Source organism: Nomascus leucogenys, chromosome 15, assembly GCF_006542625.1.
Source record: "Nomascus leucogenys isolate Asia chromosome 15, Asia_NLE_v1, whole genome shotgun sequence".
Taxonomy (NCBI): Eukaryota; Metazoa; Chordata; class Mammalia; order Primates; family Hylobatidae; genus Nomascus; species Nomascus leucogenys.
Window position 1 is genome coordinate 50,152,338 of NC_044395.1, and position 72,089 is coordinate 50,224,426.

The window sequence follows — 72,089 nt, forward strand, 5'->3', positions numbered from 1 at the left end:
TGGGCGTTATCAATCAGACGAATTCCTGGGAATTGCGGATATTGCTCGCCACAGGATCTTATCAGTTAATTGCATTCTTTGATGTGCGGGGAGTCAGCTTGCACAAGTTAAGTCCTTGAGGGAAGGGGCTGCCAGTGAAAGAGCCAAGATGGAGTCTGTCTGGCTGTCTTAGCTAAGGGAGAGTCAATTCAGATGGAAACAAGGCTAGGTGATTAAAGGAAAAGGGAGAGTCTAAAAACAGGGTTAGTAAAAACAAGGTTGGGCATTACAGAAGTATGAAGATAAATGAAGAAAGTTTTTAGTTGAGAACAACCATACCTTAACTGAAAGTCAGTGCTGTGACAGGGAGATAAGTCCTCTTGAACAGCACCTGCAGCTTAAGAATGAATGCAAGCAAAGTAGTGGGAGACTCACCTCACAGTGCACAGTTATTCCAAGGGTATAGAAATAGCTGGACAAGGGAATGGTATCTTGGGAGGCCACACTAAAGTCCCAGGTATGTCATCAGTGAGAAAACTCAGGGAGCATTGTTCTGGCCTCCTGAGGGTAAATAGTCTAACCCATCTCTGTGATGTTCACACATATACCCCTCTGGAAAAGTCTAGGATTGGGGGAAGAGGGAGGGGTAAAATGTACCATTATGAATCGTTGTGCACAGTCAGGCGCTTAGAAAATATTTATTATTGCCACTATTCATTACAGATGAAAAAAGTTTTGTACACAAAGTCATGGAGCAGCAGCAGGGCTGGGTCAGCAGCACCCCAGCAGCCATAATGAAGCTGGGTCTGATTCCCAGCCCCTGTGCCGCAGGTTCTAGCCCTCAGGACCATTTAGACACCTTCACTGCCATCAGAGATGAGTATAGGAAATAAGTGGGGGGTGGGAGGAAAGCAGGAGTGAATTCAGTAAGGGCTTAACAAGCAATCTAATGAAAGCACCAAATCTAAACAATGATTTTTTTCTCTGAGGTAAAAATACGCAGTTTCACAATCACCCCCAAACATGTAAAAGATAAAAACTTTCCCCAGGAAACGCAGAGCCAAACTTTGAGTTTTACACAAGCAACCGGGAGCCAGGCAGGAACTTGTTCAGGGGCCACAGGTTGCTCTCGCCCACGTTGGAGGTGCGCCTCTGGCATTGCTTGCAGCGCCGATACTTCTCACACTGGTCGAGGAGAAACAGCTTGTCTGAAGCCCTGAGGAGAGGAGAGCAAATGCAGATCAGCAGGTTCCTGGAGCTCCTGGAGGCCCAACTTGGAAGCTGGTGTGGCAGGAGGTACACAAAAGAAAAGCGACACCTTGCGTTCTCTGCCTGCCGTGCTTCAGTTCACCCCATCCTGGCATCCCCTGCTTCCAGACTTCTGCTGGCTTGTTGTTCTCTACTGAATAAAAAGCCTCGACTTGTGCCTTCACAACAGTCTGACCCTACCCCTCCCCAGCCTCAACCACCCAAGCCCACAGAGAACTTGCCAAAGGTCACACAGCCAGCAGACAGTGGCTCCAAAGCCTCTCTGTTGACTGCTTTCCCATCTGGATTATACTTCTACCTGTTGAGCTCCTGGGAGACAGTGTTTGAGAGGCATATCAACCATTAAGTTGCTGGTTATCAGCTAACAATAGCAGAGAGTTGAGAGGACTTAAATGAACTATCCCAGGAGGCCAGAAGCCTCTGGAGAATTTAAGGCAGGAAAGGGAGTGGAGACAAAGAGGAAGACAAAAGCAACTAAAAGCAGAGATAAAGAGGCAGTGGTAACTGATTTTCCCCTTTGATAGTTTTTCTTCATTATGCAAAACAGTCCCTCTTGTGCTCCTCTACCCCATCAGAATTTCTCCACAGGTGGATTTTTTTCTTTTCTTTTTTTTTTTTTTTTTTTGAGACTAGGTCTCCCTCTGTCATCAGGCTGGAGTGTGCAATCACAGCTCACTGCAGCCTCGACTTCCTGGCTCCAGCGATCCTCCCACCTCAGCCTCCTGAGTAGCTGGAATGACAGGTGTGCACCACCACACCCAGCTAATTTTTGTATTTTTGGTAGAGAGGGGGTTTCACCATGTTTGCTCAGGCTGGTCTCAAACTTCTGAACTCTAGCGATCCATCTGCCTCAGCCTCCCAAAGTGCTGGAATTACAGGCATGCGCCATGGCATCCAGTCAGAATTCTGTTTAAGAAGGATTATCGGCCGGGCGCGGTGGCTCACCCCTGTAATCCCAGCACTTTGGGAGGCCGAGGTGGGCAGATTACGAGGTCAGGAGATCGAGACCATCCTGGCTAACACGGTGAAACCTCGTCTCTACTAAAAAATACAAAAAATTAGCCGGGCGTGGTGGCAGCCACCTGTAGTCCCAGCTACTTGGGATGCTGAGGCAGGAGAATGGCATGAACCCAGGAGGCAGAGCTTGCAGTGAGCAGAGATTGCACCACTGCACTCCAGCCTGGGCAACACAGCGAGACTCCGTCTCAAAAAAAAAAAAAAAAAAAAAAAAAAAAAGGATTATCAAGGGCAGTCAAAGAATAAACTACCTTGGAAATGAGCAGGGGAAGACCTGCCTGGCTTGGTAATGGAACACAGTATCATGAGCTAACTGCATACATATGGACTTTGGTTTTACTTTTGCTTTATTTTCTTTTTGTGCCAACCAATTCCTTCTTCCTACTGCTGCCTGCCCAAGTCTCTGTCCACACTTGGCCTAGATCCTCAGACAAGGCTGCTCCACGATATACCTGGAGTAGATTTGTTAGCCTGCCACTCAACATTATTTCCTGTGTCTCCTCAATCCTTTATCACCATGTTGGCCAAGCACTCTTCCCAAACACAACTAAAATCTCCCTGGCATTAATCTCACTGACTTTTACATGCCTTCCCAGATCATTGAGAAAATTGAAATCCCTAACTGCCCTTTCCTCTCCTTTTCTCTAAGCCAAATGACTCCACTTCTCCTTTGGAACCTGTTTTCCACATCATCACTCATACTTTCATTGTCACAAAATATGGGTTCTACTCATTAGACAGGTGAGAAATGCTTTACAAGAAAACCTAAAAGGAAAAGTAGAGTTACAGATCAAGATCCATTCTACAAATTTTATCCATGATTAAAAATTGATAATTGGCAATTTAAACTATTATTTTGGTATATTTGGGTTTTAATAATTTGATTGTATAGACTTGATCTTTTTCATCACATTTTTAACATGCTATAAAATCATACCTTACATTGGTATTTTAATTTTTTTTCAAGGGTAATACAACAGTAGTGATGTGAATATTTAAGCTGAGGAGAGGGCAGGCATGTAATAATTTCAGAAAGATGCTCTTGGTTGGCTCCATAATAGGCATCTTACTTTTCCAATTGCCAATCTTACAACCCCTGACCCTGCTCTTAAATAACCATTCCCTAAGCCTTGAAAATGTTCAGATTAGGCCGGGCGCGGTGGCTCATGCTTATAATCCCAGCACTTTGGGAGGCCAAGGCGGGCGGATCACGAGGTCAGGAGATCGAGACCACGGTGAAACCCCGTCTCTACTAAAAATACAAAAAATTAGCCAGGCGTGGTGGCGGGCACCTGTAGTCCCAGCTACTCGGAGAGGCTGAGGCAGGAGAATGGCGTGAACCCGGGAGGCGGAGCTTGCAGTGAGCCGAGATTGCGCCACTGCACTCCAGCCTGGGCGACAGAGCGAGACTCCGTCTCAAAAAAAAAAAAAAAAAAGAAAATGTTCAGATTGGAAACTCGCTCCCCCTACTTCCAAATAGTTATTTCCAAAGAGAATCTTCACTCTCCACAAAAAGCAAATAAAGCCACCCTAAGCAGAGGCAAATATTAGAGCAGAATTAGTAAATACCTAGCATACAACTCGGCATTCTCCAATCCCTTGTCTATAACAGACATTTCTAATCAATCACGGCAGTATTTCCCATGGAATACAGACTTGCTTTCTCCACAAAGTTCTCTAGGCAGCCACTACTAATCAAGTGGAGTTCCACTTGAAACCTGTTGCTATCCCACAAGAAGCAGGAGAATTTGGGGGTTCCAATCAGGCATTACCGTTCAAAAGCCTTCTCCTCCAGGTCTCGCTGCTTCTTCATCGCAGCACTCCTCTCCCAGTCCTCCTGTAAGCATTGGTTGACTCTATTTACTCGCTCCAGCTCAGTGGTTCTGTCTGCCAAGTGCCTGGAGAGAAAAGAACAGCCTGACTTCATAATACTTGGAAGAGCATGCACCAACTTTGGGAGCCCCATTACTTTTATGTTAAACAAAAAAACCTTCTGGTTTTGTTCACTACTCTGAAATATACTAAAAAGCATGAACACTGTAAAAGCATACTGAAATTCCTAGCTCTCAAATAATTTATGGGTCAAAGGTCTTTCATCTTCAATCCTGGTTTGATTTAATAGGATTGAAACCTTTTTCCAGGTAACAACTTCAGCCTCTAAAACCATTAATTTCCTTTGAGGCTAATTTAACTTATCTGAAGAATCATCCCAAATGGATTTCCTATACTCTGTTTCTTTCCTTTTAGTCCAGCCTCGCAGCTGCCAGTACTCAGCCTACCAGTCACTGCAGACATATTACAAGGCAAAATAGGTATACAAATGAAAGTCTACAAAAAGAGAAAATAAACACAAGTGACTAAGCAAGGGAAAAGAAAATAGAGAAAACATTAACATTGTGAAGAAGGCAAGAAAAAAAAACACGAATGTTTGGTGAAGGCCATATCATCAAAGAAGTGACTGCAGTATAATCTGTCTCTTCATAGGGAGATATTCCCAGTGTTGTGTTTCTATCACTGGTCTCCAAACACTCCATCACTACTGTTGTGAATCACCTTAAGCCTGGTTCTGATTATGTGTTTATTTCTTGCCAAACTGAAATGTTTACTGTCAGTTCTCACTGAAATCTAGAAGGAGCTTCACAAAATGTTAACTGTTGATGTAGCCTGCTCTGAAGGGCTTTGTGTTACAGGTAGCAACGGCCACTGGGTGTCAGGATCCTCCAATAAAAATCAGTTAATGTCCTCTATACTGTCTCACTTTTTCCTTAAACGGCACACCCTTTCATCTAACAAGCATTGATTGAACAGCTATTGTATGGTTATTATAAAGACTAAATGATACACAGGAAGTGCCAGTGCCTATCATGTAATTGGAGCTCAATGACTGAAGAGTACCTATTACTTTTTTCATAAGTTATTTTTCTTTTCATAGATTTTTTTATCGTGGTTTAAAAAAACATGTAACAAAATTTACTATCTTAACCATTTCCAAGTGTACGGTTACTTAGTGTTAAGTACATTCACGTTATGCAACCAATCTCCAGAACGCTTTCACGTTACAAAACTGAAACTACACCCATTAAACAACTCCCCATTTCTGCCTCCTCTAGCCCTTGGCAACCAACATTCTACTTTCTGTTCCTATGAATTTTACTTCTCTGGATAACTCATATAAGTGGAGTCATACAGTATTTTGTCTTTTTGTGACTGGTTTATTTGACTTAACATAATGACCTTGAGGTTCATCCACAGTGTAGCATGTGTTAGAACTTTCTTCCTTTTTAAGAGTGAATAGCAATTCCATTGTACAGTGTATATATATATATACACACTACATTTTGTTTATCCATTCATCTGTCAGTGGACACCTGGGATGCTTCTACTTCTTGGCTGTTATAAAAAGTGTTGCTATGAACATGGCTGTACAGATATCTTTTGAGATCAGCTTTCAATTTTTTTGAATACATATCCAGAAGGGGAATTACTGGATGATACAGTAGTTCTATTTTTAATTTTTTGAGGAACCACCATACCGTTTTTCATAGCAACCGTACCATTTTATGTTTGCACCAACAGTACACAAAGGTTTCTACTTCTCACCAACGTGTGTTATTTTTTTTTTCATAGTAGCTATCCTGATGGATGTGACATGGTATCTCACTGTGATTTTGGTTTGCACTTTCATAATAATTTGTGTTGTTAATCATTTTTTCATTTGCTTGTTGGCCATTATGTTATTTTTTTAAGGATAGGTTAAAATAATTTTAAATGCTCAGAAAGTAAGAAAATGAGGCAGAGATTATGCAGGGGACAACTAGCATCCTCACAACATTGCTGAGAAGCAAGTTGCTATGCCTTCTTAGAAATTTAACTGTCAGTTTCTGGTAATATTTCAAATATATCATACATTAGCCAGAAGTGGTGGCATGCACCTCTAGTCCCAGCTACTCGTGAGGCTGAGGCATGAGAATCACTTGAACCCAGGAGACAGAGGTTTCAGTAAGCCAAGATCGCACCACTGCACTCCAGCCTGGGTGACAGAGTGAGACTCTGTCTCAAAAAAAAAAAAAAAAGGGAAAATTAGATGTATCGTACGTTTGACACAGCAGCCCCACTTTTGGGAATTTATCTGATAGAAACAAAACAGTATAAAAATATATATTAAAAATGTTTAATACAGAACTGTTGTAATAGCAAAATATCTGGAAACAAAGTGAATGTTCATCAATAATGTAAAAGTTAAATTATTATACATCTATATTATAGATAATATGCTGCTATTAAAGAAGAATGAATCTTATATATATGTACTGACTTGTATATGACATTGTTAGGTTAAAGAAAGATTAGTTTGCAGAGTAATGTATAAGATCTCAAAGACTATTTCATTTACAAAAGTAGAAGGAAAAATATAGATGTGCATATTACTTAAATAGGAAAAATTGTTTAAAATTTTTTATAAAAAATAAGGTTAATATGTAACCTACTTTTAAATTATTTTTTACAAAAAAATTTTTAAAAATTTTCCTATTTAAGCAATATGCACATATATATTGGCTACTTAGTAGGGGAGATTATTAACTTTTTTTTTTTTTTGAGGCAATCTCTGTCACCCAGGCTGAAGTGCAGTGGCGCAATCTCAGCTCACTGCACCCTCTGCCTCCCAGGTTGAAGCATTCTTGTGCCTCAGCCACCCGAATAGCTGGGATTACAGGCACACACCAACACGGCCAGCTAATTTTTTTATTTTTAGTAATGATGGGGTTTCACCATGTTGCCCAGGCTGGTCTCAAACTCCTGGGCTCAAGTGATCTGCCCTTCTCGGTCTCCCAAAGTGCTAGGATTACAGGCTGAGCCACCGTGCCCGGCTAACCTTCAGTTTACTTCTTTTAATGAGCATGAATTGTTACTTTTGAAAATAAGAGCAAAAAGAAAAAAAAACAAGTATAAATAGCTTAGCAGTCCTGTCTGGATCACCCTGACTAAATTATCCCCTCTGAAAGAAAGTGGCCCTCTATTTGTCACAAGAGAATCTAAGATCACATGTTGAGATGAACCAGAGAAGGACCAGGGAGTTGGAAAAGATAAGGGAAGTGAGAGAATCTGCCATAACCAGTAAAGAATATGTAAACAGAAAACGAGGATCTGACCAATACAGAAACAGGGATTTGTTCAGAGCTTACAGTTTCCGAAAATGCTCTCACATACATAATCTCATCTAATTCTCCCAGTAAGGTTAGGAGGGGCAGATGTGATTATCCTTCTTTCTCATATGAGGACAATAAGGCTCAGAGACTTTACATGTGATCTGGCCCAAGTCATACAACTTAAAAGTGACAATTTAACCCTCCAAGTTTAGGAAATAACTAGATTCCAAGTTTAGGAAATAACTAGAGAAGCTAACAGATAGAAGCAGAAGAGGAAGTAGCAATAGTCTTAGCAACAAATACAGAGGGTCCCATATCTGGCTATGGAAAGCACATTTTGCTTCCCACTATGGGACAAGTGATGGTGGTTCTGCTGTTATAAAACAGAAGCTAAAGAGGAGCTGAATGCTTACCTAAGGGAATAAATTTTTTTAAAAAATCAGTGGGAAAGACATCTCCTTTCAGGCATGTTTAGGCTTTACAAATACATCAGATAAAGGACTTATACACAGAATATATAAAGAACTTTCAAAACTCAACAATAAGAAAAGAGTTTATAAAATAAGCAAAAGATGTGGATTGATACATTATACCCTTAACCAAAGAAGATACACGGATGGCAAATAGGCACATGAAATGATGTTCAACATCACTAGTCATTAAAGAAATGCAAATTAAAGCATGAGACACCACTATGCACCTATTAGAACAGCTAATTAAAAAAGACTGATCAGCCTGGGTGCTGTGGCTCACACCTGTAATCCCAACACTTTGGGAAGCTGAGGCAGGAGGATTGCTTGAACCCAGAAGTTCAAGACCAGCCTGGGTAACATAGTGAGATCCTGTCTCCCCAAAAAGTTTAAAAATTAGCCGGGCGTGGTGGCACTCGCCTATAGTCCCAGATACTCCAGAGACTGAGGTGGGAGAACTGCTTGAGTCCAGGATGTTGAGGCTGCAGTGAGCCATGATCATGCCACTGCACTCCAGCCTGGGTGACAGAGCAAAACCCTGTCTCAATCAATAAAATAAAATAAAGACTGATTACACCAAGTTCTGGGAATGATGGGGAGGACTAGAATTCTCATATGCTATTGGTTAGGAATGTAAAGTAGTACAGCCACTTTGGAAAACACCAAAGTGTCAAGAGAGGTTTTTAAAAATTTATTTAATAACTTTTTCTTCATATAATGAATTAGGATAAAACAAGATGAAGCATGTAATAAGTTTAAAACAATGTCTTGCACAAATAACTCCTCAGTGTGTTAGATATTATTCTTACTTCTCCACTATTGTATGAGAAAGATGAGGGGCAGGGACAGGGTGGCGAAAGAGAGAGAAAGGAAGCGGAATAAGTGAGGAGAAGTGGAGGGAGAAAGATCAGGGGTCTCCTTACTCTCTTTGTGTCCTCTGAAGCATTTGCAAATCCCGCCTCTGGTCCACTAGTTGATGCAGGATGGCTTTCCTCTTGTGGTTAGCAGCTGCCTCCAGCTGGTGTTTCATGAAATTTTGTTCACGCTTTTGCTTTTCCACCATCAGTTCACCCTCATTCTTACCAAAGATGGGCTCGGAGGAGTCTGGCTCAAAGCGGGGCAGCCGGGAGGGTTTGTTCTTTATCTTAAACAGAGATACACATAATGCAGGTTATCATTCTACCAGGGAATAAGCTTTATGCACAACCCTGTAATGTGGTAAAATACCAGTATCTTACAGGAAGGACTGCGGGGCACAAAAACTACCAAATGCGTAACACATAAAAATATTCATAAAAATTTACACATATTTTAGGATGTTATTGACGCATTGCATAATTTTAAAAACAATAATATTTGTCCCCTTACCTGTGCATCCAAAGCTCTCTTGTAACACTGTGTTTCTTCCATCTTATCTTTTAAAAATTTCGCTCTTTGCGCAGCAAGTCTGGCAGTGAAGAACAGGAGAAGATGGACCACAGTTTTGCAGTCTTTAGTAATACGGATTCACATCATCAAAACATGTTTAATAAGTATTAAATAGGAACAAGAGTCTGGTAAATAAAAATTGATGTTTTATTCTGGTAGCTTTCATTTTAAGAAAGAAAAGAGTAATTCAAATCCATAGGCGGCCGGGCACAGTGGCTCATGTGTGTAATCCCAGCACTTTGGGAGGCTGAAGTGGGCAGATCACTTGAGGTCAGGAGTCCGAGACCAACCTGGCCAACATGGTGAAACCCTGTCTCTACTAAAAATACAAAAATTAGCCGGGGGTGGTAGTGGGTGCCTGTAATCCCAGCTACTCAAGAGGCTGAAGCAGGAGAATTGCATGAACCTGGGAGGTGGAGGTTGCAGTAAGCCAAAATCACACCACTGCACTCCAGCCTGGACGACAGAGTGAGACTCCATCTAAAAAAAAAACATGGCACATGTATACATATGTAACAAACCTGCACGTTGGGCACATGTACCCTAAAACTTAAAGTATAATAATAATAAATTAAAAAAAAAAACCTCAGGGTGCAAATGATAAAATGCACTCTTTACCCATGTAAAAAAAATTTTTTTTCTGTACATTTGGCATTTTAATATAAACTATATACCATTATAAGTCAAATCTTTGTAACTAATACAAGTCACAAATCCAAATAAACACGTTTTCTTCATAAAAAAATTCTAGTTCTTTGATATACATATATTTTATACGTACACATGTATATGTGTTTCTAAATTCGAATTTATTCAACTCTGGTATCCTAAGAAAAAATGTAAATCTTATTTTTGTTATTATTATTCACTAATAGTATAAAGTATGGTTCCCAGTCTGTGGGTTGTAGGCTCCTGAGCTTGAAGACCTATAAATACCAAGTATTATCTTAAAAAAATGAATAAATATGTTTTGAAAAAAAAATCCATAGGCTAGTGAACAATATGCTGAACACAGGACAAACAGGACAGGTATAGGCAGGTGACTGACCATATTGTCCAAATGCCTTACTACTAAAACAGCAGACACATCACCACCACTCCACCTCTTCCCACACCCACCAGTTCTTTTAAACATGTACATAAGAAAGCAGGATTCTATAAACTGATTTATTTTCAACTCTCTTAAGTTACCTATCCTATTAAAAATTATGGTTCTGTTATATGTAACTTCTAAAGAACCCATATATGATCTTTCAAGTGAGTATAATGGAACATATACATTTTATAGAAATAGATTTTTTTCATCACAGAAACTTGCTTCTTATTTGTTTTAGGAGTTTCTGTTCACACTAAAACAGCCTCCACAGTTGCTCTCCCAATCTCAGCAGCAAAAATGTGGGCCCCCTTAGGCATATGTATGTAAGCAGAGGGAAAGCTGCTTTCCATGGCTTTTAGTCTCTGGTTCCAGTCCTTCCTATGTTCCCTGTACATTCCTGCCCTCAGGTTCCATGGGACACCCTTACATAATTATAATAAAACCTCAGCTTTGCCATGAGGTCATTTGAACATCTAATAGCTAGGAACAGCTGCTCAAGACGAGTTCCTTTCTTCATCTACTGGTACTGGCGATTGCAAAAACAATACAAGATGATGCTCTATATTATAGTAATTACAGATTGACCATCACTACTATAATGATAACTATGACAGCTTTTTCATTTTTGTAATAAAAAATTGTGGTACTGATACAGAAGGGAAGTGCTGGGAAGGGAAGAGCGTGGTCCCTTTAAACGATATGGAAGTGGGGGAAGGGCATGGTCCCTGGCTAGGGCTCCACCCTAGGACATGGTCCCTGGCTAGGGTTCCATCTGTGCCCATGGACCTAGATGAGGACAGGCATTTTTGTTTCCCTGCCTAAATGTTGCATTTCTCAAGACCACCCTGGCCTGCCACACCCCCATCCTGTGCCTATAAAAACCCCCGAGACCCTAGCAGGCAGGCATACAAGCGGCTGGATGTCGAGAGAAACACATCAGCAGAGGAACACACAAGTGGCTGGATGCTGAGAGGATGTCCAGAGCACACCAACAGGCACTGGCACGCCAGCAGGCCATCAACCAGTGGAATGATGTGGAGTTTGGCTGGGGTGGTTGGAGGGGAACCCGGGCCGCACAGCAGCCCGACTCCAGGGAAAAATCATCTCCTTTCTGGCTCATCCATTTGTTGAAAGCTACTTCCACTCAATAAAACCTTGCACTCATTCTCCAAGCCCACGTGTGATCCAATTCTTCTGGTACACCAAGGCAAGAACCCTCGGATACAGAAAGCCCTCTCTCCTTGCGGTAAGACGGGGTCTATTGCACCGACTAACACTAACCACCTACAGATGGCTAAACTAAAAGAGCACTCTGTAACACATGCCCACTGGGGCTTCAGGAGCTGTAAACATTCACCCCTAGATACTGCCGTGTGGCCAGAGCCCCACAGCCTGCCCATCTGTATGCTCTCCTAGAGGTTTGAGCAGCAGGGCACTGAAGAAGCAAGCCACACTCCCATTGCACGCCCTGCTAGGGGGACGAGGGAACTTTTCCCATTTCAGTACTGGCTGCTAACTGGGTTAGTTTGCTCAGTTGGTTACAGTGTGCTAATGAAACTACCAATGCTGATTCAATCCTACATGGAAATTAACTTCACATGAAAATTCCAAATCCATTTGTCAGAGCGTGTGTAGCTGGACTCACTCCTCTGTGAGTTGCACTTGTTCCAGGCGGTCCATCAACTCTCTGTATTGTCTTTGCTTTATTTCGTTTTCCTGTCTGTTATCCATTTGTTTCAGGAGACTCCGGGAATACTCCTCTTGCTTAAGAGCATTAAGCGCAGGACTGAGTGGCCGTTTGTCAAATAGGAAGGATTTCTAGAATGAAAGAGAAGCAATTCATTTATGCTAGAGTACCGAAAAACAAGGTTAATAATTCAGAAGACTAAAATAAATCAAAGTATTTCTTAATTTATAATATTTGCCCAGCCCTCAACACACTGACCAGCCAGTGTTGAGGTAACCTATAGAATCATATGAGTGTATTCAAGGATGAAGCTGAGCTGAGCTGACTGTGTTACCAAAACACCAGGAGTTTGGTCTAGGTGCTCACGGCACAGAAAGCCAATCACTGAGACAATGATTATTGCCAAGGAAGAGGGCTTTAATTGGGTGCTGTAGCCAAGGAGATGAGAGATCAGTCTCAAGTCCATCTCCCTGACCAACTAAAAGTAGGGGTTTATATAGCAGGGAAGAATTGAAACTATGGGAAAACCAGAATTCGGGAGGGATAAGGAAGCAATCATGGTCAATGGAGGGGCCTGGCTCATTGTCTGAATTGAATCATCTGGTGAGTTTCAATTGTTTGACACTTTTTGGAAGGCCTAGTGGTTCTTTTCTGAGGAGGAAACTCAGATAAAACAAATGTTAAGTTTCAAGCTTTAAGACCAAAAGGGTCAATTTCTATGTTTATTTAAAACAAAAACAAAAAAAACCTGTCTGTGGGACTATTGGGTCAGTTTCAACTGGAATCCCATTGCTGAGACAGAGATGAAAAAGGACTCCACGGAGTAGGTTGTGAGTTAGCATTTACAACATCCGATGGAAGGAAGAAGGAATTCTGAGTGCATGCAAAATCATGCAAGGACAGAGAGGAACTGAAAAGAGGGCAAACTGAATACCTACTGTGGGCCTGGCCATTCTAGACCCTGGTGATCCAACAGTGAGCAACAACAGAGATCCTCGCACTCATCAAGCCTGCATGCTGGTGCAGGAGACAGACAATGAACAAGAAACGGTACATCAGGTCATTTAAGATAGTGCTAAGTGCTAGGAAGCCCTTATGATAGCAAGTGGCTGGGTGGGAAAAGAGCTAAACTGGCTGGTTATTAGGGAAGGCTTTTCCATGGAGAAAATGAATCACCTTCACTGTAAATATCAGGGAGACCCGTGTTCCATATAGAAGGAACATTAAGTGCAAAGACACTAGATGGAAACAAACTAGGCATGTTCAATGAGCAGAAGAAAAGTCTCTGTGGCTGAGACATAGTGACCAAGGGAAAGAAGAAGGCATAGTGACCAAGAGGAAGGCAGGAGTCAAAGCGTATAGAATTTGATAGTTGAAGGTGAGGAGTCTAAATTTCATTTTAACTCAATGGGAGGCCAGTGGAGGTTTTAAACGGGATAATAGTATGTTTTGGTTAACAATATTATAATATCACTTTGGCTGCTGTGTGGAGAATAAATTATAGGGAGCAAGAATGCAAGCAGTGAATCTAAAAGTATTGAAGAAGTTGAGCATAAAAATGTGGCTTGGCAACACTTTCAATGTGGCAACATTAAAGATGAAGACATTTGGACAGATATTGGATACATTTTGGAGGTAAAGGCAACTGGACTTGCAAATGATCGGAAGTCAGGAACAGAGAAAGGAATACTGAGATCATGACTAGATACAGGTTTGTGCAAAAATGGATGGTTGGTGATGCCACTTACTAACATGAGAAGACAGAAAGGAACAGGTTAAGGAGGGAATCAAAAGTTCTGTTTAGGTCTTTTTAAATTTAAGATGTGTATAGATATATCAAAGAAGAGATACACAGCAGTGATAAATATAATCTGGAGCTTATATATAAGAAGAGAGAAAGATCATGCCTAAACTTCAGAAGCCCCATGCTCGCTCTCTCTCTCCTTCCTTCCCTGCTTCCCTGCCTGGAATGCTCTTCCTCCCTTGGTTTCTTTACCTAACTCCTGTATGCCAGAAAGTCTTCCCAGATCTCTGGTCTAGGTTAATGAATCTCTTCTTTTGCTCATATAGTGCCCTTTTTCAGAGATTTATCATCGCATTTATTACACCACACAGTTGTCTCTTTAAGTGTCTGTCTCTCCCACTACAGACCTCTTCAGAAGGGGGAACCTTGTATTCCTAGACACCAGCACAGTGGCCAGCATGGAGGAATTCAATAAATGTTTGATGATGAATAAATAAATTATATTTTATTAGATTTACATCCGGAGTGTCGACTACCTAGATGGTGGTATATAAAGAGAAAGATTCAGGCAGAAATAAAGGTAGGCCCATGATGATTGAAAACATTAAATCAAGCAGTGAAGCAGTTGGCTCACCACCATCTGAATCTGAGTTTCTCAACCATTAATGCAAATGCAAATCACCTGGGGATCTTATTCCGCCATAGATTCCCATTCTGGGAGTCTGGGGTGGAGCCCTAGATTCAGCATTTCCAGTAAGCTCCCAGGCAATGCTGATACTGCTGGTTCTCTTAGGTCCTTGGGCTGGACTTTAGTAGTATACTGCTCCCTCCTCTCCACCCATCCCACGTCCTGGTTGAGAATTACCATAATTAACAAGACCTGCAGTGACTAGTGGGAACGGTACAGTGAATGTGAGTGGTGTGGCTATAGACACTGGACAACACCTGCCCTAGAAGAAAGCTTCAAAGTGCACCACCCACTTTTCAACTCTGCTGCTTAAAAAAATGGCACAACTGGCCAGGCATGGTGGCTCACACTTGTAATCCCAGCACTTTGGGAGGCCAAGATGGGTGGATCATGAGACCAGGAGTTCGAGACCAGCCTGGCCAACATGGTGAAACCCTGTCTCTACTAAAAATACAAAAATTAGCGGGGCATGGTGGCAGATGCCTGTAATCCCAGCTACTCGGGAGGCTGAGGCAGGAGAATGGCTTGAACCTGGGAGGCGGAGGTTGCAGTGAGCCGAGACCACACCATTGCACTGCAGCCTGGGTGATGGAGCAAGACTCTGTCTCAAAAAATAAAAATAAAAAATAAGGCACAACCTGCAACACAGGGAGTGGATCCAAAGACTCACAGATGGGCCAGGTGTTAGCAATAGAAATTTTTTAAAGACTTACATAAAATTCCGGTTTCTCATTCTTGTGGCTTCTTATAGCTTCAGCAACTCCAAGATTATAGGCAGCATTTTTCTGATTCTGTTCTCTAGTAGCCAGACTTTTCATCTATTGTAAAAAAAAGAAAAAGAAAAAAAAAGTTTATTTTTAAATTTTAAATTACATATTGAAGTGGAGCCTCTAAAAATTTTAATTCTATTACATTAAAATAATCCAGCCATGGTAGAAACCTGCCTTTTGGGGGCAATGGTATTTTCTGATATCTCTATAGATTTATAAAAGTAGATTGGGAAAGGTATTTTATTTCCTATTCTTGGCCTTTAGGTACCACCACTAGAGGGATCTAAGGAATGGAAGAATTCATCACAAATGCATGAAAGGGCAGGCAGCAGAGTCAATTATTAGACACCACAGAAATCTGGATACAGCAAGTGTAAAAGTGCTATTCTGTCTTTGCTTGAAATAGGACATGAATCTGAAGGGTGAAAGCCTTCACCAGAGTTATATTTTTTCAGAAATAAGGAAACATAAATCCAATAATTCCACCTTTAAAATTCAGACCTTAGGTTAAAGAAAATCAGTGATATGTGCAAACATTCGACTGCATGGATATTTGTCCCAGTGTTGTTTATTATTAGTGAAAACTTCAACACAAGTTTTAGTCTAACAGCAAATACATGATTAGATATGTCACAATACAGACATCTGATGGAGCATTTTTAAATTACATTATAGGCTGGGCTCAGTGGGTCATGCCTGTAATCCCAGCACTTTGGGAGGCAGAGGCGGGAGGAATGCTTGAGCCCAGGAGTTGGAGACCACCCTGGGCAACATGGTGAAACCCCATCTCTACAAAAAATACATAAATTAGCTGGGTGTAGTGACATGTGCCTGTAGTCCCAGCTAATCTGGAGGCTGAGGTCGAAGGATCACCTGAGCCCAAGTAGGTCGAGGCTGCAGTGAGCAGAGGTTGTGCCACTGCATTCCAACCTGGGTGACAGAGTGAGACCCTGTGCCAATAAAAAATAATAATAAATTACATTATATAATCATGTTCTACTGCCCCATATTAAAGACTAATCGAGGTGTTGGACTACCTGGTGTCTGAAGAGAGCCTCCTGATCTTTCAACATCTGATACTGCTGTATGAGTCTCTCATCTTCTATCTCTCTCCTCCTTTCCTCACTGTAGTACAACAGGGAATTTCGTTGTGCTCGTTGCAAACATACATAGCACATTTCCTACAATCCCAAATTTCAGGACAAATAAATTTTTACATTTTACCTTTCTGCTTTCACATTCCCTTCACAAGCTCTCCAAAGGCTAGGTATATCAAGAAACCTGTTATTAATGGATATATTAGTGACAGCAAAATGAGATTTGCAGAGTGGACCCCAGAAATATTCTAAAGGATCTTCTGAACTCTCACTTCATCAGAAGTATTTATAGCAGCTGAAACTTAGAAAGGGATTTCTCAACTCTTTTTTTGTTTACCAGTACATCTTGACTAGTAGATTTATCACAGTCTGGTTTTGAGCCTGAGTACTTGAGTACTTGAGCCATACTCATGTAATTAAGCAAGAGAGATTCCCAGAACTCTCTTTGAGAAACAAAAATCAGTATAAGATTCTGATGGGGCTTATTAGTTTGGAAACACTGTACCTGTCCTGCCTTATTATGATCCTGGCAAGCTGGAGATGTTTGGGGCTTCATCTCACTGTCATGTTTCAGACAACTTGGAGATGATAAGCTATAAAAACAATGCAACATTAATTAATGTTTAATACAATCTGATCTCAAGAGCACTAATAATTTTAGAGGCAAGTATAAGATGAAGAAAAATATCTCGGTGGTTTACTTCAGAACAGCTATATGTATAGAGGTTAAGAATATGTACCACAGAATCTGAATTTGTGTCAGATAAAGGTGGGTTTGAATCCCAGCTTTCTTGCTTACAAGATGACTGACATCAGACCAACTGTGTAATCTTGCAAAGTCCCAGTTACCAATTTGTGTGAAATGGGGATGAAATTTATTCATTCCACAGAAACGTACTGAGTGCTTACGATGTACACTGTTCTAAGCACAGGAGAAGCAATGAAGAACAAAATAAACACATACAAAAGTCCCAGCCCTCATGGAATTAACATTCTGATGGGGCTAGACAGCCCAGTGACAAGATAAATAGGTGAACTCTATAGTATGTTCCATGATGATAAATGCCTTGCAATGCTGGAGGAATGGAGTGTTAAACTGTAAAGAGAATGGCCAGGGAAGTTCTTACCAAGGAAGTGACATATGAGTAAATACCTGAAGGAAGTAAGAGAACAACAGTGTAGATACCTGATGGAAAAGACATTCCAAGCAAACAAACCAGTGCAGTCCTTCAGGTAGATGGTGCCTGTGGTCAGTGTGGTGGAGGGAGATGAATTAGGGGTGAGTATTAATATTAATACTAGTATTAATTCATTAGAAAATAGGACTGATAATATCACCTAAAAAGCAGCTCGAAGAATGAAAATATTTATTTTTAAATTTTATTTACTTTATTTTATTTTTTGAGACAGAGTCTCACTGTGTCATCCAGGCTGGAGTGCAATGGCGCAATCTCAGCTCACTGCAACCTCTGCCTCCCAAGTTCAAGCGATTCTCCTGCCTCAGCCTCCCGAGTAGCTGGGATTACAGGTGCACACCACCACGCCGGGCTAATTTTTGTATTTTTAGTAGAGATGGGGTTTCCCCATATTGGTCAGGCTGGTCTCGGACTCCTGACCTAGTGGTCTGCCCACCTCGGCCTCCCAAAGTGCTGGGATTACAGGCGTGAGCCACCGAGCCAGGCCAAAAATGAAAATATTTAAAAGTAGAGAAATGGAGAACAGATTCAGAAGCTCAAACATGCATTTAATAGGAGTGCTGAATTTTTAGAATAAAGGAAATGGCAAAGAACAATATTCTAGAAAATAACAGATAAGAATTTTCCAGAAAGTCATGACTCCTAAGAATAGTCATGCAGAACATCAAGAAATAAGAAAGATTCTTAAAAGCTACAAGAAAGAAGGACAACCAGATTGATTCAGACGTTGCATCAGGACAAGTGTCGGGAGAAAATGGAGCAATATCATTAAAATGCCGAAGGAAAATAACTATGAACCAAGAATCAGCACTCAAGAGCGACAACATAATAAGAATCATTTTAAGCAATACAAAGAATAAGTGTACTGAAAAGACAGGGAACCATTACAGGATATACTTTAGCAAGAAGAAAAATGAACCTAGGAGGAAGGACAGGGATATAAGAAACAGGCCAGGCATGGTGGCCCACGCCTGTAATCCCAGCACTTTGGGAGGCCGAGGCAGGTGGATCACTTGAGGTCAGGAGCTCGAGACCAGCCTGGCCAACATGGTGAAACCCTGTCTCCGCTAAAAACACAAAAATTAGCCAGGCATGGTGGTGTGCGCCTGTAATCCCAACTACTCAGGAGGCTGAGGCAGGAGAATTGGTTGAGCACAGGAGGCGGAAGTTGCAGTGAGCCAAGATCACGCCACTGCGCTCCAGCCTGGGCAAAAAAGAAAAAAGAAGAAATGATGGTGACCAAAGAAACTGGTAAAACATGTTGACAAATCCAAATTAGTCATTGACCATAAAATAATACAAAATGTTTTAACACTTAAAACCAAATTGGAACAAAAGTTCTAGACAAAAAAAATACAGGTTTGGAAGAGGATGCAGTTTGAAGGAAATTGAAAGCATACTGAAGAAACGTGGTGAAAGGAAATTGAAAGCATACTAAAGAAATGAGATCAGTCCAACAGAAAAGGGGTAATAATGAAGTTAAATGCACAGTAAATAGAAAATACAAAATAAGACAGTAAAGATAGGTTCAAATATACCAATAATTACAACTGAAATTAAAGTCTAGATTGAGTTTTAAAACATCCAAATATAAGCTATTTAGTAGAGACACACATGAAATAATAAAACACACACAAAAATTCTTAAAATGGCATTAAAAGGCTATTCCAGGTAAATACTAATCAGATGTTGCATTGTTAATTACATAGTACAGAAATGAAGGCAAAAGATTTTAGTAGAGACCAAGGAGAAGATTTCATAATGATAAAAGGAACTATCTACCAAAAAAAATCCTAGACGTGTAGAATTTAATATTGCTTAAGAAGCAAAAATTGATGTAATTACTGAAAAACATACCATCATGGTGAAAGATTTTTAATATCTCTCTCAAAGAAAAAAGTAGTGAGGATTTAAAAGCTTTTAACAACTTATTTTAACAAGGTTTAGCTAATATCTAAATATCTAGAAATTTACATCTAAGGAATAGTAGTATACAGTGTCTTCAAGTATACATAAAACAATTACTGTAAAAGTACTCAAGCTAGAAAAGAAGGTTCAGCAAATTACAAAGTACCAAATAACTAACATTAAATGAACCACAGCATAAAATGAGAAAGCGCCCCACTAAAAACCTCTATTCATTTGGAAAAAGTAATAAAATGTGTCTTCTGAATAACCAATGAATTAAGTATCGTATAAGTCTACACTCCCTTACTGCAATTCCAAAATGCAAATGCTCGACTCTGACCACACTGGTCATGTTTTCTAATTTCTTATACCATGTTCATACTTTCCATTCTTTTAATTTATGTAAAGATTTTAAACATCTTATTCTATATTCTGTATTTTATAATATTCAGGATCCAAAATCCTTGAGAGCTCAGTTCTTCCATCTTTTGTTTCTGATGGCTCTCATTATGTGGCAGCTTATTTCCACGTGGTCTTTGTAATTTTGGATTCTGACCTAATTTTTAGCCCAATCCATCTGTCAAAAGTCAGGAGCCTGAGATGAAAATAAGATCCTTTAGAGCAAGGGTTGGCAAACTTTTTATGAAAAGAACCAGAGAGTGAATATTTTAGGCTTTGAGGGCCGTACAGCCCCTGACACAACTAGCAGGTGCAGATAATATGCAAATAGATGGGCATAGCAGTGTTTCGGTGACACTATTTATAAAAACATATGGTGGACTAGATTTGGCTCTCAGTAGAGGACTTTTTCAGATTATTTAGACCACCATATTGCTAGAAGCAGAACACTTTATTTTTTAATAACTTCTCTTAGGCCTCAAAATCTGGGGTGGGGCGAATGCTGATTCCCTAAAGGTTTGATTTAAATAACCTGTCAGATGCAACTGACATGAAGAAGTAATAGGAAATATGTCTCAATCTGGTTTCTTATGATCCAAGAGGATTCATTTGTATTTTTTTTAATCCTCTAACTTGGAGTGAAAATTTTACAGACTCACTAACCACTACATGCCCTTCAGCACCATCCAAATTTGCACTTCCTATAGTAGTCCCTATTTTGAATAATAGTGCCATCTTCTCCCAGTTACCTAAGCCAAAATCTGGGGTCATCTTTGACATCTCCTTCTTAACCCCCCTTAACTAATCCCCAACAAAGCTAAAGCTCTCCATCTGATCTTTGTTTCATACCCTTATTACCTTTCCCCAGACGAGTTATACTCAACTGTTAAACAATGAAAGTCCTATCCTTCTTAGTTTAAACAAATCTTACTCAAACCCCAATATATAAAACAGAAAAATAGCACACATCCTCCAGTGGAAGTGAGGAAATAGAGCCCAGAGTCCCACCCACATGACCTCACTCTCAGCCTCTGATATGCTCTTAAGGCCCTCTGAGGCCTTAGGGTCATTTGCTGGAAACAGATTGCCTAGACTACTGCCTTGATCTGCTAAATTGTGCTACACTTTCCCATTTTATTACACCTCTTCCTCTGCTGCTAATCTTATCAGTCTAAATCATTCTTTACTCTTCTAAAAGAATATTTTTTTCAAAATGAAAATGTAATCATGGACTGACATTCCCAAACATGGTGTTTGGGGACTTGGACAGGTTGGTAAATCAGAAAAGATGTATTTTAAACTTCTGTGCACTAAATGGTGCAGAAACAAAATTAAAAAGAAAAAAAAGAATTGGGAAAATGTTTAAAACATACACATCAGATACCTATGATGCATGAAGTTCTCTTTATAAGAAATACAACTTGTTTTTAAGAAAAAGTAAAGCTCCCAGTTGAAAAAGGACACAGGATTCAAGCAGGAAAATTGTAAAAGAACTACAAATGGCTAAGAAACGAGATAAAAATAAATGTAGGCCAGGTGTGGTGGCTCACGCCTGTAATCCCAGTACTTTGAGAGACCGAAGTGGGAGGATTGCTTGAGGCCAGGAGTTCTAGACCAGCCTACACAACATACTAAGACCCCATCTCTACAAAAAAAAAAAAAAAAATCAAAAAATTAGCTGGTGTGGTGGTGCACAGCTATAGTCCCAGCTACTCAGGGTCTGAGGCAGGAAAATCACTTGAGCCCAGCAGGTTGAGGCTGCAGTGAGCCATGATCATGCCACTGTTCTTTAGCCTTGGTGACAGAGTGAGATGCTGTCTCAAAAACAAAACAAAACCCACTAGAAATCAAACGAACACAGGTTAAAAACAATAATGAAATACCATAATTTCACTTTGCTAAGGTATTAGCAAAGCTGTAGAAAATATAGCAGTCTCTCATATTACTGTTGCTGAGAGGATAATTTGCTACAACCATGAAGAAGATAATTGGAAATGTGTATCAAAGGCATGAAAATGGACTCACCTCTTATCTCTGAAATTTAACTTTAAAGTTTTTATCCTATGGAATATCCAGATGTATGCATGGAATTATGTTTAATTATATTTTCACAACATTATTTATAGTACTTAAAAACTGGAAGCCATCTAAATATCCAATAGGAGATTGGTTAAACAAAAGGTTTAATCTTTCATTAAGATGATATGCAATTATTTGTTAAGGTTTTAGAATATTTAATGTCATGGGGAAATCATCACTTATTAAATGTAACAAAAATCCATATAATATCAAATTTTATTTAAAAACTGTGTATATTCCAAGTGTAAGTATCTGTATATATTGTATATGCATTGAAATAAACGACATACACCATAAGGTTAATATAAAGTTTCCTCTATGTAGAGGGATTATGGGTGAATTTTTGTAACTCTTGCTTTTTTGGTTTTCTCAAAATTTCTATGATAAACGTGTTGTTTTAGTAATCCGCACAAAAAATATTTTTTGGTTAACTTCTTTTTTTTTTTTTTTTGAGACAGAGTCTTGCTCTGTCACCCAGGCTAGAGAACAGTGGCACAATCTCGGCTCACTGCAAGCTCCGCCTCCCAGGTTCACGCCATTCTCCTGCCTCAGCTTCCCAAGTAGCTGAGATTACAGGTGCTCGCCACCACGCCTGGGCAATTTTTTTTATTTTTAATAGAGACGGTGTTTCACCATGTTAGCCAGGATAGTCTTGATATCCTGACCTCGTGATCCACCTGCCTCAGCCTCCCAAAGTGCTGGGATTACAGGTGTGAGCCACCGTGCCTGGGCTATTTTTTGGTTAACTTCTACAGGAAACAAACATTTTTGAGTCAACTTCTATAGGAAACCTTTACCAACCACTTCCAACAATTACTCTGTCCTTTTGCAGCCTCTGTACTTTTGTTATCTTCATCGCATGCACTTTTTTTTAATTTCAGTCTTCCTGCAAGACTAAGTTTTATAAAAGCAGGTTTATACATCTGTAGCTCTGAATCTTCGGTGCCTAGAATAGTACCTGGCACATGGTGGTGCTCAATGTTTGTTGTATTGAATTAAATTCCCAAGGACTATACATCTAATTCTCAATTATCTTTCATAACAGTGATATTATCCAAAACAAGCATTCCTAGAGTTTTTAACATGACTTTAGTAATCCACAAAGTACATAAATTGCACATATGATAGCTGATAAATTTTGACACATTAATAAATTAAAGGTTGGCAGCACAATGCAAAGTATATAGTTAGGTGCTCAGTAAACACTTAATGAATGAGCATGGTTGAGTATGGTTGACTGATTTGAGGTCTTAAAAGAGAGAAGGATAAAATATTTTAGAAATCTTTGGACATACCATCACAAGAAGAAAACGACCATGATAAATTGTAATATACTCATTCATTCAAGTAATGTTTATTGAGAACTAATGGAGTGCTGGCTATGTTTGGCAAAACTACTTTCCAGTTTGATGTAAATATAACACTGTGTCACATCATAATATCCAAGCACTCGGAAAACAGGAAAGTTTTGTAGATTTGGGAAGCCCAAATCTACAGAAAAAGTTGGATGATCCCAACTCTGTGCTATTTTGTTTCTGCCTGTGTCATAACATCTATTCCACTGAATCGTAATTTATCCCTCTGCATATGTCTGGCTTTCCCACTAGATGGTGAACCTTGGTCACCTTTATTATTCCCATCATGTTGCATATAGAAAGCTCTAAAGAACACTGGATAAATGAATTAATGAACAATTACAGTTCCCTGCATCAAGCAATGACTCAAAAATATATTTAGTAAAGTACAACAGAAAAAAAAAAGTCAATGCATTACCTTTCAGGGGTCATAATCTTCCCACCACTCTCACTTCGGTCAAACTTTTCCAGCAAGCTGACATTTGTCACTTTGGCAGGGAACAAAGCTTGTCTATCTCGAAGTCTTTTGGGTGATGAGATATCTGTAGAACAAAGAATGAATGAAAACGAGTCTCCTTTCAACTCTCAAACCACTAACTGTGTAGTTTTTACCAAGGGAAATTTTCATATAAGATATACTCTCTTATCTTTAAATAATCACCCGTTGCTCTACTGTGGTATAAAAAAATGTTTTTTGCTGTATATTTACAAAGAAAGCATGGTGCTAAGCATTTAGAGGACAAAAAGAGGCAAGTAACATAAATGCAGAAAGTGGGCTGGATATAACACAACCAGGAGACATGTTAGTTTAGTTAACATTTCTTATGAAAAATGAACAGTGGTAGTTTTACAACTTTGATATCTGTAGATTTAGACATTTTGCCTGTAAAGATCTTTCAATAGATATAGTTGAAGAGAAAAATAAGATATAAACAAAAAAGTGAGAGCTCCCATTTGGAGGTCATCTTATGTGCTAACAGTGCTAAGTGCTTTATAATATACATTTAATAAATAACAACTTAGGACAGTGATGCAAAATGTATAAGTCACAAATAAGTGTTGCAGACTTTTTCTTTTTTTTTTTTTTTGAGATGGAGTCTTACTTTGTCGCCCAGGCTGGAGTGCAGTAACCCAATCTCAGCTCATTGCAACTTCTGCCTCCCAGGTTCAAGCAATTCTCCCACCTCAGCCTCCCGAGTAGCTAGGATGACAGGTGCACGCCACTACTCCCAGCTAACTTTTTTTTTTTTTTGGTAGTAGTAGAGATGGGGTTTCGCCATGTTGGCCAGGCTGGCTTCGAACTCCTGACCTCAGGTGATCCACCCACCTCGGCCTCCCAAAGTGCTGGGATTACAGGCGTGAGCCACCATGCCCAGCCAAATGTTGTAGTCTTTAAGGATCTGATATGTTCAGAGGAGAGAAGCCACTTCAGAATTCAGTGATAAGTTTTCATGGAGGATGTGAGATATGAAAAGTGTACTAAAAGGTGAGTAGGATGGAGATAGACTGAAAGAAAAGGAAGGACAATTCAGGCTGCAGGAAAAAAAAATGAAAAAAATGAACAAAAGGATGAAGTTGGGGAAGGGCAGGCATGTTAGAAGAGCATGAATAGGCCAAGCATAGTGGCTCACGCCTGTAATCCCAGCACTTTGGGAGGCCAAGGTGGCCAGATCGTTTGAGCTCAGGAGTTCAAAACCAGCCTAGGCAACATGGCGAAACCCTGTCTCTACAAAAAGTACGAAAATTAGCCAGGCATGGTGGCGCACACCTGTGGTCATAGCTACTCAGGAAGCTGAGGTAGGAGGATCACCTGAGCCCAGGAGGTTGAGGCTGCAGTGAGCCAAGACAGTGCACTCCACCCTGGGTGAACAGAGCAAGACCCCACCTCAAAGAAAAAAAAAAGAAGAACATGAATAGATAATTTTGCCCAAAAAAGGGGTCTGTGTAGGGCACAGTGGGAGATGAGACTAGAGAAATAAAAGCATATGAATATTAGGCTAAAAGTTGATATGCAATCCTGTAGGCCACACATAGAAAACAGACATCCACAAGCCAATGTTCACCCATTGGTAAGTTTTGTTTGGCCTAATTAGCATTTTTTGTTTCAATATCAACAAAAGTCGTCAGCATTTAACAACCAATAGATTTTACATTAAAGTCAGGATCTCTGCTTCTTTTGAAAAATCAGAAGATTGTGCTCACTTTGGTAGCATATATAGTAAAATTGGAAAAATTAGAAGATTTGATACCACTTGGGCCACATTTCCTCAAAGCAACAATCTGCTAGAGGAACAGTCCTCAAAGTGTGGCCTGGCAAGCCATACTTTTTGGGGTCCCTAGGACCCTTTCAAAATGTCTGTGGCTGCGTGTGGTGGCTCCCGCCTGTAATCGTAGCACTCTGGGAGGCCAAGGCAGGCGGATCACCTGAAGTCAGGAGTTTGAGACCAGCCTGGCCAATATGGTGAAACCCCATCTCTACTAAAAATACAAAGATTAGCTGGGCGTGGTGGCATGCGCCTGCAGTCCCACCTACTTGTGGGGAGGCTGATGCAGGAGAATAGCTTGGACGCAGGAGAATCGCTTGAACCCAGGAGGCGGAGGTTGCAGTGAGCCCAGATTGTGCCACTGAACTCCAGCCTGAGTGACGGAGCGAGACTGCGTCTCAAAAAGAAAATAAAAAGTCTTTGGTTAAAAAAAACAAAAAATCTTTGGAGTCCTAAGATTTTCTTCATTTGCTTCCACCAAAACAACCTATCACAACAGATTAGATGCAGACATAGGTATGAGAATCCAGCTTTCTTCTACAGACATCAAAGTGATAAAACTGCCACTCTTTGTTTTTCGTAAGAAATATTAACTAAGCTAACATGTCTCCAACCCACTTATATCCAGACCACTTCCTGCATTTGCGTTACCTTCCTGGTCCCTATAGTCATCTGAGTTTTGGCCCCTTTGAGCAATGGGGAGCCAGCAAAGAGATGATGATCTAAGAGCCTGAGAGTCATAGGATCTAAAGCTCATAAAGTAAGTAAGCTCATAAGTAAGGTCAGATGCAGGATTCAAGGAACAGAACTTATTTGTTAGAAATAATATAGTGATTATTTGTGGCTGGGTGCAGTGGTTCACGCCTGTAATCCCAGCACTTTGGATGGCCTAGGTGGGCGGATCACTTCAGCTCAGGAGTTCGAGACCAGCCTGGCCAATGTGGTGAAACCCCATCTATACAAAAAAATAAAGAAATTAGCCAGGCATGGTGGCACATGACAGTAATCTCAGCTACTCGGGAGGCTGAGGCAGGAGAGTCGCTTGAACCTGGGAGGTGAAGTTGCAGTGAGCTGAGATTATGCCACTGCACTACAGCCTGGGCAACAGTGAGACTCCATCTCAAAAAAAACAGTAATAATAATAATATAGTGATTATTTGTAAATTTAACTTTATTTACCTTGGGCTAAGCAATATGGCTGGGCTCATAGCAGTAAAGAGTGACAGATTGTACCCAGAAATCATTGGCCTACCTCTGGTGCCTTCTTCTTTGTCTGACTGGTCTTTTAACTTGCACTTCCTTTCTCTATTCTCTCCACATTCTTCTGCAAGGGTCTCCATAGGCAGTTTGTTTTCCATCTCCTTGAGCTCAATCCTAGGAATGAGCCAACATGTTTTTCTGCTGCACTGAACCTGAACAGGTAACTGTGTGAACTCTCAAGTTTTGGAAGCAACCCAGCCAGCTGGCTGATTCTGAAATAAGCCCACTTTCTTCAAGGGGTGAGTGCTCTGATGTGCTGAGTACATATCATAGATTAATTTTCTCCAAGGCTTTCTGGAAGCTGACCAAGGCCTTCCCCTCTATACCATAGTTTCAAACCAGCTAGCATATAGAGAAATTGCCTTTAAGTCCTTTATTTAGGTTATTGGTTTTTGTTTCAATTCGAATTTTTATATCCTAGTTCTTTAACTAGATGCTATGGGGTGATATAGTGGAAAAAAGGTTGTTGGATAGCTTGAAGGCAAAGATTCATAGCCTGGTAGAGTATGCCCCAAAATAACCATTTTTCTCCTCCCTCCTTTGCCACTTCGCTTCATCATTCTCTCCCCAGGCAAAAGTGAAGGACTTGCAAAGCTACAGTTTGCAGCGGGGAGGAAGGGTGATGTTCAGTTGGTGTGCGTAGTTGTAGAATTTCTTTGGCCTCAGGTATGGACTACTAGGTTGGAGTAGGGAGTGGGGGTGGGGGTACCTTCAGTCAATTCAGGGGCCAAATGTCACATAAATAAAACACCAACAATTGTTTTGAGTATTTAAGTCCCCGTGTCCATTTCTAGGCCCTTGACTTGATGGAGCCTCCGTCTCTGTTCTTTGACCCACTACAATTATTTCCCTCCTGGAGTGCCTAAGCCAAAATATGTCAAAGGAACAGCCACATTTGCCTTCCAAAACATTCAAAATAAAATTCTTTTCAATCCACTGATTTATTTGTAGTGAGTAAGGCAATATGGTGCAATGGAAAGAACACTGGACCAGGAGCCATGGTCTTATTTCTATAAGCTTGGCCGCTTATTAGTTGCATGGCCATTTCATGTGCAAGATGAGACAGTTGGAAAACAACCTCTAAGGCTTACTCTGGACTTCACACTGAATGTTCTGAGGTATGTGTCATACAGCTCTTCCAGGAGGGGGTTGTTCCAAAGCAACAAACAAGAGAATGTCACACTCAAAACATCTCAGAAATTCTCATACTTTTATACTTTACTCATACTTCCTAAAGTAATAATGCTTTAGGAAGCTAGTTGTTATTCCCCAAACTTCCTCCACCTGAAATGTACAGTGGTTAATGGCACAGCAATTAAGATTATTAACATAATTAAGGGCACACAATGAATAAGTGATGGCCAAACTGGAAATAAAACTAAAGTCTCCTGACTCCTACTCCAGTGTTCTCAATACTGCACCATGTTGCTTCATTCATGTAAAAGAAAAAAATTAAAATTAATTTTGTATCATGATAAAATGGAGAATTATAATACGTAAGTCACATGGCTGTCGTGAAGATTAAATACAGTAATATGCAACCACCAGTAACAACCACTGTGCTCATGGAGTAAAGCTGTTTCCTTATTCTAACTTATCTGCTTAACCCGTTTAGTGGTAAAAATCCAAGCTCAGATAGGAAATGGGCTGAACTGAAGGAAGAAGAAGCAGCTAGGGCAGAAGAAGTGGTACAAAATAGAGGAAAGCTCAGCAGGTGAGAAGAGTTTTACTAATACTGCAGGGACTAAGGTTAATGGAAGGTAGTACCAGAATTTCCAGGAGCCAAGGGTAGTTTTAAAAAAGAGTAAATGGGCCAGGCGTAGTGGCTTATGCCTGTAATCTCAGCACTTTGGGAGGCCGAGGCGGATGGATCACTTGAGACCAGGAGTTCGAGACCAGCCTGGCCAATATGGTGAACCCTCATCTCTACTAAAAGTACAAAAATTAGGCAGGTGTGGTGGCGTGTGCCTGTTAATCTCAGCTACTCGAAAGGCTGAGGCAGGAGAGAATTGCTTGAACCCAGGAGACTGAGGTTGCAGTGAGCAGAGATCATGCCACTGCACTCCAGCCTGGGTGACAGAGCAAGACTCCGTCTCGGTGAGGGGGGATAAAAAAGAATAAACGTCCATTATTATTTAACTTAACTACAGAAAGTGTATGCAAAAAACTCTTCTTTGTTGGTGCATTTAGAGAGAGAGAGACAAACAGAGATAATACATTAAAAGGAACATGAGCTACAAAACATTGAGAAACACTGCCCAATGAGATCAGCAGATCAGCAAGGAGTGCTAGTGCCTAGAGGAACCCGTGAAGCAAAGCACTCACCTTGGAAATGCAAGCACACTGCTGGGCCACTTCCTCAAGGCCTCTCTGCTAGACAACACCGAGTCCACAGTGCCAGGCCTCTAGAGGACAGTGACAGAGCAAGGTTACATCTAGGCTGCGGTCCAGGACTCAGACAAATTAAAAACTGCAGGCTGTCTCATAGGCAAGGCTACCACAATACTTTTCTTGTTGTTGTTTATGTTTAGCGCTTGTAAGTCCAGAGCTTGAAAATCCAATGAGGAATAATCTCATTCATCAGAGCAATCACCCTGGGTAGCTGCACCGCAATTCTTTTGGTGTTGCCTTTTCTCAAACCATTTCCTTTTAGGGAATTGCCTTCAGAGTTGACAGATTCTTTTAGATGTCTTTAAGAAGATAGCAGACTTTGTAAAAATATATGGAAAGTGAGCAAGCTGTCTAATTCCACTCTTGACTCAAATAACTAAAATTAGGCAATTAAGAGAAAAGCTTTCGAGTCAGGTGGGCTCATCTTCAAATCCCCACACTGCTAACAGGTATGTGGCCTTAGGCACTAGGTTTCTGGGGATAATAAAAGGATCTAATAGCACTTCCATGAGGTCCTCTATGTAAGTAGCTAGCACATAGTAAATACTGAACAAATGACTATTTTAATTATCATGTAACTATAAACATAATAGTCACATTGTCACATTTTTACTGTAGAATAATATATAAAATTATTATTTTTGCATGAATGCTATTGCTTACAAAAGCCCTTTGAAGGGAATTCCCAAAAAGAAGTATAGAAAATATTTCTAATAAAAGCAGTATTACTGAAATAAGCACACAGCTTTCCAAGGGGACTACTCTACAAGACAGTTTTAAGTTACGGGTCATTTGGGAATAAATTCTCACTCACACCACTTTACAGCAGTTTTCCAGAATGTGTCTTACAGAGCTAAATGAGATATTGGATTAACCTAGAATTCCATGATTAAATACATTCAGACAGTTAAACTGACTGCTTTCCAGCCAGACTTCTCAGCCCCTTTAACATGCTGATGTGCTCTGTCCCTCTGTCCATGAGGGTGATCGATTCAATCAGCAGTTTTCAGTCAGCTTTGACCTCCAAACCCTTTTTTCATAGAGTATCTTTCAGGACTAGTTCTTTTGGAAAACGTTCTGTAAAAGATGTGCTTTAGAGTTCAGCAGGTCAAGGAAAATGCTATCTTCTCTTTTAAACACATATTGAAGCTACAAAGTTTGGCAGAATCCCTGAGGGTTAGAGATGAGCTAGCCACTTTGGCCTTGCTTATGGACTTGCAAATCTTGCCTTGTGTTTTCATGGAAAAGCAAGGGTTTTTCCTGCATGTGTTTCCCACTTTCCACACACAGGGTTGGCAATGCTCTTAGCAATCCTGTATGAAACCAGATTGTGTAGAAAACACCAGGAGTTTCATTATGCACGACTCCATTTCCTAAATCCCTATCACAAAGCTTCATAAAAGGAGAAATGGGTAGACTGAGATTATATGAATAGCCTTTTCATTAAAAAAAAATCAGAATTTGGCTTTATGGGATATAGGATTATATAACATTCCATAAGAATTCAATTCATTCATGTCTACTTTGTTGGTTTCCAGAGGAGTACCTGAGGCACGCTAAGTATTCAGTAAGTCCAGTAGATTGACTATTTCATTTGTTTAAACTCTGCTGTATCCAACTTAGCATGAAGGTCACACCAGCTACTTAATGGTTGACAATAATGATGCCAATTAGGAAATTTCTTCTACAACATGGCAAATTAAAAGCTAAAGATTCAAAAACTCCATGACTCAAACTAAATTTTGTTATAGAACTTTCATTAAAAAAAATAGTAGAACCAACATTAAAAAATAAAATAGTAGAACCAGCAAAAACTGAGTGGTTAGGAAGTCTGGGCTTGAATTCCAGTTCTAGTTCACCTCGGGATTCCCACATAGCCTCTCTGAGCCCCTACTTTTCTCACTTGTAAAATTAGGATGATAGGGCCGGGCGCGGTGGCTCATGCCTATAATCCCAGCACTTTGGGAGGCTGAGGCGGGCGGATCACGAGGTCAGAAGATCGAGACCATCCTGGCTAACACAGTGAAACCCCGTCTCTACTAAAAATACAAAAAATTAGCCGGGCGAGGTGTCGGGTGCCTGTGGTCCCAGCTACTCGGGAGGCTGAGGCAGGAGAATGGCGTGAGCCCCGGGGGGCGGAGCCTGCAGTGAGCCGAGATTGTGCCACTGCACTCCAGCCTGGGCGACAGCGAGACTCTGTCTCAAAAAAAAAAAAAAAAAAAAAAAAATTAGGATGATAATAATGCTGCTTGTATAATATTTTGGGGCTCAAATGAAATAATACATGTGGAAAAAGTTTTTAAACTATAGGCCGGGCACGGAGGCTCATGCCTGTAATCTCAGCACTTTGGGAGGTCAGGGAAGGCAGATCACTTGAAACCAGGGGTTCGAGACCAGCCTGGCCAACATGGTGAAACTTTGTCTCTACTAAAAATACAAAAATTAGCTGGGCATGGTGTCACGTGCCTGTAATTCCAGGTACTTGAGAGGCTGAGGCAGGAGAATCACTCAAACCCGGGATGTGGAGGTTGCAGTGAGCCAATATCGTGCCACTGCACTTCAGCCTGGGTGACGGAGTGAGACTCTGTCTCAAAAAACAAACAAAAAACCTATAAGGTACTATAAAATGTTCAGAATTCTAAGAGTTTCCATTACTATTTATATCCCTCAGTTGACTTTGACTGTTAATGTTCCTTTGCGTTCCTAATCTTTTTTGTCAAAGAGTTAATCAAGTATAAACAAGCACATCCATGTACTTCAGGTAACTATCACTCAAAATATGTCAACCTTCATTTTTCTTAATTACAACACACCTATAGATGAGTCAGAACCACAATTAGGAGAAGACTTAGGAGAAGGAAAATATTAATTTACATTTGCTAGGGCCTTTGCCAAAGCCCCACTTCCATCCATGGTACAAAGGAAGTCTTTATAAAACCTCATCTTCACTTTGCTGTCTCTGATCATGAGGACTCCAATTCCTTTGAATGTAAACTCCACATTTTGTTTCATGGAAATGGATTGCGATAAAAAAAGCAATGTCTCCTTCACACATCCTTCCACCACATCTCTGTTAAATGGACCCTCCAGGGATATCATGACAAAATTAAGTGGAACAATTGGGATATCACCTAGAGGAGAAAAGACAGTTGGGGTGGGAGAAAGAAAGTGGTGATTACGATAAGGACATATCATACACACTCACAAATAATTATCTGATTCTCAATACCCTAAAATAGAATCTTCTGGATGAAGCCTTTAGTTGTACCCAATGTAATATTATTACTACAGACAATTAAGTAGTTACTAACATATTAATCAGCACAATTTTCTCTAAAAGTATAAGATTCAGTGCTCAAAATAAGAACAATTAGCTTTCTAAATAACACTGTAGACAAGCTTTTGATTTTCTCTAGGACACATATAATAACTAACTGATTCTCTTCCTCGGAGAGTTTCCTAAAGTTTTCATCCCCCTTATCTTTTAGGACATACTGCAGCAATATTTGCTGATATGGTTTGGATCCGCATCCCCACCCAAATCTCATGTTGAATTGTATTCCCCAGTGTTGGAGGTGGGGCCTATTGGGAGGTGATTGGATCATGGGGGTGGATCCTTCATGTATGGTTTAACACCATCCCCCTGGGTGCTGTCCTCATGATAATGAGTGAGCTATCATGAAATCTGGTTGTTTGAAAGTGTGGAGCACCTCCCTCCATCTTCCCTCTTACTCCTGCTCCAGACTTGTAAGACATGACTGCTTCCCCTTCGCCTTCTGCTATGATTGTAAGTTTCCTGAGGCCTCCCCAGCCATACTTCTGTACAGCCTGTGGAACCATGGGCCAATTAAACCTCTTTTCTTTATAAATTACCCAGTCTCAGGTATTTCTTTATAGCAGTGCAAGAATGAACTGACACATTTGCCTATCTCCTCCAGTTATCATGCCATTTTTACATGATTACAATAACCTACAAGTGTTAAATATTTTGAAAAGATACCCATCTTCACTAGAAGTTATCATTTAAATGAAATAGGGTCTTATTACAAGGGTATCAGACTAAATGACTCACAGAAAGCTTTTCCTCTCTAATGAGCCCATATATGACATTACAAAGGAATACGATTATATCTAGCTTGAAGGAAGCACAGGGTCTATCCAACTAGAGCAGATGTAGGAGCAATATATGGTTCACGAGTCAGAAAAAGGGTAAATAGCAAAGAGGATCAAGATGACAAAGCCAAAGAGAGACAACAACAAGGTCCACTGATAAACAGGACATAGAGAAGATGAGAATATTCTAAACATTCACTCAGTAAGCATGAGTTATATCCTTTCAAGTGTCCACCACTGCTAAATGATGAAAATTAACAAGACCTGAGCTTCACTGCATCAGCCGGCCATCTCCTGCACAATTTAACAGTAATTCTAACCACCTCCCTGCATTTTTAAAAAAATACACATTTCTTAAAAAGAAGGCTGTCTTGCCTGCCTCTGGATTTTCCCCTCCCATTTGCCCACTGCCTCTCTGCAATCTGTCTTTCAGACCACTCATCTGAGTTAGGACACTATTATCTCATAGATTGTCAAGTCAATAGATACTTTGACTCCTTGGTCCCCTTTGCTGGCTTCCCTCCTTTTCTACATCTTATAAGATACTGAGGTTTGTTTATTTGTTTTATGGATTTTGTCCTTGTTTATCTCTTCTGCTGAGTGTATATTCTCTCCTAAGTAAAAGTCCAAATCTTGATCTCTAGTCTCCACTCTTCTCCTAAGCTCTGGAATCACCTCTACCTAAATATCCCCACATGTATCTCAAATTCAGCATGTGCAAAAGCAAATTCACTATTTTATCCACCACCGAAATTCACCCTTCCCCTTCATTCTCTATAAAGGTAATTGATAACATGAGCATCCATCTGTTCTCCAACCAAGAAATCTGAGTCATACTAAATGCCTTTCTTCCTCTTCCTACCCACCACTCTCAACTTAAGCCCTACCAGTTCTACATCTGAAATGTCTCATGAGTAATGTGTCATGAGTAGATACCCTCATTTCCCCTCCTGATGATCACTGTCTTCATTCAGGCTTTTGCTGCATTTTACCAAACTACTGTAACTGAGAGTATCTTTCTAAACTAATCCTATCTGTACAGATAATTCCCTGCTCAAAAATTTTCAGTGGCTCCTCAGTGCCTACAGGATGGATTCTAAAGTCCGATCACACCATACAAGGCCCCTCACAATTGGCCCCTACCTACCATTTTAATCTTATCTTCCTCTGCCTGCCTCCACAATCATATGCCTCAGCCATACGGAAGTGCCCATTACTTCCTTAACAGGCTTCATTCCATATTCTTGACTTGTTCATATTGTTCCTGAAATACCTTCCAACAGATTCTCTGCTCACAGAGTCCTATCATCCTTTAAGACCTCTTCACATGTCATCTTCCTAAAGCAGAGTTAGGCATGCTCTCCTCTGGGCATCATAGCATTTGATCCAGTTCTGATCAACTCAGCTTTCATAGCACTTAATCATGTTTCATCTTTTTTTTTCTTTTTTTTTTTTTTTTGAGATGGAGTCTCACTCTGTCACCAGGCTGGAGTGCAGTGGTGCAATCTCAGCTCATTGCAACCTCCGCCTCCTGAGCTCAAGCAATTCTCCTGCCTCAGCCTCCTGAGTAGCTGGGAGTACAGGCATGCGCCACCACGCCCAGCTAGATTTTTGTATTTTTAGTAGAGATGGGGTTTCACCATGTTGGCCAGGATGCTCTCAATCTCTTGACTTTGTGATCCGCCTGCCTCAGCCTCCGAAAGTGCTGGGATTACAGGCGTGAGCCATCGCACCCAACCCATTTCTTATATATTAATTATCTATGCTAGATTTAAAAGAACTATGTCTTACTAATATTTAAAAACCATTATAAAATGTTTGATTAGTTACTGATATGGTCTGGATTTGTGTGCCTGCCCAGATCTCCTGTCTAATTGGAAGAGGGGCCTGGTGGGAGGTGATTGGGTCATGGGAGTGAATTTCACCCTTGCTGTTCTCATGATAGTGAGTGAGTTCTCATGAGATCTGATGGTTTAAAAGTGTGTGGTGCCTCCCCATTTCACGCTGTCTCTCTCTCCTGCTCCACCATGGTAAGATGTGCTTGCTTCCCCTTTGCCTTCTGCCATGATTGCAAGTTTACTGAGGCCTCTTAGCCGTGCTTCCTGTTAAGCCTACAGAACTATGAGTCAATTAAGCCTCTTTTCTTCATAAATTACCCAGTCTTAGGTAGTTATTTATAACAGTGTGAGAACAGACTAATACAGTTACCTAGTTAATTAATGATGAAGAATCATAACCCCAAAGCTAAACTGTAGACAGAAATTTTTCTTTGGGGGTTTTAAATTTTTATTATTTCCTTATTTATCTTATTATTATTATTATTTTGCAGCCTTCAACTCCTGGGCTGAAGTGATCCTCTTGCCTCAGCCTCCCAAGTAGTTGGGACTGCTGGTGTGAACCATCATGCCCATCTAATTTTTTTTAAATAATTTTTTGTAGAGGCAGGAGCTTGCTATGTTGCCAAGGCTGGTCTTGAACTTCTGGCCTCAAGTGATCCTCCCTCCTTAGCCTCCAAAATTCTAGGATTACAGGCATGTGCCACCATGCCCAGCCTAGAATTATTATTTTGAACTAATTCAGTCATATATGTCTAATTCTGAAATTGCCTCACCCAGTAAGAAATATAATTTTAGATCTAAACTACTTTTTTGGACTACAGTACAAGATCCAAGATAGAAAATGAGCTTTAATTCTAATGCACAGATGTTTTTGCAAAAATGTTAGCTTTATTTTCATTTTCTTTGATAGGTTTTTGATGACATAGGATATATTTCTTCTGACATAAAACTCTAGGTATTTCTTTTTGTTCCCATGAAAGGGGAAAACAAAGAAAAAAGAAAAAAAACTCTAGGTAAAAATAGCTGAAAAGTTCATCAAGCCCATCACACTGAATATATACCTAAGAAATTCTAAGTATGGTTTGTTGACATTTGTTTTTCTAATATAACTTTCTTTTGAAAGTAGAAAGTTACTCAAGTGACTCTGAAAATTAACTTTCAGGAACATTAACTTAGAGGACAGTTTCAGCCTTTTCACCTGTTGCCATCGGAGATAGATCGTCTCCATTTATCCAGGTGTGAGTCTGATGTGGGGGGCGGGGACAATCAGGAAGGTCAAAAGGAACACAGCCAGGAATCAGGAAGTATGCACCCAAAGGCCGCTAAGTAACCAAGGGAGGTGTTACGAAGCCCACACACTAAAGCTGGATGGAAGCGGTCTGTGGCAGGGATTATGCCTATTTTGTTTACCACTATATCTCAAGCACCTGGAACAAGGTCTGACACATAGTTGGCTCTCAATAAATATTTGAGGAAGAAGGAAGGAAGGAAGGAAGGAAGGAAGGAAGGAAGGAAGGAAGGAAGCAAGCAAGCAAGCAGGGAGGGAGGGAGGGAGGAAGCAGGGAGGGAGGGAGGAAGCAGGGAGGGAGGGAGGTGGGTTGGCTTTAGGGTATAAGAAAGGTATATAAGGTATGCATTAAGTCTTTATGGAAGTATTCAACTTCTAACTTTTAAATTTTAATGATTTGGATTATACATATGATAGAAAGACAGTTATCTTTTTGACAGCTGATACTGACTGTAGTTCTCCCAACCAGAGATCCTAATTAACTTTCTCTTCTTTATAACCACTTTTAATTTCTTAGGAGCTGAAATAAAGGGCTTACAGCTCTGTGGTGTGGCTTTTACATAAATTTTCCTTTACATTACATCAGGTTTTTTCACTCCTTCCTCTTAGGTTACTGGGGTTTAAAATGGCCTTCAGGAAGACTCTATTATTTTTCCACTTTGGCCCCTCCCTCTGCCAAAAGCACCTTGTGAAAAGTGAGTTCCTCGAATCAGAAGGTAAGACAGCAGCACTGGCTACGCTTTGCCCTTTCATTTTTTTTTTTTATCCCCAGGACAGTAACCTTCTGGGAAAATCCTACATAGCAGAATTATTTACCAGGAGTGTATACTTTGTTTTGTTTGAGTCCATGGATCTGCACTAGCTTCTCCGCCATGATAAACACAGGCCTCTGGATTAAGATAAATTTGTTGTTTCCCACCTCGAGCTTTTGTCTTATGAAAGTGAAAGTTCCAAATCCTGGAATCTGAACCCCCTGAAAGGAAAAAAAAAAAACAGAATTCATTGAAGGAGTGAAGAAAAAATAATCCTTAATATTATTATCTAAAAAACATGAAGAGAAGTAAGCTTAGGCATTAAAAATTCAGTGATCTCTAGGACTCTTCAGAGCTATAGCATTTTATAATTCTAAGTTTTCAAATAAGCTGAGTATAAAATGTAATACATTGGTCCATGATGATTTGCAGACATCAGATCGCTCATCTCTGTATCATCAAAAGGCTAAGAAAATTGGTGTGAATGCCATAGCATCTTTTAATCTTTAACCCAGATTACTCCTGACCTAAATTGTGTGACATTTTAAATTTTAATCATCTGCCATTAGAGGAATTTAAGAGGGCATGAGAATCTCTGCCTTCTCATTCCTACTTTTAGATTTTATGTCTGCCACAGCAGACAACCAGCATCCAAATCATATGCTGCAATGTAGTGATCCTGGCTGATGAGTAGAAGCAAATGTTTTTGGCTCTCATACTGGGTTGCTGTCTCCCTGGAGATATCATACATCAAGGACTACAAACTCAAATGCCTACAGGAGCCAAAAAAGAAAGCAAGACAGTGAAAGTAGCCAGCCAGGGAATGTGATGGCTATGGACTGCACACCCCGTCTAAAGGGAAGAGCACATCTTGAGCTCCAAATGTGTCACCATGTAGCAATGGAAGACTAGTGTTGTTAGATCTGCTGATTTTTCAATGAAAGGGAGGGAAAAAATCCAAAACATTATATAATTTCTCCCAAGTTTAAGTGCTGATAACAAATTCAAATTCTCAAACAAAACAAAATAAATTTGAAGTATGAATTCTGCCCAAGGGCTCTCATAGTAGGACCTCTGAATGGGGTATAAAAGTTCCACAACTTCCCAGCTTCCCCCAAGCTCATCCCCAAATCTCCATCCAGTTCTATGGCATCTAAACCCAAGACTTAACAGGAGGGAACAGTCCAGCCCTAGGCAAAGTTTCTCATTTTGGCAAGTCTTCTATTTCAATTAAAATCCATTCCCTGCAAGGAGGCAAGACAAGAAGCGTTATATCCTTCTACAGCTATGCCAGGAGCTATCAGATCACAGACAAACAGAACTCATCTAGTTTCCTTACACACACCCAGCTGATCAGCACTACACTCTGTAACACTAGAAAAGCAGAACTTACAAATTCATTACCTAAAAATAAAATTCATGTTTGTTAAATCTATTACCCACAAGTCCGAAGCATGAGCATCATAAAATCATAGGACTGAAAGTTAAATGGGATGGCTCTAAAGTCTACTGCCCTGCTCCCAGCAACATTATGCAAGACTATGGAGGAAAGATCCTTTAGATGCCTACATTAAAATTAATAAATAAATTTAATTTATTAATAAATTAATAAATCTTACCTTGTGCAGGGTTAACTGCCGTCCCACAAATTCTGATACATTCCCCCAGATAATAGAGACTTCTGAAATTCAAAAGTAACCAGAAATTATTTAATTTATATGAGCACCCATGTGATAGTATCTTAGTGCTAATAAATAAAAATGTAAATATGAAATGCGGAAGCAAATGACATTAATTCCTGATTAATTTAGAATTAACAAAAAACAAGGCCATTCCCAAAAGTTAATTTTCTTGGTAACTAAGGCTTACTCCCTTTAAGTTCGGAAGATGTGATTTAAAATAATAATAATAATACATTTTTAAAGAAAATATTTCTACAGCAAAGGGAACTCTGTCACATCCTTTTCTTTATTCTATAAAGAGAGTTAATCAAGTATAACCCAGCCTTTTCTTAATGACCCATTCAGCAACCCTTTATCGGGTGTCTACTCTGTGCCATCTGATTAATAAGAACGTTCATTCTCACACCACTCCATAACACATGAATAAGGCAAAAGGCCACTAAGGCATGAAAGGCTGTTGTGTGTACATTAACTTTTCCTACACTTCTATTTTTGCTAAATCCTCAAATCTGCTTTATATTCTCATTTTTCACTGCTAAGCTACCAGCTGTCACTTGCGCTACTAGTACTCTGTGGGCTCCTGGACCAGTCATAATTCATTGCTTCTTATCTACTGTGTTCTGGAAATAACAAATACTATGTCTAAAATAATTTTTTTTTTTTTTTTGAGACAGGGTATCACTCTGTCGCCCAGGGTGGAGTGCAGTGGCGCAATCTCGGCTCACTGCAACCTCCGCCTCCCGGGTTCAAACGAGTCTCCTGCCTCAGCCTCCTGAGTAGCTGAGATTACAGGCGCCAGCCACCATGCCTGGCTAATTGTACTTTTAGTAGAGAGTAGAGACGGGGTTTCGCCACGTTGGCCAAGCTGGTCTCCAACTCCTGACCTCAGGTGATCCACCCGCCTCGGCCTCCCAAAGTGCTGGGATTACAGGCATGAGCCACCATGCCCAGCCTATAATAATAATTTTTAAAAACATACTTTTGAATAGGACAAGAAGCTTTACTTTGAATTAATGCATACTCTTTGCACTATCAATTTTGACTGATTGGAGGGAAGCCTTCCAAGTTTATCTTCTTGTTCTGAGCTGTGTTCCAAACAACTGTGGTAGAAAAATAGGTAGTTGCCAATAACTAAAGTGTTAATGTATGATATGAACCTATACTGTAGTATGACTAATATGTCGAAGTCTAGAAAATTATATCTGTGTTAACATCACCCTTCCAGACCTAATCATGTGTTTATCCAAGATACTTTCCAGTTAAGAACTCTTGGCAAATCAAGAGTGTTACATTTTAATTCTCAAAATAAAAAATCAAGAACAGTGACATTAACCAACTTGTCATTTAGGGACACAGATGCAGCTGGTGACAAAAGTCCAATCCTTTTTCCACTTTGGAAACTGCTTGTTTTATTGGTTTATTGGTTTATCTTTTTTCTAACAATTTAAACCACTAACTAAAGCACGGAGAGTGAAATCTTTTAATTCTGGTATATCAGAGTTATAAATATTTTTATTAATAGGCCAGGAAAGGGGCAGCTTTGGTGGAGGAGAAGTAGCAATGACTATTATGAATATCTGGGAACAAGTTTGGTGATGAAAACTCACTCACCCATTAATAAAATTAGGGCTGCATGCTACAATGAGCACGAGGGCCAAGATTCTGCCCCTCATTAATCACTTTCTATAATCAGGCATTTCTCCTACTCTGCCCACCCTACCTTGTTCCCCACTCCTCCCCACCCCCACAGCCCATAGAATTCTACTATAAGCTGCTAAGAACTAAGAACCAGTTCTAACTGTATACCGAATTAAAATTTTCATCATGACCAAAAATTTCATTAATTCACGAATGCAAAATCTCAGTATCCAGATGTACACAGAGAACTTTCAAAGTTATTAAGACAAAATTGTTAAATTTATGACTCTAAAAGTCTTTTGCCTCTAAAAGCTTGTATTTTAGGAAAACAACTACACTGAAGATGATATGATTTCATTAGAGCCAGGAGAAAGTGTATAGTTTTCAACCAAATCCCAGTGAAAAGACTCAGCTAGTTTAATTGAAAAGTTGAAGATTTTGTCTTTCTTCATTTGGATGATATATTCAAGCCCACTGTACTGTTTTATTCCATAAAGCCTAAGAGACAACATTATATAAGAGCAGAACTAATTATTGTAAACTAAAATTTGCTATTTCTCATTGAAGAGAAAGGAAATTATGCATATCATTTGCCTTAGGAGGCTTTAGGCCCCTGCAATTCAATTGGAATAGATTTGGAAAGCTTACAGACTGTAATTTCTGAATTTGACTTTTTCTGACATCCCAAAGAGTCAGAGAGGATATCATTAAGTCTCAAAATGAAAAATATCAAGTCTAAAAAGCAAATTGAAGGATATACTAGTTTCATATTTTAAGGGAAGCCAGGGTTCTTACTTATTTCAATCAAACACTGAAATGCCAAGAATCACTCTTATAAAGAACTAATCCCTAGACATATACTCTATATTCAGTTCAAGCTTCATTTGGCTTTAAATTCTTAACATTCCATGCACTCAAAACCATATGTTTAAACACAGTGCCAAGTAACAGCAATACTGTCTCTTATATATGATCATTATAAAAAAAAAAACCTACATGCCTGCTCTGTAAATTATACAATACTATATGCTTGAAAAAGAGATTAATGTCAAAAAACAGATATGTTTCCTGATGTTATAAAACTTATCTTCTAAAATTAAAATACTGATATATGGAATAGTATAGCAGAATAGTAAAGCATGATTTGAACAAAGAAACATATTCCCAGAGCATAATGCAATGGAAACGGCAGTGTGCTGCGTGGAAGACCCACAGCCTTCCTGCCTCCATGGACTCAAGTTTTACCCAGTTCACATCTGTAAAATGATGACAGGGCCTTCTAAGCACTATAATTACATAATATTAAACTTTGCTAAAACATACAGAAGCAGCAGGAATATACAATGATGAATATATACACTGATGAAAGTTAATTTATGTGTTTTGCTGAGTTTGAAGTTTATTTTCATCCTTGTTGCAATAGATCATTTGTGAAAGTTAATAAATAGTAGTTTGACATTGACTTCAGCCCTTGCTGAAGTCACCAGTGGTCTCTTTGTCAATACGTTCAATAAACGTATTTAATTCTGAGCCCTCAGCCCTGTCTGACACTATTGATCACTCCCTCCCTGTTTAAGCACCTCTCCTTTTGGCTTTTATACTACTACTCTCATTTGAGTTTTCTCCTAACTGTCTGGCCATTTCTTCGGTCTCCCTTGCAGGCTTATCCTCCTCCATCCAACCATTAAATGGTAGGGTTTTTCAAGGTACAGTCCTAGGCTGCTTCTCTTTTCACTTTATACTCTCTGCTTCAGCAGTCACACCCACACTCAGAATGATTCCCAAATGTTTATTTGCCGACCCAGACTCCTTCCCACCCCCTCTTTGAGATTCTGGACCCGTTTATCCAACTGCCTACTTACATATCACACAAAGGCCCTTCAACTTGCCCAAAACCACAATCTTTCTTCCCTTAAATCTTGTCTTTTATCCAGGATTTCAGTCTCAGTGAATGGCACCACTATCTGTTCAGTTATATGAGCCAGGAACTCAGAAGTCATCCTTGAGACTTCTCTTATCCCTCACCCCTAACATCCAGTCCATCACCATAATCTGTAGATTTTACCTCCAAGTTGCCCCTCATTCATTGCATTCCTCTCCATTTCTACTATTACCAGTTTTAGACCAAGCTACCATCTGTTCTCACCAAGACTATTGCTATAGGTATTCTTGACCCTCCTATTCATTCCCCACATGGCAACCAGAGTAATCTTTTCCAAATATAAACTGATCATGTCATTCAACTTCTCCTTGACCTCCAGCTTAAAACACTTAATGGCTTCCCATCAGGCTTAACATAAAGGTCAACATCCTTAATATGACTTACAAGGCCCTGCATTACTTGACCCCTTCCTTTCTCTCTAGCCTACTTTAGAATACACTCCCTCCCCACATCTACAGAGCAGCCAATCAACTGTCTTTCAGTTGCTCTATCACATCATACTCTCACCATAAGTTTTTGCCCCTGTCATTCCCTTTGCCAAAATCATTTTCAACTCACTTCCACTCTCTACCTCTCTGATCCATTTCATCTACTTAATTCCAACTCATTCTTCACAACTCAGCTCAAAGCATCCCTTCTTTAGCCATTCTTGGCACACACCCCCATCCTTACTCTCCATTAAATATTCTCATTTGACTTCCATTTCTTGGTGCTGTATGTAAGGAAGTCACCACTCCATCCTAACAACTAAAAAGTTGACCAGACTGAAAAATCAACAACTCTTCTTGGATCCATAAGATGAGGGGGGACACAGGGCAAACTGCTGCCCCTAAAATTGGAGAGACAGAAAGGCAAATACCAGGAGGAATGGCTTCCTGAAACAGACTCACATGCAGAAACAGCATCAAGAACCAATGCTGGGTAAGAAAACTCAAAGTGTAATTGACAAATTTCTGGAGGCTCAGTGTGGACAACACCAAGAGTTAAAACCTCCAGGGGGACCCAGTCATGGAGGGAGGGTCCCCACATATTTTAAGGTTTATTTCCCAGAGCTCAACCAGATTCCCACAGCCAAATATCCAGGTAAATATAAGAGAAAAATCTCCTTGTGCTTCTGGTGGGGGGAAGGAAAAAATACCATTTTTAAACATGCCAGAGTACTCTGTTGTTCTTAATGGCCTGCCCACAGAAGAAAAGTTCACCAGAGCCTAACATGCTGGTATATTATCAGAGCCTAACTGACCTGAGAGAAGGGAAATGACCAACTCCAGTCCACTTTAGCCATTCTGTCCTACCTAAGGAGAAAGGAAAAATCTGAGAAACATTTGTAAAGTTCACAGTCCAGAGGCACAGGCTCACTAAAAGACTGAGACCTGATCATAGGACTATATAATGCTTTCCCGCCCCCCACACTGTACCCCTACATTACTAAAGGCCTATTTATAGCAGTTACTTTTACCCAGTACATCACTTCCAGCTATCAAGAAAAAATTACAAGGCATACTAAAAGGCAAAACACACAATATGAAGAGACAGAACAACCATCAGAGCCAGACAGGCAGGGATGTTGGAACTATCACACTGGCAATTTAAAACAACTATGGCTAATATGCTAAGGGCTCTAATGGATATAGTAGACGGCATGCAAGAACAGATGGGCTACATAACAGAGAGACTGAAATCCTAAGAAAGAACCAAAAATAAATGCTAGCAACTAAAAACACTGTAACGGAGCCCTCAGAAATGATGCCGCATAGCTACAACTATCTGATCTTTGACAAAGCTGACAAAAACAAGAAATGGGGAAAGGATTCCCTATTTAATAAATGGTGCTGGGAAAACTGGCTAGCCATATGTAGAAAGCTGAAACTGGATCCCTTCCTTACACCTTATACAAAAATTAATTCAAGATGGATTAAAGACTTATATGTTAGACCTAAAACCATTAAAATCCTACAAGAAAACCTAGGCAATACCATTCAGGACATAGGCGTGGGCAAGGACTTCATGTCTAAAACATCAAAAGCAATGGCAACAAAAGCCAAAATCGACAAATGGGATCTCATTAAACTAAAGAGCTTCTGCACAGCAAAAGAAACTATCATCAGAATGAACAGGCAACCTACAGAATGGGAGAAAATTTTTGCAACCTACTCATCTGACAAAGGGCTAATATCCAGAATCTATAATGAACTCAAACAAATTTACAAGAAAAAAACAAACAACCCCATCAAAAAGTGGGCAGAGGACATGAACAGACACTTCTCAAAAGAAGACATTTATGCAGCCAGAAAACACATGAAGAAATGCTCATCATCACTGGCCATCAGAGAAATGCAAATCAAAACCACAGTGAGATACCATCTCACACCAGTTAGAATGGCCATCATTAAAAAATCAGGAAACAACAGGTGCTGGAGAGGATGTGGAGAAATAGGAACACTTTGACACTGTTGGTGGGACTGTAAACTAGTTCAACCATTGTGGAAGTCAGTGTGGCGATTCCTCAGGGATCTCGAACTAGAAATACCATTTGACCCAGCCATCCCATTACTGGGTATATACCCAAAGGACTATAAATCATGCTGCTATAAAGACACATGCACACGTATGTTTATTGCGGCACTATTCACAATAGCAAAGAGTTGGAACCAACCCAAATGTCCAACAATGATAGACTGGATTAAGAAAATGTGGCACATATACACCATGGAATACTATGCAGCCATAAAAAATGATGAGTTCGTGTCCTTTGTAGGGACATGGATGAAACTGGAAAACATCATTCTCAGTAAACTATCGCAAGGACAAAAAACCAAACACCGCATGTTCTCACTCATAGGTGGGAATTGAACAATGAGAACTCATGGACACAGGAAGGGGAACATCACACTCCGGGGACTGTTGTGGGGTGGGGGGAGGGGGGAGGGACAGCATTAGGAGATACACCTAATGCTAAATGACGAGTTAATGAGTGCAGGAAATCAACATGGCACATGGATACATATGTAACAAACCTGCACATTGTGCACATGTACCCTAAAACCCTAAAGTATAATAAAAAAATAAATAAATAAATAAATAAAAATAAAAACACTGTAACAGAAATGAAGAATGCCTTTGATAGGCTTACTAGTGGACTGGACATGACTTAGTAAAGAATCTCTGAGCTTGAAGATGTGACAAGGAAACTTCAAAAGGAAAGTGAACAACGACTGGAAAAAAAAAAACCCCAGAATATCCAAGGATTGTGAGGCAACTACAGAAGGTGTGTACCCATAATGGGAATACCAGGAGAAGAGGGAGAAATAATAGAGGAAATACTTGAAACAATTACTGAGAATTTCCCTCTAATGTCAGACATGAAACCACAGATCCAGGAAGCTCAAATAACACCAAGCTGGATAAATACCCAAAAAAAGACACCTGGGAATATCATTTTCAAAGTGCAGAAAATTAGAGCTAAAAACAAATCCTGAAAGAAGCTGGGCAGAGAGAGGGGAAGGAACACCTCATCTATAGAGAAACAAAGATAAGAATTATATTGAACTACTTATCAGAAACCAAGCAAAAAGAGAGTACCATGAGACATTTCAAGTGTTGAGAAAAAGAAAACACCAACTAAAATTCTCCATCCTGTAAAATTATTTTTCAAAAGCAAAAGAGAAATTATTTTTCAGAAAAACAAAAATTAAGGGAATTAATTGCCAGTAATTAATTTGCTTTTCAGGAAATGTTAAAAGACATTCCTTAGAAAAAAGGAAAATGATGAAGATCAGAAACTTGGATCTACATTAAAAAAAAAAAAAAAGGAAGAAGGAATAAATGAAGGTAAAATTTTTTTTTTTTTTTCTTTGAGACAGGGTCTTATTCTGTTGCCCAGCCTGGAGTGCAATGGTGCAGTCTTGGCTCACTGTAACCTCCACCTGCTAGGCTCTCAAGCAGTCCTCCCATTCAGCCTCCTGAGTAGCTGGGACTACAGTCGTGTGCCACCATGTCCATCTAATTTTTTTGGTTTTAATTTTTTGTAGAGACAAGGTCTCACTATATTGCCCAGGCTGATCCTGTACTCCTGTACTCAAGTGATTCTCCCACCTTGGCCTCCTAAAGTGCTGGGATTACAAGCATGAGCCACTGCACCTGGCCTATTTTTATTATTCTTAGCTGAGCTAACAGATAGCAGTTTGTCCAGTAATAGCAATAATGTATTCAATTATGTATGCTTATGCATATATCATATATATTTATGCTTATATATAAGTGAAATGAAATGAATGCCAGCAATGATACAAGGGATGGGAGGAAGGAATTAAGATTTTGTTATTATAAAACAATCACACTACCTGTGAAGTGGTACAGTGTTATTTGGAAGTGGACTTGAATTGACTGTAAATATATATTGTAATCTAAGGCAACTACTAAAATTTTTTTAAAAAGTATAACTGGGCCGGGCGCAGTGGCTCACGCCTGTAATCCCAGCACTTTGGGAAGGCCAAGGTGGGGGGATCACGAGGTCAGGAGATAGAGACCATCCTGGCTGACACCGTGAAACCCCGTCTCTACTAAAAACACAAAAAATTAGCCAGGTGTGGTGGCAGGTGCCTGTGGTCCCAGCTACTCAGGAGGCTGAGGCAGGAGAATGGCATGAACCCAGAAGGCGGAGCTTGCAGTGAGCCAAGATCGCACCACTGCACCCCAGCCTGGGTGACACAGCAAGATTCCGTCTCAAAAAAAAAAAAAAAAAGTATAACCGATATGCTAAAAAAGGAGAAAATGGAATCATAAAATGCTCAGTGGAAAATAAAGATGGGTACAAAAAACAAGGGCAAAAAGTAGAAAACAATAACAAATATGGTAGGTATTAATCTAGCTATATCAGTAATCACTTTGAGCATAGGCTAAATGTACAAATTAAAAGACAAAGATTGCTGGAGTGGACCAAAAAACAAAACCCAACTATACGTTGTCTAAAAGAAACCCAATCTAAATCTAAAAACAGATTAAAAGTAGATGGATGGAGGAAAATACGTCATGGTAATACTAATCAAAAGAAAGCAGGGATAGCTGTATTAATTTTAGAACAGACTTCAAGTCAAGGAGAGTTGTCAGAAATAAAGAGCATTATATAATAATAGAGGGGTCAATTTTTCAAGAAGACATAAGACTTTTTAATATGTATGCACCTAAAAATAGTATGTCAAATTACATGAGGCAAAAACTAATAGAAGTGCAAGAAGAGATAAATGAATCCATTATCATACTTGAAGACTTCAGTACTCACCTGTCAGAAATGAACAGATCCAGCAGGCAGAAAATTAGTAAAGACATAGTTGAACTCAACATCACCATCAATCAAATGGATATAGTTGATATCTACAGACTAATTAATCCAACAGCAGTAGAATGCACATTCTTCTCAAGCTCACATGGAACATTCACCAAGACAGATCATGTTCTGGGCCATAAAACACACCTTAACAAATAGAAAAGGATAGAAATCATACAATGCCTGCTCTCAGATTACAATGGGATTAAAGTAGAAATGAATAAGAGGAAGATAAATGGAAAATCCCAAAATACATGGGGACTAAATAATATGCATCTAGATAGCACATGGGACAAGTCAGAGGACTGTCACTACCCAACTTCAAGATTTACAATAAAGCTGAGTCATCAAGATGTGTGTTATTGACAAAAGAACAGACAAATAGATTAATAGGACACAAAAGAGAGCCCAGGAATAGACCCATATAAATACAGTCAACTTATCTTTGACAAAGAAGCAAAGGCAATACAATGGAGCAGATAGTCTTTTAAACAAACATTGCTAGAACAACTGGACATCCACATGCAAAAAATAAAAAATAAATGAACCTAGACACAGACCTTACACCTTTCACAAAAATTAACTTAAAATGGATCATAGACCTAAATATGAAGTACAAAACCATAGAATTCCTAGAAGATAACATAGGACAAAACTTAGATGATCTTGGGTATAGCAATGACTTTTTAGATAAAATATCAAAGGCATAATCCAAGCAAGAAATAATAAGATGGACTTCATTAAAATTTAAAACTTCTGCTCTGCGAAAAACAATGTCAAGAGAATGAGAAGACAAGCCACAAACTGGGAAAAAAATATTTGCAAAAGACACTGTCATGCAAAATATACAAATATCTCTTAAAACTTAACATTAAGAAAAGAAAAATTCAATTTAAAAATGAGCCAAAGCCCTTTATATATATCTCATCAAAAAATGACAAGCATATTAAAAGGTGCTCCCCATTATAGATCATCAGGAAAATGCAAAATAAAACAATGAGATACCAATACACACATCTATTAGAATGACCAAAATCTAAAATACTGACAACAACAAATGCTGACAATAACATGGAGCGACAAGAATTCCCATTCATTGCTCTTAGGAGTGCAACATGGTACAGCCCCTTTGGAAGACAGTCTGGCAGTTTCTCACAAAACTAAACATCCTCTTACCATACAATCTAGCGATTATGTCCCTGGGTATTTACCCAAGTGAATTGAAAACTTATATCCAATTTTTTAAAACCTGCACACAGATACTTAAAACAGCTTTATTTATAATTGCCAAAACTTGGAAGCAACCAAGACATTTTTCAGTGGGTGGATAGATTAAAAAAAAAAAAAACCTGTGATACATCTAGATAATGGAATATTATTCAGAACTAAAAAGAAATGAGCTATCAAGCCACAAAAAGACATGGAGGAGTATTAAATGCATACTGCTAAGTGAAAGAAGTCAATCTGAAAAGGCTTAAACTGTATGATTCCAACTATATTCCATTCTGGAACTGGCAAAACTATGAAGACAGTGGAAAGATCAGTGGTTTCCAGATTTTGGGATTAGGGGTAGGGGTGAATAGGCAGAACAAAGGGGAGTGAAAATACTCTATATGACTATAATGATAGATATATGTCATTTTACATTTCTCCAAACTCATAAAATGTACAACACCAAGAAAGAACTCTAATGTAAACTATGAACCTTGAGTGATTTTGATGTGTCAATGTAGGTTCAGTTGTAACACATGTACCACTCTGGTGAGGGATGTTGACAATGGGAGAGTCTATCCAAGTGTGGGATTAGAGAGTATGTGGGACATCTCTGTCTGATATGGTTAGGCTTTGTGTCCCCACCCAAATCTCATCTTGAATTGTAATCCCTAGGGGTTGAGGGAGAGGCCTGGTGGGAGGGGACTGGATCCTGGGAGCAGTTTCCCCCATGCTTTTCTCATGATGGTGAGGGATTTCTCACAAGATCTGAGAGTTTTATAAATGGCAGTTTCCCCTGGTCCCCTGGGCTTCTCTCTCTCTCTCTCTCTCTCTCTCTCTCCTGCCGTCATGTAAGACATGCCTGCTTCCCCTTCTGCCATGATTTTAAGTTACCGGAGGGCTCCCCAGCCATGCAGAACTGTGAGTCAAGTAAACCTCTTTGCTTTATAATGACCCAGTCTGGGATAGTATCTTCACAGCAGTGTAAGAATAAATTAATATATTGTCCCTCCTTCTTAATTTATTGTGAATTTACAACTGCCCTAAAAAATCATCTTTTAAAAAAGTTCTTACTGTACCATTTACCTCCTCCCTGGTAGCATTTACCTAAATGGTAAATTTGCATTGATTTGTGTGATTACTTGATTAATGTGTATCTTCCCCACTAAACAGTAAATTCCAAGATTTTTGTTCACCATAAGTTAACTAGTGCTCAGCATATAGCAGGGTTTCAAAATTACTTGAATGACTATACATAAATTTACAAATATAGCAAATGTTTTTAAATTCATTAAACCATTATCTTCAATGCATCTTTCAGGATGATTTGAGAGGAAAAGATAGGAGTGATGCAGGGGAAGAGAAAGAAGCATCCATTCCTATTTGTTTTCTGTGGTCATTTGGTTAAAGCCTAAGCAACATTTATATTATAACATTATAATGGTTTGGTAATAATAAGAGTTTGCATTCCTGCAGCACCTTTCTTCTCCTATGGTTTGCAGACAGATCTCAGCCTCACTTTGGGGTGACTCTTCTACAAACGATGCTGAAAACAGATCTTGTCTTGCTACTAACCAAGCCTAATGAGTTTTCTCTGAGAAGGTGCCAGGTCCCCTTCCAAAGTACTTACCTTGTATCTTTTTATGATCATCTCATTTTCTTAATACAACCGCATGATGTCAAAGGCAACAAAAGCAACCGTCTTTGCATGAACTCTCAAAAGGAGCCATTTAGGGCCCCTGCACCTCTTTTCTCTAGGTAGGCAAAAGGGTTGTGATCCATCCCAGCGGGTGGGGTGGGAGTGGTTGTTTTTACCTAATCTTTATTGAGCACTTACTTTGTGCTAGTCCGTTTATTGAGCACTTACTTTGTGCTGTCTACGCATCACCTGGTTTAATCAAAACCAGAAAAGGGTCTCTGGGCGCCCAACGTGGGCAGGATGTGATTACCAGCTGGTTGTCAAGGCAACTTAGCCACTGCAGGCCAGGCCTGAGCCAGGGGAATAGGGAAGTGGGTCCCCCCGCCTCCCCTGCAAGCAGATGAAGATTCAATCCCCAGGGCCCCCCTGCTACCCAACACGCTTACCCTCCTGGCTCAGCGAGGGCAGAGTGGGCAGCACCTGCCTGCCCAGGTCCTGCAGGCCACGGGCGATCGTATCCAACATCTCCAATTTCCAGGTGACTCCGTACTGAATCTTCGATGGGTCTCTTCTTTCTTACATGGAATGTGCACAAAAATGATTTTCCCGCCCTCCAGCCCCTTCTCCAAGGAGCTTTGGATGTGCCTTAAAAATAAGAGTGACGAAAATCTTGAATTTTTTGACCCTTTTTCTTCTTTCTTAAATAAACTTAAACATTGTTTTTCGCCGTCCCTCCCCACTGCTCTGGCTGTCGGGCAGCTCCCACAGCAAGAGCCGCAGGAACTGCCTGTCCGGCACCGAGTGAGAGTATGCAGACCTGCGCCCACCGGACCAACGAGAGACCCAAGGAGGGATGAGCTGCAGCCTCGAGGAAGGGAGGGGCACCAGGGAGAATAGGCCGGGCAGAGGGAAGGGCCGGGCGCGTTGCTGGGACGCGAGAAAGGCTCGCTCGGTTGCTAAGGCGTCAAGGCTGGGATTCGACCTCACCCCCTTAGATGGGCGGCTTCCAGGTTGCCCAGGTGATTCAGAAGCTCGAGGCAGCGAGGTTGGAAGTAACTTAAAAATAAATAAATGAATAAATAAATAATTGGTTTTTACTTTTCTGACCCCGGGCAGCGAAGAAACGTGGTTAGAGTGGTAGTTTTTGTACCTTGGACAAATCTAGGAATGCCTTTTGCCCAGAGAGATGGATATTTGAGTCTCCAGATCTGTTTGAGGGTTTGAGTTTGAGCTGGAATTTGTTTCTTGGTTTGCTTTTCCCCGGACTCTCTTCCTAGGAAATGGAGAGCTGGAGAAGTGGGGAGGAGGGAATTGACTTTTTTTAAACTACAGTCATTTCTCCCTTTTCTCTACATGTCACCAATCTCATCCTGAAGAATTGTGTGCATACTCTCCCCTCTGCTGGTAATTATCACAAGCTGAACATACCTACGCAAAACCCATCCAGGTCAAAAAATAGAATGCTAGCACATTGCACAGATCAGCACCTCATTACCCCTCCAGTCATTAGCCAACACATACTGCAGATTCATTTTGCCTGTTGAATCTTTGGAATCATATAGTATGTATTCTTTTCTGTCTGGCGCTATTCAAATTCACATTATATTTGTGAGGTTCATCCATAGTTTCTATGGTAATAATTTCTTCATTTACACTGTTGTGTATTATTCCTTTTTATGAGTATGGCACAATTTATGCATTCCACTGTTGAAGGGCATTTGCATTGTTTCCCTTCGAGGCTACTGGGAATAATGCTGCTGCAAACAGTCTCACAGAACAATTTTGACAGATACATGTACTCATTTCTGATGTGTATATAACTAGGAGTAGATTCATGGGTCATGAGAAATGCATATGATCAATTTTAATAGATAATGCAAGCTAATTTTTAGTGGCAATATCAGCATTATTGTTCCATATTAAGATAATGGATTATAAAAATAATTGTTTTACAATACATTAGATTTTGAATTAAATATAGTGATACTTTTAATCTCTAGAAAAGCTGTCTTCAGTTCCAGAAGATGGTGGTGGATGCTAATTATTAGTGAATTGTAGATGGCTAAAGGAAGCTCTAAGAAGAATAAGGACAAAGACTTTTCTTCCAAGGTCTTATTTTCCTTTTGTCAAAGGTCTCTTGACAAAAGAGGTTGTGTAGATACATGTAACCCTGTGTTGATTAGAAACTTTTAATGAGCTATAAATATTATATATCCTGAAAATACATACTTTTCAGTTGCTATTAAAACTCAGGCAAACCATGTACTTCCACTGCTACAAATTTGCTCCTTGGATATATTAGCATGATACATACAAAGATATATATATGCAACATTGTTTATAATGTTAATTCTTAGAATTAGCCTAAGATGACCATCATAGGGAACTGGTTAAATTGTGAATACATACACTGGAATACATTTCAAGAGTTTACTTAAAAGAAAACTGCACATTTATGTGCTGATGTTGAAAAAGTTTCAAAATATAGTAAGTAAAAACCAGTAGCAGCATAGTATTTTTATATAATGTAATCCTGTTTCCTTCAAATATAAGTATATAAGTATGCATACATATTCCTATATACTTTTGTAAACATATGGGGTATTTGAGGAAAGATACATACACAAAAATATTAACAGTGGAATTTTGGATCAGGCAAAATTTTGTATGGTGGAGGACGCATTCCAAGAACATTTATATTCACTTTTCTCCCTTATTTACCGTTTAACAAGAGCATGAATTACTTTATAATATTTTAGATAATTTACCAAAGAGAGAAAGAGAGAGAGGTACAGGTAGAGTGTAGGGATTTATGCAAACACTGAAGGAAACAAACAGGGCCAAAATTTTCCCAAGTATTTAAATGTACATTTACTTTTCTGCAAGCTCCAACTTGCCTTGCAAAACCCACAATGAATGGGCAGTCATTTTTACCCAAGCCCCAAGGCACACACAATATTAAGTGGCTTACATTAAAGGCAACTTGGAAAACTATTGAAAAAGAAAACATAATACTCATTATACAACACCAGAATAGAAATTTGCAATAAATAATTTAACCCACATCTACTGAGTACCTAATTTGTGCCAAGCACTTTGCTAGTTGCTAAAAGGAATACCGACACTTACCAGAAAACCCCTACAGATAAGAAGTTCATAATTCATTTTTCACCATTTTAACAAATATTTATCGCAGGAGGTTCTAAAATCAGGATTGGGTTTCAAAGTTAAAGTGTAAATTGAAAATTAGATGTAGGAAAACTACTCTAGAAATCCCTTCTTAGGAAGGGACCATATCAGAGACCCACATATGCCATCTCTCAATTTATAGACCCAGTGCAGTCTTTCTCCCCTCACACTGGAGCAGATCACTTTCTTCAGGAGAGATGCAATGAAACAGTTGGCTAGAGTTTAGGAAAGCAGTCTTATTCTAAAAATTCAACCAAATAGAATTGTATGTACTCAACACTGTGCCATGCTTACACTATGATACGCACTCATGAACTGAGACAGATTAAAAATATAGCAGATGTGTATCTTCTGTCCTTTGCTTACTCAAGGATTTATGCCGAAACAGACTTGCGGTAGCTTCATAGAGTGTCAACTTAGCTAAGATAGAAGTACATTTTCCAGAATTCCCTTTCCTATATGATTCTAGGTTAGGGTTAGTCAAAAGAGAATGTGTGTGAGATTTGGAAGGCAGAAGTAAAGCAGCAGCCATTTGATCTGAAGCCCTAAAGGTCATTGTAGGGCCAGGCACTGACCTGCTGGCTCACCGTGTAGGCATGGGCCAGCAGCCTGGCCTGCAGCTCTGCAGCTCCTGCCAGATCTCCTCATTCTGCTTCTCTCAATCTTAGACCAGGTACATGTGCAGCAGTGTTGCCAAAGGCACTGCCTAATCCTATAAGTCCCTCACATCACTGAGGTTGGATGCAAGGAAATACAGATGCAGGTTGCAATTTGTCCTCACAGGATCTAGTTTGCCTGTGTGTAACCACCCAATGGGTTCTTCTTGCCTACTGCCCAAATGAAGCTGATTTATCAAGATGGGGGAATTGCAATAGAGAAAGAGTTTAATACAGGTAGAGCTGGCTAAATGGAAGACTGGAGCCTTATTATTACTCACATCAGCCTCCTTGAAAATTCAGAGGCTAGAGTTTTTTAGTTTGGTGGAAAAGGAGCTAGGGAATGGGGAATGCCGATTGGTTGGGTCAAGGATGAAATCATAGGAAGTTGAAGCTGTCGTTTTGTGCTGAGCCAGTTCCTGGTGGAGGCCACAAGACCAGATGAGCCAGTTTTTCGGTCTGGGATGTGCCAGCTAATCCATCAGAATGCTGGGTCAGAAAAATCGGCTCAAACACCAATCTTAGGTTTTACAATAGTAATGTTATCTATAGGGGCAATTGGGGGAAGTTAGCAATCTTGTGGCCTCTGGCTGCATGACTCCTAGGCCATGGTTTCTGAGCTTGTGGCTAATTTGTTGGTTTTACAAAGACCAATCTGGTCCCCATGCAAGGAGGGAGTTTGTTTCAGGGAGGGGCTGTTATCATCTTTGTTTCAAAGTTAAACTATAAATACCTCCCAAAGTTAGTTCAGCCTGTGCCCGGGAACGAACAGGGCAGCTTGGAGGTTAGAAGCAAGATGGAGTTCGTTAGGACAGATTTCTTTTACTGCCATAATTTTCCTATGTCAGATTTTTCTCACTGTCATAATTTTTGCAAAGGCGGTTTCACTTGTAGTTTCCAGATTGTTCTCACCAGTTCCAATCTTTCCTTATTCTTCCCCATTTCATGACCATCTTTTCTTCCTATTAGCCTTGCTGGCTTTAGGCCCTATACCAGACACAGAGGCCCACACCAGACAGAGATGACTTAACCAGCTCTTACAACTGTGTAAAGGCTAGTGCTCATAATAAATTTTATATTTTCTATCACTCTTACAGGTTCTGCTTCTCTGATTGAACCTGAATGATACAAGACTGGTAGAAAAAACTAAAGTATTTCAATTTAAAGTATTCTCTTTAAGTTTTACTTAGACTTGAATCCACATAAATTATGTGTTTGTGCACTGCAACTGTATTGTAAAGATTTACCTTAGTCTGTTTTGTGTTATTATAAAGGACTACCTGAGAGACTGAGTAATTTATAAAGAAAACATATTTATTTGGTTCGCAGTTAAGAATGGCTGGAAGGTTCAAGATTGGGTATCTGCATCTGGTGGGGGCCTCAGGCTGCTTCCACTCATGGCAAAAGGCCAAGGCAAAGGGGAGCCAGCTGTGCAGAGATCACTTGGTGACAGAGGAAACAAAAGACGGGTAAGGGAGATGCCAGGCTCTTTTTAACAGCCAGCTCTGAGGAATTAATAGAGTGAGCACTCACTCCATACCTAGGGAGGTCATATATCTATTCATGATTCACCCCCATGACCAAAACACCTCCCATTAAGCCTCATCTCCAACATTGGGCCAGGATCAAATTTCAGCATGAGGTTTGGAGGGGACATCAAACCATAGCATACGTTAAATGTCATGTTTGAAGCATGAAGACAGTGTAATGGGAATTCAAGGGGAGGAAGATTATATCTCTATTAGGCCATTCTTGCATTGCTATAAAGAAATACCTGAGACTGGGTAATTTATTTTAAAAAGAGGTTTAATTGGCTCATGCTTCTGCAGGCCGTACAAGCATGGTGCTGGCATCTGCCCAGCTTCTGCGGACGCCTCAGGGAGCTTTTACTCATAGTGGAAGGCAAAGCAAGAGTAGGCTTATCACATGGCGAAAGCAGGAGCAAGAGAGAGAGTGGGCGGGGGAAGGTGCCACACACTTAAACAACCAGATCTCTCAAGAACTCATTCACTACCGTGAGGATAGCACCAAGCTATGACGGATCCACCCCCATGATCCAAACCCTCTCTGCCAGGCCCCACCTTCAACATGGGGATTACAATTCAAGGTGAGATTTGGCGGGGATAGATACTCAAACTATATCAGCTTCTAACTGGGATGATTGGCCTGAATGCTAAACAAAGAAGCTTACATTGTATTGGGAAGCTGTGGATAGTTCCTGAAGGCCTTGAATAAGAGAATGACCCAATCACCACTATATTCTTCTGTATTACATTAAAAAGAAGTTTGAATTTCATTACATGTTATAAGTAATCCATATGTCAGATAACAACTAATCAGAGAAATTTCTCAGAGAGATAGGGGAAAGCTACCAAATAACTAAAAGGATAACCACAGGAAGGCTGGCTACGGAATGATTAATATGGTTGAGTGACAGCCATTTAGAAGCTATTGACAGATGAAACTGCAAAGATGCGTTCACTTTCTTACAACACAAATGAAAAAAAGTAAATTAGCTAAGGTGATAAATGAGATTACCTTGACATTAAGCTGTGGAATGATCGCCCAAAGAAAAAATATAGAAAACTCATCAAGTCAGACTATCTGAAAATAGACCATTTCAAGTAGGAGTTAACACACTATCATTATTCTACCTGGACTCTTTGCAGAATAAAAGTCATAAAATAGAGCTTTCTCATGTTTAATAGATGTTGTCTCAATGAATAATAAATATGATAATGATACCCGTGTATATAACATTATCTATTTATGAATAGAAGAGAAAGTTAATATTTAAGCTGTACTCATCTGACCTACACCTCTTATAAACACTTTGCACCTTTTTTCCATTTTACTTAAGCTAAAGGGAGGAATTCGGCAGTTGGAAATCTGAGCTCATGTCTAGTATTAACATAAATAGGTTTGTGTTTATAACTGAATAAAATCTTAATATTTCTGAGCCTGTTTTTTGTTAAAATAGTAATAATGACTGTAAATGTTAACAGAATATATCCCAGTAAACTTAAAGAAATAATGATAAAAGTAAAAATAGGAAAAAAAAGCTCTTTGGCTTCCAAAAATTATAAACCTGCAGATTCTTGCCCCATTTTACCATAAGATGATACCACTTTACATAGGCAAAACCAAATGTATATCCTATAAACAAAAGAATACCTCTTGACTATTTTTTAAAATACTGATAAATAAATTTTGAGAAATTGTAAAATAAGCGACTTTAGGCAATGTATGGTAAGTTGGTCAGCCAATTCACTTCACACAATATACAAAAATTAACTTAAAATAGGTCATAGACCTAAATCTAAAGGTAAAAGATATAAAAGTTCTAGAATATTACATAAGAGAAAAATCTTGTGATCTTGAGGTTAAGCAAATATTTAAGACATAAAGCATTAATCATAAAAGTTAAAAACTTGATAAGTTGGACTTTATCAAAATACAAAACTTTTGCTCTTTAAAGGCATCATTAAGAAATGAAAAGAAAAGTCACAGAATAGTAGAAAATATTCACACTACAAATACCTGACAACTGGTATACAAAATGTATTTTTAAAATCTCTCAAAGCTCAATAATAAGACAATTCAATTTCTTTAATGGACAAAATATTTGAACATACATTTTATAAAAGCAGATGTATAAATGGCCAGTAAGGAGATGGAAAGGTTTTCAACATGGTTAGTCATTAGGAAAACACATATTAAAACCACAATGAGACAACACTACATTAGGATGGCTACAATTAAAAAGACTGATAATACCAAATGTTAGTGAAGATGTGGAACAATCGGAGCTTACACTCTCAAGGTGTGAATGTAAAGTAGTTCAAAAAACTGGCAGTTTCTTATAAAGTTAAACATACACCTACCATATGACCAGCCATCCTAGTTCTAAGCATTCAACCTGTAGAAATAAAAAGTCTGTGTTCACACAAAGTGTTAAATGCAAATATTCATAGCAGCCTTATTCACAGTAGCCAAAAATATAAAACAGCCCATATGTCCATCAAATGGAAAATGGATAAACAAGTAGTAGTATATCCACACAAAGTAACACTACTTAGTAATAAAAAGGAATGAACTACTGACATAGGTAATAACATGGATGAACCTCAGAATCATCATGCTGGCTGATAAAAACAAGATACAAAGAATACATACTGTGTGGTTTCATTTATATAAATTCTAGAAAATGCAAACTAATTTATTGTGAGTCCAGCAAATCAGTGATTGGCTGGGGCCAAGATCAGAAGGAGAAATGAACTGCAAAGGGGGCATGGGAAATATTTTGGGGTGTAGTGGATATACTCTGTATCTTGAATGTGGTAGTGATTTCACAGGAGTCTACAGCTGTCAAAATTCATCAAAGTGTGCACTCTAAATGGGTGCAGCTTATTGTATGTATCCTGATGAGGATTTTCTTTTAAGAAGCAACCCAGAATTCTAGGAAAGCAAACTTAAAAGCTTAATAAAGGCAAACTTAAATAAAATTTAGTTAATTCATAAGTTGACTAAAAAGTAAAGAACTTACTTGAGGATTTTAACAGTAGACAGAAAACACCATATGTCAAGATGAATGAACTTAATGAAATTATCCAAATTGAACCTCAAAAAGGAAGAAGGTAAAAAGAACCTCACACAGTAAGAAATGTGAAATATATCAAGTTCCAGGAAGAGAAGACAGAATAAGAAAGAAGTAATCATTTGAGAAAAATGGCTGATAATTTTCCAAATTGATGAAAAGTATTAACAAAATCTTCAAGAAGCCTAGCAAGTCCCAAATAGGATAAATACAATGGAAATGACACCTAGGTACATAAAAGTCAAACTTATTAAACCAAATATTTTAAAAAACAACCTTAAAAGCAACTAGAGAAAAAAGACAATCACAAGAAATGCCACTGACATCATAATTAAAACATCAAAGTGCAAGACTGTATGTAATGATAACTTTAAAGTACTGAAAGAAAAAACTGCCAAACTTTTACTTTATACTCAGGAAAATTTTTTTTTTTTTTTTTTTTTTTTTTTCTCGAGAGGAGTCTCGCTCTGTCGCCCAGGCTGGAGTGCAGTGGCGCGATCTGGGCTCACTGCAAGCTCTGCCTCCAGGGTTCACGCCATTCTCCTGCCTGAGCCTCCCGAGTAGCTGGGACTACAGGTGCCCGCCACCACGCCCGGCTAATTTTTTGTATTTTTAGTAGAGATGGGGTTTCACCGTGTTAGCCAGAATGGTCTCAATCTCCTGACCTCGTGATCTGCCTGCCTTGGCCTCCCAAAGTTCTGGGATTACAGGCATGAGCCACCGCGCCCACCGCGCCCGGCCAGGAAAAAATATTTGTCAAAGTCAAGAACAAAGTTTTAAAAATTTATCAGGCAAATAAAATCTAAGAAAAAAGCAGAGGATGTTCTTCGGATTGAAGGAAAATGATCCCAGATAGAATATGAAAGTGGAAAAAAGAATGAACAGCTCTAGGGAAGTTAAATTAATAGATAAAAATAAAACAAAATTGGCATTGGAGAGCAATAATAATAACTATATCATCCAAAGTTTTAACATGTAGAAATAAAATATATAACAAGAAAATCAGAATAAGGCATCAGGCAACAAAGGAATCGCTGAGAGATGGGAAACACATGAGGTAAATCCTACAATTGCCCCAGCTTACTGCCTGGAGAAAATTTTCAGGCTGCAATGCAGGGATGGGTGAAAAGCACAAACCCACAGAGAGAGAGAAAGAGAAAGTTCCAGAGATCTTCAGAGGGTCCCCTAAAGTATTCAGTTGAGTACTGATTTGTACATGCATGTGAGAAAGCTACCCATGGCCGGAGAAAAGAACTATCCAAAAGAATCAGAGGGAACAGTGTCCATAGATCACAGAGATCCAGGAAAAGTACCTTTTCCCAACAGCCAAAGTAGAAAACCTTATAATTCATGGGGTGTTGGGTAGGAGTACAAAGAATAGTCTTGGCTCAGTAGTGGGGAAAATTAACCTTAGACTAAATACTGCTTCATTTCTTCCCAATAAAGCTAGAAGGAAGACCTACAACTTCCTTTTAGCCAACCTGTTTTAAAGTAACTTAACTGCATCCCAAAACAAGTTCAGTAACATTTACAGGAATATGAAAGTATCAAGAACCAAACAAGGTAAAATTCAAAATGTCTGATCCAACAAAAAATTACCAGACATGCAAGGAAGCAAGAAAGTATGATCCATAATGAGGAAAAAAAATCATTCAATTTAAAAGTGACCCAGAAATGACACAAATAATAGAATTAGCAGACAAGAACACTAAAACAGTTATTAGTAGTTAATATGTTCAAGAAGCAAAAATAAAAGATGAAACATGTTAAGTAGCAACATTGGAGATATTAAAAACAAAGAACTTCCAGAGATTAAAACTACAATGCCTGAGATGAAAAAAATACATTGGATGGGATTAGTGTCAGAAGAAAGGTTGGTGAACTTAAAGACATAGTAAAAAAAAATCCATAATGAACTACAGAGAGAAAAACTACTGAAAAAAAAAAAAGAACAGAATATCAGTTACCTGTGGGACAACTATAAGAAGACAAATATAGCCCAGGCACAGTGGCTCACGCCTGTAATCCCAGCACTTTGGGAGGCCGAGGTGGGCGGATCACAAGGTCAGGAGTTTGAGACTAGCCTTGCCAACATGGTGAAACCCCATCTCTACTAAAAATACAAAAATTAGCCAGGTGTGGTGGTGCGCACCTGTAATCCCAGCTGCTTCGGAGGCTGAGGCAGGAGAATCGCTTGAACCCGGGAGGTGGAGGTTGCAGTGAGCCAAGATCACGCCATTCCACTCCAGCCTGGGCAATAGAGTGAGACTCCATATCAAAAAAAAGACAAATGTACATACAATTCAAGTCCCTGCATGAGGAGAGAAACTTGTAGACAGAAAAGAATTTAAAGAAATAATTACCAAAATTTTTCACAAGATAGATGGTGATAAATATGTATACTATAAACCCTGTAGTTAACAACTAAAGTAATACAACAAAGACTTAGAGCAAATAAGCCAACAAAGAAGATAAAATGAAGTCATAAACATATACTCAGTTCAAAACAAGACAGCAAAAGAGGACAAAGAGAACAAAAACCAGATAAGACAAATAAAAAACAGCTAGCAAGATGGTAGATTTAAACCCAATCATATCAATGTTAATGATATATAAATTGCCTAAATGTTATATAAATGGTCTCATAAATGGTCTAAATACCCCAACTAAAAGTCAGAGGTTGTTTAATTGGTTAAAATGCATAACATAACTATATACTGCCTATAAGAAATACATTTTAAATATAAATAAATGGATTAAAACTCAAGGGGTGATAACAAATATACCATGCTGACATTAACCAAAAGAAAACTGGCGTGGCTATATTAATATCAGACAAATTAGACTTCAGAGCAAAGAATGTTACCAGAGATAAACAGTGTCATTTCATAATAATAAAAGGTTTCAATTCATCAAGAAAACATAAAAAGTATAAACAATTATTCTCCTAATAACTGAGCCTCAAAATACATAAAGTAAAATCTAATAAGGATAAGTTTGAGGATTAACAATTTTTTTTTTTTTTGAGACGGAGTCTTGCTGTGTCGCCCAGGCTGGAGTGCAGTGGCGTGATCTCGGCTTGCTGCAACCTCCACCCGCCAGGTTCAAGTGATTCTCCTGCCTCAGCCTGCCGAGTAGCTAGGACTACAGGTGCGTGCCACCATGCTCAGCTAATTTTTTGTATTTTTAGTAGAGATGGGGTTACCACGTTAGCCAGGATGGTCTTGATCTCCTGACCTCGTGATCTGCCTGCCTCAGCCTCCCAAAGTGCTGGGATTACAGGTGTGAGCCACGGTGCCTGGCCAAACAATTTTTAACTTTCTTTTTTTTTTTTTTTGAGACTGAGTCTCGCTCTGTCTCCCAGGATGGAGTACTGTGGCACAATCTCAGCTCACTGCAACCTCTGCCTCCCAGGTTACAGTGATTCTCCTGCCTCAGCTCCCTGTGTAGCTGGGAATACAGGCATGCACCACCATGTCCAGCTAATTTTTATATTTTTAGTAGAGATGGGGTTTCACCATATTGACCAGGCTGGTCTCAAACTCCTGACCTCAAGTGATCTGCCTGCTTCTGTCTCCCAAAGTGTTGGGATTACAGGTGTGAGCCACTGCACCTGACAGTTTTTAACTTTCTTAATGCAAAGACATATCTATAGCTTATTATTTTATATAAACTTTACATTTATTAAGATATAATAATAACTTTTATCTTGACCAAGGAAATGAGCCATTGAAAATGACTAAGTTGACCAGGCACGGTGGCTCACACCTGTAATCCCAGCACTTTGGGAGGTTGAGAAGGGTGGATCACTGGAGGTCAGGAGTTTGAGGCTAGCCTGGCCAACATGGCGAAGCCCCATCTCTACTAAAAATACAAAAATTAGCCAGTCTTGGTGGCTCACGCCTGTAATCCCAGCTACTTGGGAGGCTGAGGCAGGAGAATTGCTTGAACCCAGGAGGCAGAGGTTGCAGTGAGCCAACATCATGCCACCGCACTACAGCCTGGGTGACAGAGCAAGACTCTGTCACAGAAAAAGAGAAAATGACTAATTTTTTTTTTTTTTGAGGGGGATGAGTTCCCTTTTTTTTTTTAATTTTTTATTTTATTATACTTTACATGCTAGGGTACATGTGCACAACGCGCAGGTTTGTTACATATTTATACATGTACCATGTTGGTGTGCTACACACATTGATTCTTCATTTACATGAGGTATTTCTCCTAATGCTATCCCTCCCCACTGCCCCCACCCCATGACAGGCCCCGGTGTGTGATGTTCCCCACCCTGTGTCCAAGTGTTCTCATTGTTGTATTCCCACCTATGAGCGAGAACATGCGGTGTTTGGTTCTCTGTCCTTGTGATAGTTTGCTCAGAATGATGGTTTCCAGCTTCATCCGTGTCCCTGCAAAGGACATGAACTCATCCTTTTTTATGGCTGCATAGTATGCCATGGTGTATATGTGCCACATTTTCTTAATCCAGTCTATCATTGATGGACATTTGGGTTGGTTCCAAGTTTTTGCTATTGTGAATAGTGCCGCAAAAACATACGTGTGCATGTGTCTTTATAGTAGCATGATTTATAATCCTTTGGGTATATACCCAGTAATGGGATCACTGGGTCAAATGGTATTTCTAGTTCTAGATCCTTGAGGAATCGCCACACTGACTTCCACAATGGTTGAACTAGTTTACAGTCCCACCAACAGTGTAAAAGTGTTCCTATTTCTCCACATCCTCTCCAGCATCTGTTGTTTCCTGACTTTTTAATGATCACCATTCTAACTGTTGTGAAATGGTATCTCATTGTGGTTTTGATTTGCACTTCTCTGATGGCCAGTGATGATGAGCATTTTTTACTGTGTCTGTTGGCTGCATAAATGTCTTCTTTTGAGAAATGTCTGTTCATATCCTTCACCCATTTTTTGATGGGGCTGTTTGATTTTTTCTTGTAAATTTGTTTAAGTTCTTTGTAGATTCTGGATATTAGCCCTTTGTCAGATGGGTAGATTGCAAAAATTTTCTCCCATTCTGTAGGTTGCCTGTTCACTCTGATGGTAGTTTCTTTTGCTGTGTAGAAGCTCTTTGGTTTAATTAGATCCCATTTGTCAATTTTGGCTTTTGTTGCCATTGCTTTTGGTGTTTTAGTCATGAATTCCTTGCCCATGCCTATGTCCTGAATGGTATTACCTAGGTTTTCTTCTAGGGGTTTTATGGTTTTAGGTCTAACATTTAAGTCTTTAATCCGTCTTGAATTAATTTTTGTATAAGGTGTAAGGAAGGGATCCAGTTTCAGCTTTGTACATATGGCTAGCCAGTTTTCCGAGCACTATTTATTAAATAGGGAATCCTTTCCCCATTTCTTGTTTTTGTCAGCTTTGTCAAAGATCAGATGGTTGTGGATGTGTGGTATTATTTCTGAGGGCTCTGTTCTGTTCCATTGGTCTATATCTCTGTTTTGGTTCCAGTACCATGCTGTTTTGGTTACTGTAGCCTTCTAATACAGTTTGAAGTCAGGTAGCGTGATGCCTCCAGCTTTGTTCTTTTTGCTTAGGATTGTCTTGGCAATGCAGGCTCTTTTTTGGTTCCATATGAACTTTAAAGTGTTTTTTTCCAATTGTGTGAAGAAAGTCATTGGTATCTTGATGGGGATGGCATTGAATCTATAAATTATCTTGGGCAGTGTGGCCATTTTCACGATATTGATTCTTCCTATCCATGAGCATGGAATGTTCTTCCACTTGTTTGTGTCCTCTTTTATTTCGTTGAGCAGTGGTTTGTAGTTCTCCTTGAAGAGGTACTTCACGTCTCTTGTAAGTTGGATTCCTAGGTATTTTATTCTCTTTGAAGAAATTGTGAATGGGAGTTCACTCATAATTTGGCTCTCTGTTTGTCTGTTACTGATGTATAGGAATGCTTGTGATTTTTGCACATTTTGTATCCTGAGACTTTGCTGAAGTTGCTTAACAACTTAAGGAGATTTTGGGCTGAGACGATGGGGTTTTCTAAATATGCAATGTCATCTGCAAACAGGGACAATTTGACTTCATCTTTTCCTAACTGAATACCCTTTATTTCTTTGTCCTGCCCAATTGCCCTGGCCAGAATTTCCAACACTATGTTGAATAGGAGTGGTGAGAGAGGGCATGCCTGTCTTGTGCCAGTTTTCAAAGGGAATGCTTCCAGTTTTTGCCCATTCAGTATGATATTGGCTGTCGGTTTGTCATAAATAGCTCTTACTATTTTGGGATAACGTCCCATCAATATCAAGTTTATTGGGAGTTTTTAGCATGAAGAGTTGTTGAATTTTGTCAAAGGCCTTTTCTGCATCTATTGAGATAATCATGTGGTTTTTGTCTTTGGTTCTGTTTATATGATGGATTACATTTATTGATTTGCATATGTTGAACCAGCCTTGCATCCCAGGGATGAAGCCAACTTGATCATGGTGGATAAGCTTTTTGATGTGCTGCTGGATTCAGTTTGCCAGTATTTTATTGAGGATTTTTGCATCGATGTTCCTCAGGGATACTGGTCTAAAATTCTCTTTTTTTGTTGTGTCTCTGCCTGGCTTTGGTATCAGGATGATGCTGGCCTCATAAAATGAGTTAGGGAGGATTCCCTCTTTTTCTATTGCTTGGAATAGTTTCAGAAGGAATGGTACCAGCTCCTCTTTGTACCTCTAGTAGAATTCAACTGTCAATCCATCTGGTCTTGGACTTCTTTTGGTTGGTAAGCTATTAATTATTGCCTCAATTTCAGAGCCTGTTATTGGTCTATTCAGGGGTTCAACTTCTTCCTGGTTTAGTCTTGGGAGGGTGTATGTGGAAAATGACTAAGTTTGTGCTGACATAAACAAAGCAAATTACTTCCATATGTTTGTTTTTAAAAAAAAAAAAAAACTTTCCTGCAAAGAAATGCCAGGTTTATATGGCTTTAATGCTAAATTCTTACAAATAATTCAAGAACAAATAATACTGGATTTACACAAACTATTCCAGACAATTAAAAAAGAAGAGACACGTCTGAACTCACTTTTTAAGACTGACAAAACATTGATACCAAAATATGATAGTACAAATAAGGAAATTTATAGTCTAGAATCTCTCTTGAACATAGATGTAAAAATCCTAACAAAATATCGATAAATTGGCAGGGTGTAGTGGCTCATACCTGTAATCCCAGCACTTTGGGAAGTCAAAAGTGAGAGGATTACTTGAGCCCATGAGTTTGAGACCAGCCTGGGCAACATAGTGAGATTCTGTCTCTAAAAAATGTGTTTACATTGGTGGCATGCATCTGTAGGCCTAGCTACTCAGGAGGCTGATGTGGGAGGATCAGTTGAGCCCAGGAGTATGAGGTTACAGTGAGCTATGATCACACTACTGCACTCCAGCCTGGGTGACAGAGCAAGACCCTGTCTCAAAACAAAACAAAACAAAAATCAATAAATGGGATTCAGGAATATAAAAAAAAAATATATACCATAACAAAGAAGGATGTATTCCAGGAATAAAAGGTTGATTTAACATTTAAAAATTCTGTCATTATAATTCACCACATTAACAGAATAATATTGGAAGAAGGGGCAGAATAAAATCATCTTAATAAGTGAAGAAAACGTATTTGATAAAGCTGAACATGCATTGATGATTTTAGAAAAAAATCCTCAACAAAGGAGAAATTGAATAAAACATCCTTAATCTCAAAGGGTTATCTAGTAATAAAACCCCGTAGCTGTGTCATTATTAATGGTTAACCTTTTCTCCCCAAAGTCAAGAATAAGATGGGGATCTCTACTACCACAACTGTTATTCATCATTATGCTGTAGGCCCAAGACAGTTCTATAAGACAAGAAAGAGAAATAGAAGGTATAAAGATCAAAAACAAAAAAGTAAAACTATCTTCATTTATGTATTACATGATTGTGAAGACAGAAAATCTGAAACTATACAAACTATTAGAATTAATTTGGCAAGCTCTCTGGTTATGAAGTCAACACATGAAAACCAAGTATATTTCTATATACTATCAAGAAATGATCAGAAAATGAAATATTCTAAAATGTAATTTATAGTAACATTAAAAAATCAAATATTTAGGAACAAATTGAAGAAGAGTTCCACAAGGCTAATAGTGAAAACTACAAAATATTCCTGAGAGAAATTAAAAGTGACCTAAATAAATGAAGAGCTATATCATGTGCATGAATCAAAAGATGCAAAATTGATGTCAGTTTCCCCCAATTTGATAAGTAGATTCAATGTAAACCCAATCTATAAAAACCCACACAAAATATTTGGTCTACGTCAACAGGATAAATCTTAAATTTATATGGAAATGCAAAGAACCTAAAATAGCCAAGAATAATCTTCAAGAAGAATAAAGTTGAAAACTTTACTATCAGAGTTCGAGACTAACTATAAAGTGGCAGTAATTGAGACAATGTGGTATTGGTGCAAGGATAGGCAAATAGGCCAATGTAACAAAACAGAGTCCAGAAATACCCTCTACATATACATTCATTTAGTTTATAACAAAGGTGTTACTACAATTCAATGGGGAAATGATAGTGTTTTTATTAAATGGCACTTCAACAACTGTATATCCATATGGGAAAGAAAATAAACTGTAACTCACAACAAATCCAAAACTTAATTCAAGGTGGATCATATTCTCAATTTAGAATTTAGAAGAAAACAGAATAACTTCACAACTTTGGGGTAGACAATGATTTCTTAAACATGACAGAAAAAGCAATAACCTTAAGAGACAAAATTGATAAACTTGACTTCATTAAAATTGAGAACCTCTATTATCAAAATACATTAGTAGGAAATTGAATAGGCAATTACAAAGTAGGAGAATATATTTGCAATACTTACATCTGCTAAAGGATTATATACATAAATAACTACAGATCAATAAGAAAGCTTTTTAAATGGGCAAAACACTTGAACAGGCACTCTTCAGAAAAGAAAGATAAACAAACATCTACCTTATGATGCAGCAATTCTATTCCTAAGTATATACCCCCTAAAATAACATACCAAGTACATATGTCTGTAAAAACTTTTACAAGAATATTTAAAGCAGCTTTATACTTAATAACCAAAACTTGGCAACAACCTAAACATCCACTAGCAGGTGAATGTATAAACAAATTGTTATTTATTCATACAATGGAATATAACACAACAATAAAAAAATAAACTACCACTGATATACAGAACATAGATAAATCTCCAAAATATTATGGTGAGCAAAAGAAGAGAGACATAAAAGTACAAACTGTATGATTGCATTTACGTGAAGCTCGAGACCCAGCAACTAACCTATTTGATAGAAGTCAGAATATTTATCTCTGGAAAGTAGAGTATTGACTGGGAGTTATTACAAGAGAGCTTCCTTGGGGGCTAAAAAAATGTTCTATATCTTGATATAATTGGTGGTTACAAAAGTGTATGCATTTGTAAAAATACATACATCCTTAAGATTTATTTATTTTACTGTGTGTAAATTAAACTCGAATTTTAAGAGTATAGACTGGCAGTTTACATACTATATATATATATTTTTTCTAGACAGAGTCTCGCTCTGTCACCCAGGCTGGAGTACAGTGGCACGATCTCTGCTCACTGCAGGCTCCGCCTCCCGGGTTCACGTCATTCTCCTGCCTCAGCCTCCTGAGTAGCTGGGACCACAGGCGCCCGCTACCACGCCTAGCTAAGTTTTTGTATTTTTTTTTTTTTAGTAGAGATGGGGTTTCACCGAGTTAGCGAGCATGGTCTCAATCTCCTGACCTCGTGATCCGCCCGCCTCGGCCTCCCAAAGTGCTGGGATTACAGGCGTGAGCCACTGCATCCAGCCCAGTTTATATACTCTTTGGCACGTTCCATGCACAGGCTTTGTGCAGCATGCTCTTTGGTATCACGATATTCACAATGTAAACCTTCTTAATCCCATCTAGGGACAAAATATAGCATAGTGGCTAAGAGTTTGGGTCTAAGAGTCAATTATTCTTGACAAAAATTTGTTGAGCTCCTTATTATGGGCCAGGCTCTGGTCTGGATAGTGTAGTAATAAGCAGCGAACACAACCAGGAGCCTGCCCTAACAGAGATCACAGTCTAGGAGGAGATACAGACAATACAAATATAAATAATATAATAATGTTACAAAGAAAAATAAGGCAGGATAATTGGATGCACAGTGAGGTGTCTATTTCAGATGGATTAATGTGGCTTCTCTAAGATTACATTTGAGCAGAGACCTGAATGATGTGAAGAAGCCAGCCATGAGAATCTTTAGTGGAAAACTAAACCCTAGGCCTTTAATTTTGCTATTCTGGAAACCCTGAGCAGGCTATTCGATTTCTCTGTGTCTCTGTTTCACCATCCATAAAATGTTTATTATTTCCAGATTGTATTAAGGATTAAGTGAGATATATGTAAAGTGCCAGCACAGTATCTGACATATCATAAGGATACAATATATAATTATTGCGTAAATCATGGAATAAGATGCAAACAGAATGCATCAGTGTTATAGGGTAGGAGCTTTTGCTTATTCTTTTTTTTTTTTTTTTTTTGAGATGGAGTCTCACCGTGTTGCCCAGGCTGGAGTGCAGTGGCACAAACTTGGCTCACTGCAACCTTCACCTCCTGGGTTCAAGCCATTCCCCTGCCTCAGCCTCCCGAGTAGCTGAGATTACAGGCACCTGCCATCACAGCCTGCTAATTTTTGTATTTTTAGTAGAGACTGGGTTTCACCATGTTGGCCAGGTTGGTCTCGGACTCCTGACCTCACATGATCCGCCCGCCTTGGCCTCCCAAAGTGCTGAGATTACAGGCATGAGCCCCCGTGCCTGGACACTTTTGCTTATTCTTCTGTATAAATAGTGTAAGTGTTCCATAAGCATTTGAGGGTCAGTGTATTTAACGTAATACCAGTTTTGCAATGCATCAGTTTCAATACACCTCTAGCACAGAAAAGGACAAGAAAATGGGGAAGCTAAAGAGCAAGGACTGGCTAAGGAAAACTGAGTATTCTGAGGGATGGAATCAGAGTTGTTATCCTAAACAGACGGCCCACTTTTCCAAGGTCAGGTCATATGATGCAGAATTGAGACAATCCCAATAACAAGCTAAACAATTGAATAGCCATAGTTTAATCCAAATCTGTTTGTACATTTTTCACACCTTTGTTCATTCTGTTTCCTCCACCTGAAATACTGTCCATTCCCAGCCTACCACCTGTGATTCCTAGAAGGCAATGTGCTTTCTCAAGCCTGCTTCTTGTGGTTCTTTCTTAAATTGGAATTCCCCTCCCAATCTCTATCCTGTCCTTGGGTGCAAGCCTCAGCTGTTGTAAGGACGCCCTCCCCTGCCTGTCTGTACAGCTAGGTTAGGCTTCCTCATCTGGGCTTGCATTTCCCCAGTATTTCTTGAATCATTGTTAAGTAAAAGAGCTTCGTAAACATGCAAGTGTTTGGGAACGTCCTCAGGATCCTTGTCCTCCATTCTATACATAAAGCACCATCTGGTGGTGAAAGAAGATGACTATACTTCTAGGTCACCAAGATGTGTTTTCTGTTTTCTGAGCTTTCAGAGAGCTTTTAAAATCATGTTAGAGGAAAAAAGCCATGCTGACTTGCATAGAGATGTACCTACTGCCAAAGAACAGTTTTTCTTGAGTGAATGTTTCCTGCTTTCTTGCTCACTTCCATTTTCTTCCACTCTCCTCCCTGTTTCCTTCCATCCTTATTTCTCAATTTCTTTCTCCTACATTTCAATTGGCCCACTGAAAACACAGTTCTGGCCAGGCGCGGTGGCTCACGCCTGTAATCCCAGCACTTTGGGAGGCTGAGGCGGGTGGATCACTTGAAGTCAGGAGTTTGAGACCAGCCTGGCCAGCATGGTGAAACCCTGTCTCTACTAAAAATACAAAAATTAGCCTGGCGTGGTGGCGTGTGCCTGTAGTCCCAGCTACTTGGGAGGCTGAGGCAGGAGAATGGCTTGAACCCAGGAGGTGGAGATTGTGGTGAGCTGAGATCGTGCCATTGCACTCCAGCCTGGGTGACAGAGCTAGATTCCACCTCGAAAGAAAAAAACAGTTCTGGTTGGCATTTGTTTTGTTTTGGCTGCCCTAAGAGCCTCCACATTTCCTTTTGGAATTCACAGATCTACACTGTGTGTAATCTTAGTGGGGCTGCCATTCCTGGTGACTACTTTCCATTACCAAAGCCGAAGGAAACAGATCCTTGCCCTCCTTGACTCTGCAGGACCAGGGGCCAGTTATGTGACCCAATATCAGTCATCGGATGCTCTTTCTGGGGCTCAGACTGTTGAGCTGTTGACAGGCAGACAGCAGGAAAATGTGGAAGTTATTTCCACAGGGATGGTATGCACTTTTCACTATCTTGCTTTAAGAAAATTGCCTGGGTTCCTAATGGCCAATCCCCCAGATCCCTCTTGATTCCTGCCCATTTCCAGGTCTGATTGCCCTAGCTCCCATCACTCTGAGCATCCCAACAGTCTTCCAATAATTTCCTTCTGCTTAAGTTAGTCCAAATCAATAGCTGTGGCCTTGTCTGCTTACAAGTTTATAAAACAACTAAACATCCAACTAGTGTGGTGGCAAAAAAGGAGACTTATCCACACTTCCACCCCATTATCAGAGAATAAACTTGAGGATTAAAGAGAAACATTTAAATCCTAGCTTCAGTTAACCAGGTTGCTTAAGTAGAGCCATGTGCTGTTAATGTGAGGGTCCTTTGAAATGAAAACCAGAAAAAGAAATGGACAAATGTCAATAGGAAGATTAGACATTTCTAATGTAGATTAGATTGCAGAATGATGGAATGAAAATTAATCCTCAATTAACCCTCATAATGGCACATTGATTTGTGGTACTTTAGGGGGAAACCAGCTGCAGCTGGAAAGCACTCAGTGGATTCCCCCTGTTCTTCAG

At 39.4% G+C, this 72,089-nt stretch overlaps 1 protein-coding gene across 2 annotated transcripts; it reads right to left on the reverse strand.

Annotated features, from left to right (window-relative positions):
• Positions 1–658: 658 nt before the first annotated feature.
• On the reverse strand, positions 659–51,199 carry CCDC81 (coiled-coil domain containing 81). Of its 2 annotated transcripts, XM_003254559.3 has the most exons (15): positions 51,121–51,199; positions 38,855–38,916; positions 37,300–37,456; positions 32,119–32,375; positions 29,179–29,258; positions 26,846–26,967; positions 23,748–23,871; positions 16,898–16,985; positions 16,333–16,476; positions 15,239–15,343; positions 12,052–12,224; positions 9,251–9,329; positions 8,806–9,026; positions 4,038–4,163; positions 662–1,195 (listed from the first exon to the last, which is right to left on the reverse strand). In XM_003254559.3, exons 1-15 carry the CDS (start codon positions 51,197–51,199, stop codon positions 1,054–1,056), a joined length of 1,959 nt encoding a protein of 652 aa, XP_003254607.2. In that variant the 3' UTR covers positions 662–1,053. The 2 variants fall into 2 exon arrangements, with proteins under 2 accessions (XP_030685561.1, XP_003254607.2); XM_030829701.1 differs by lacking the exon at positions 16,333–16,476 and having other exon boundaries at positions 659–1,195.
• Positions 51,200–72,089: the final 20,890 nt, after the last annotated feature.

What these genes read in the sequence shown, in the direction of transcription:
- CCDC81 (XM_003254559.3), bottom strand. Translation starts at nt 51,199, where the DNA reads ATGTTGGATACGATCGCCCGTGGCCTGCAGGACCTGGGCAGGCAGGTG. An exon ending in AGTGTGCTTGCATTTCCAAG is followed by an intron (nt 26,968 to 29,178) that starts GTGAGTGCTTTG and finishes GCTCATTCCTAG; the next exon opens with GATTGAGCTCAAGGAGATGG. An exon ending in GAGGAGAAGGCTTTTGAACG is followed by an intron (nt 1,196 to 4,037) that starts GTAATGCCTGAT and finishes TCCTCTCCTCAG; the next exon opens with GGCTTCAGACAAGCTGTTTC.